The following is a 72,089-nucleotide window of genomic DNA, read 5'->3' as shown; positions in this document are numbered from 1 at the left end:
TCCTCACTGCTTTGGGAGCAAGCAAATATGCACGTGCTGCTTAGGACTGGAGTCCAGCTTTCCCACAGCCCTTCCGTGAGTCCCACCAGTCCTCTAACCAGCCAAGGGGGCTCGTCTTTCCTATGTAGGACCCCAGGGAAGGGCTGAGATGCCCTATATGTGGCTTGAACCACTCACTACCTAGGTATAATCTGGGCCCATGTAATCTCTCTTTTTCTCTGAGTCCCCTTCCAGGGCAAAAGTCCTGTCCTGATTGCCTCTCTTCCTACCCAATTCCATGTGGATATTTCTTATAGCCTTGATTGTAAAAAGTCTTTCTCCAAGTCTCTAGTCACTTTGCAGTAAGAACTGTTCCACATGTAGATATATTGTTGATGAGAACACTTGGGGAAGTGAGTTCTATACCTTTCTACTCCACCATTTTGATCTCCTCTAGTGTGTAATTGATTTAACAAGGAGGCAATAAGGGGAATTTTCTATGCAAATTACAACTTCTCCTTTCCTAGTCTTTCTCCTTTGCCTTTATATCATGTCAATAATAGGCATTCATTACCTTGCCCAATTTTTTACATCATTTAAATAATAAGTATTCAGTACCTTTCAATTTTCTCATAATCCTAATATATATCTTTGGCTCTATTTTTTATATTTCTTTTTTATTTTTTATATTACTTTTGAAAGAAACAAGTAGACACTTTGTAAACTCATGTGTAACTAGAAGACTATTATGATTTATTAATTTGAGTCTTTTATACTAATCATAATAAATACTAACTGTATCATAGGGAGGGAATCAAGATGCACAGTAGGAGGACGTGCGCTCACTCCCTCTTGCAAGAGCACCAGAATTACAACTAACTGCTGAACAATCATCCACCAAAAGACACTGGAACTCACCAAAAAAGACACCCCACACTCAGAGAGAAAGGAGAAGCCGCAATGAGATGGTAGGAGGGGTGCAATTGCATTAAAATCAAATCCCATAAATTTTGGGTGGGTGACTCACGAGCTGGAGAACGATTATACTGCAGAAGCCCACCCACTAAAGTAAGGGTTCTGAGCCCCACATCAGGCTTTCCAACCTGGGGATCCATCAACGAGAGGAAGAACCTCCAGAGAATCAGACTTTGAAAGCCAGCGGGATTTGATTGCAGGACTTCCATAGTACTGGGGAAAACAGGGACTCCACTCTTGAGGGCATACAAAAAAGTGTGCAAACCAAGAACCAGGGGGAAGGAGCAGTGACCCTATAGGAGACAGAACCAGACCTACCTGCTGGTGTTGGAGGGTTGCCTGCAGAGGTGGGGGGCAGCTGTGGCTCACTGAGCAGATGGGGAACTGGTGGCAGGGGTTCTGGGAAGTGCTCATTGGCATGAGCCATTCCAGAGTCTGCCATTAGCCCCACCAAAAAGCCTGTAAGCTCCAGTGCTTAGGAGCCTCGGGCCAAACAACCAACAAGATGGGAACACAGTCCCACCCGTTGGCAGACAAGCAGATTAAAGTGTCACTGAGCTCCACCCACCCAGCCCAACCCACCATCAGTCCCTCTCATCAGGAAGCACACATGACCCTCCTAGATAGCTTCCTCCACAAAAGAGCAGACAACAGTATCAAGCAGGATCAGCAGTATTTCATCTTGTGGAACTGAAAACCACAGCCACAGAAAGATAGAGAAAATGAAAAGGCAAAAGACTTTGTACCAGATGAAGGGACAAGATAAAACCCCAGAAAAACAACCAGATGAGGAGGAGATAGGCACCCTTACAGAAAAAGAATTCAGAATAATGATGGTGAAGATGATCCAGGACTTTGAAAAAAGACTGCATGCAATGATCGAAAAGTTTACCAAAGACCTAGAAGAATTAAAGAGCAAACAAACAGAGATATGTAACACAATAACTGAAATGAAAAATACACTAGAAGGAACCAATAGCAGATTAACTGAGGCAGAAGGGCGAATAAGTGACCTGAAAGAGAGAATGGTGATAATCACTGATGTGGAAAAGAATAAAGAAAAAAGAATGAAAAGAACTGAAGATAGCCTAAGAGACCTCTGGAACAACATTAAGTGCACCAACATTCGCATTATAGGAGTTCCAGAAGGAGATGAGAGAGAGAAAGGACCTGAGAAAATATTGGAAGAGATTCTAGTTGAAAACTTCCCTAACATGGGAAAGGAAATAGCTACCCAAGTCCAGGAAGTGCAGAGAGTCCCAGGCAGGATAAACCCAAGGAGAAACATGCCAAGACATCTAGTAGTCAAACTGACAAAAATTAAAGACAGAGAAAAGTTATTAAAAGTAACAAGGGAAAAATGACAAATAACATACAAGGGAACTCCCATAAGGTGAACAGCTGATTTCTCAGCAGAAACTCTGCAAGCCAGAAGGGAGTGGCATGATATATTTAAAGTGATGAAAGGGAAGAACCTACAACCAGGAATATCTACCCAGCAAGGATCTCATTCAGATTTGACGTGATAATTACCTTGAATGTAAATGGGCTAAATACCCCAACCAAAAGACACAGACTGGCTGAATGGATACAAAAACAAGACCCATATATATGCTGTCTACAAGAGATCCACTTCAGACCTAGGGACACATACAGACTGAAAGTGAGGGGATGGAAAAAGATATTCCCTGCAAATGGAAATCAAAAGAAAGCTGGAGTAGCGATACTCATATCAGATAAAATAGACTTTAAAATAAAAAATGTTACAAGAGACAAGAAAGGACACTGCATAAAGATTGAGGGATCAATCCAAGAAGAAGAGATAACAATTATAAATATATATGCACCCAATATAGGATCATCTCAATATATAAGGCAAATGCTAACAACTGTGAAAGAGGAAATTGACAGTAACACAATCATAGTGGGGGACTTTAACACCCCACATACACCAATGGACAGATCATCCAGACAGAAAATTAATAAGGAAACACAAGATTTAAATAACACAATAAATTAGCTTGATTTAATAGATATCTATAGGACATTACATCCAAAAACAGCAGATTACACATTCTTCTCAAGTGCACATGGAACATTCTCCAGGATAGGTCACATTTTGGGTCATAAATCAAGCCTTGGTAAATTCAAGAAAATTGAAATTGTATCAACCACCTTTTCCAACCACAACGCTATGAGATTAGAAATCAATTACAGGAAAAAAACTGTAAAAAACACAAACACATGTAGGCTAAACAATACACTACTAAATAACCAAGAGATCACTGAAGAAAACAAAGAGTAAATCAAAAAATACCTAGAGACAAATGACAATGAAAACACAATGATCCAAAATCTATGGGATGCAGCAATGGCAGTTCTAAGAGGGAAGTTTATAGCAATACAATCCTACCTCAAGAAACAAGAAAAATCCCAAATAAACAATCTAACCTTGCACCTAAAGAAACTAGAAAAAGAAGAGCAAACAAAACCCAAAGTTAGTAGACAGAGAGAAATCATAAAGATCAGAGCAGAAATAAATGAAATAGAAACAAAGAAAACAATAGCAAAAATCAATAAAACTAAACGCTGGTTCTTTGAGAAGAAAAATAAAATTGATAAAGCTCTAGCAAGACTCATCAAGGAAAAGAGGGAGAAGACTCAAATCAATAAGTTAGAAATGAAACAAGAGAAGTTACAATGGACACCACAGAAATAAAAAGCATCATAAGAGACTTCTACACACAACTATATGCCAATAAAATCGACAATCTGGATGAAATGGACAGATGCTTAGAAAGGTATAACCTCCCAAGACTGAATCAGGAAGAGATACAAAATATGAACAGACCAAACACAAGTAATGAAATTGAAACTGTGATTAAAAATCTCCCAACAAACAAAAGTCCAGGACCAGAAGGATTCACAGGTGAATTTTAGCAAACATTTAGCAAAGAGCTAACACCCATCCTTCTCAAACTCTTTGAAAAAATTGCAGAGGAAGAAACACTCCCAAACTCATTTTATGAGGCCACCATCACCCTGATACCAAAACCAAAGATATTACAAAAAAAGAAAATTACAGACCAATACCACTGATGAATTTAGATGCAAAAATCCTCAACAAAATACTAGCCCACAGAATCCAACAACACATTAAAAGGATCATACACCATGATCAAGTGGGGTTTATCCCTGGAATGCAAGGATTCTTCAATATATGCAAACCAATCAATGTGATACACCATATTAACAAATTGAAGGATAAAAACCACATGATCATCTCGATAGATGCAGAAAAAGCTTTTAACAAAATTAATGCACAGAAATCTCTTGCATTCCTATACACTAACAATGAAAGATCAGAAAGAGAAATTAAGGAAACAATCCCATTCACCATTGCAACAAATAGAATAAAATACCTAGAAATAAACCTACCCAAGAAGGTAACAGACCTGTACTCAGAAAACTATAAGACACTAATGAAAGAAATCAAAGACAACACAAACAGATGGAGAAATACACCATGTTCTTAGATTGGAAGAATCAACATTGTGAACATGACTATACTACCCAAAGCAATTTACAGATTCAATACAATCCCTATCAAATTACCAATGGCATTTTTCACAGAACTAGAACAAGAAATTTTATGATTTGTATGGAAATGCAGAAGACCCTGAATAGCCAAAGCAATCTTGCGAAGGAAAGATGGAGTTGGTGGAATCAGGCTTGCTGACTTCAGGCTATACTACAAGCTTACAGTGATCAAGACAGTATGGTACTGGCACAAAAACAGAAATATAGATCAATGGAACAGGATAGAAAGCCCAGAGATAAACTATGGGCAACTAATCTATGACAAAGGAGGCTAGGATATACAATGGAGAAAAGGCAGCCTCTTCAATAAGTGGTGCTGGGAAAACTGGACAGCTACATGAAAAAGAATGAAATTAGAACATTCCTTAACACCATACACAAAAATAAATTCAAAATGGATTAAAGACCTAAATGTAAGGCCAGACACTATCAAACTCCTAGAGGAAAACATAGGAAGAACACTCTTGGACGTAAATAACAGCAAGATCTTTTTTGATCCACCTGCTAGAATAATGGAAATAAAAACAGAAATAAATAAGTGGGACCTAATGAAACTTCAAAGCTTCTGCACAGCAAAGGAAACTATAAGCAAGATGAAAAGACAACCCTCAGAATGGGAGAAAATATTTGCAAGTGAATCAACAGGCAAAGGATTAATCTCTGAAATATATAAACAGCTCATCCAGCTCAATATCAAAAAAACAAACAACCCAATCAAAAAATGGGAAGAAGACCTAAATAGACATTTCTCCAAAGAAGACATACGGATGGCCAAGAGGCACATGAAAAGCTGCTCCACATCACTAATTATTAGAGGAATGCAAATCAAAACAACAATGAGGTATCCCCTCACACCGGTTAGAATGGGCATCATCAGAAAATCTACAAACTGGAGAGGGTGTGGAGAAAAGGGAATGCTCTTGCACTGTTGGTGGGAATGCAAATTGATATAGCCACTATGGAGAACAGTATGGAGGTTCCTTGCAAAACTAAAAATAGGTTTACCATATGACCCAGCAATCCCACTTCTGGGCATATACCCAGAGAACACCATCATTCAAAAAGACACATGCACCCCAGTGTTCACTGCAGCACTATTTACAATAGCCAGGACATGGAAGCAACCTAAATGTCCATCAACAGATGAATGGATAAAAAAGATGTGGTACATATATACAAGGGACTATTACTCAGCTGTAAAAAGCAATGAAACTGGGACATTTGTAGAGACATGGATGGGCCTAGAGACTGTCATTCAGAGTGAAGTGAGTCAGAAAGAGAAAAACAAATATCGTATATTAACACATATATGTGGCATATAGAAAAATGGTACAAATCAACCGGTTCGCAAGGCAGAAATAGAGACACAGATGTAGAGAACAAACATATGGACACCAAGTGGGGAAAGCGGGGAGCTTTGGGGGGAATGAATCGGGAGATTGAGATACCAAATTGTACACTCTAAATATATGCAGTTTATTGTATGTTAACTGTATCTCAATAAAAGTTCTTAAAAAATAAATAAATAAATAAATAAATAAATAAATAAATAAATATGACCTGTATCAACATAATATGACACAAAAGTTACTTGTGTAGTTTTCATAATTATTTTTGATGATTACCTTGTTTAGTTCAGACAAAAAATTAAAATCTGAATATTTCATATTAATTGTTTAGAGTGGTCAAATATTTGGTTCCAATAGTACATTTCCCCTGAATTCATATCATATTATGTACACAGCCTGTGATTGCAGTTATCTATAATATAGGTTATTATATTTTACTACTGACTTACTTTTCTTTCTACATTGTCTTTTACATTTAATTATTTTGCTTCCTATATTAGCATTTACCAACAAATAGAGACAGACCAGTCTGGCAATTCCTGAGAGATAGACAGAACCTCCTGACACTCTAGTGAGAAGGATATATGTCTCCTGGGGAAGAGGGACAGGATGAGGACTCAGAACAAGGGAAAGAAATGAAGTATACCAAGCATAGTCCTTGTTTTTCAGGACTAGAAGAGCTCAAATATACCATGATGTAATCAGCACAGCCCTGCATGATTCTATGTGTGTCTGTGAGTGTGTGTGTGCCTGTGAGTGTGAGTGTGTGTGTGTGTGTGTGTGTGTGTGTGGAGTTGAGGGCATTGTTAACACATGATGATTTCTCAGGAGACACACATTCTCTTTGAGATCAGACATGGTCCTGACTACAACAAAGTTTCTTAGTGCCAGTCTTAGAAGTGAGGATTGGGGAGTTTTACATCCTCTGAGTATTGTGACACTATAAGCAGAGTGTACAGAGGAAATCAGGGAGTGACTCATCAGAAGAAAATACTAATTTTTTTCCTCAAATATTATGATTAAAGGTATGTGATATAACTGATGTCTTAAGAAAGAACAGTTGTAGAAGACAGTGGATTAAAGTGTGAACATGAATAGCCAATACCCAAAGTAATTTTCAGTTCTGGCCATTATTTTAAAAAGTTATTTTTCTCCTTCTCTGAAGAGTACTGCAATTTACTCAATGTGCCAGTATCCCTATCACAGAATTGCTGTAAGTTGTTCTAAATAAATTATATCACAGGAAGTGGATATGTTATTTTTGGGTAATGGAAATGCCTAGATTATCCCGTATATGTTACTCCAAATGTATGATAAAATAGTTTCTGCTGGGTTATGAGAAGGCATCACCCAGCTAAATATTAGGTCCTCGATGAAATGACTATGGGGAAATTGTGGAAAGCAATAGAAAATCATCTCCACAATCTTTAATGACCAATGTATACAAATCGTATCTACTATTCAAGCATTTAGAAATGACAATTTTAGAATAACAAAGGTTAATATTTATTTAGTTTTTCTTGTATTCCAGGCACTGTACTATGTGTTTCAGATAAAATATCTAATAATATATCACATGCTTTTCTTTGGATGATAGGAAATAAAGAAACATTTCATTGTGAAAACAAAATTTATCAGTTAGCAAGAAACTCCTATATCTTTAGACTAATATGACAGTGCATATTTGGTTGATGACTGATTCTTAATATAGGTTATCTTTATAGCCTTGTAACAGTAGAGAATACTGCACACAGTGTCCTATGAGTATATTTACATGAGGCTTTTAAAGGACAAGAGGTTTTGATCCTGATAAATTGCATTTTAATTCCTTATTTGTCATTTATGGTTTGCCTCTACAATGTTTGCATTTTAATTCAAAACGATCTGGCAAGAAAGATAGGAAGGACTTCATCATCCTTCCCTCACACAGAAATGATGGCTCAGAAACTTTAAGTCAAGGAAATGTGTCAAGTGAGAGACAGGAGAATGTCCATGCTAAATTGTTGTACTGCCTGTGATGCTCCTTTCTGCAGACTCCTGACAACAGCCTTGAGCATCTCACTCTCTTTCAGTGGGGAATGATTAAAATTAAACATTCTTGGTGTTTACATAAAGCTGACCTTTACTACATGGATCTCAGGGTCCCTGGACAAAAGTCAACAGAGAGTAAATCCTGAAAATAATAGAAAGTGTCATTTAAAAAGTCAGGAGAGCGTGTACTCTAGAGCTCAAGCTCACACCTCTCCATACTTTGATCAAAGAATAAAGCTTTCCTTTGCTTGTGAAAAAATCAGATTTTACCCAGTTTAATAATGCTCCAAGTGACAGGGAAGGGGAAGGGAAACTGACTACATTTGTTTGTATTCTCACCTATAGTGGACCTATACATTTACTTCTGTATGATTTTAATATTTATTTCTAAAGTACCATTCTCTGTCAGTTTAAATATTTAGAAGCACTCACAGATCTTCACTACTCCCTAATATCTTGCTTTTTCAACTATCTCTGAACTTTGTGAGGTTTTAAAAAGTATTTAGAGTCTAAGAACATCGAATGACTAACAGCATGCATTAACCTTTCTGCAGTCAGCCTTTCCTACATGCCATCTACCAAAAGGTTTCTCACATTCCTCATATCCCCTGACTTCCACCCCCAATACCAGCATTTGCACTTTCTAAGTTTAAATAGGACAAAGATATTGATGAAATGAAATCTTTGCAAAGTCACTACTTAAGATTCAGGCATTCTCCTTTTCTGGCTGGGATTTCCCCCTTCATCCTCCCATCAGTGTCACTGAGGAAACTGCAGTTCCTCCCTGACACAGGAAGATAGAATGAGCAAGATACCTTTGTGTATTTAACTAGCAGAAGAGATGATATCTCCACTTCCAGACTTTTCTAAGTATATATATAAGCTATTATTGAGAAGTCAAGATATTTAAGAAAATGTTTTGAATTAAAACAAATAAGTAAACCATTCTCTCTCTCTCTTTTTTTTTTTTTTTGCCACAGCATTCACTGAATTGTGTTGCTACAAGGGAAATATAGATATTAAATTATATTACTTAATTTAATCAATTACAATGTTTATAAATGCTTTAATATAAGTGCTAATGCATTATATAGACTACCTGATGTGTGAGCAAATTTTTCAACAGTCGTATACACTGAAGGTCCCTGTAATTGTGCAGTGTTCTTATTTCATATTTAACAGAATTTTGGATCAGTCCACTTGTTTCTGTCCTTAACTTTTAAGAACTATTGCATAGCTAAGTGGAAATCCAAATTAGTAGATCAAATGATTCATAATATACAACTATTTTTTCCAGGACGTAACATTCACGTGCATTTTTATCCTTATATATACATATATATATATATGTACGTATTTCTTGCTTTTTCTCTTTTCATCATGGCAGATAAATCAAAAAACATGACACTGAAATGAAGAGAATGAATAGGAGGAATGATTTGGAATTGTGATATAAAATTCTGAAAGAGAGGGTATATATGAAGGTGAATTTATTATGAGACTATGCAAGTTTACAGCATGGCTATAGCTAATACTTGTTGAGTACTTAAGCATTTTTCTAAGTGCTTTTATGGGAATTAACTCACTTAATTCTCATAGCACCCCATTAGGGAGGTACTACTAACACGTCATTTTATAAATGGAAAAACTGAGGAATGGATAATATTTAAGGGAATGTTAGCTATAATCAAGTATTAGAAGGCTGTACTAGGATCTGTACCCAGAGAGACTATCTCCAGAATACTCATTACTATACTATTCAGTATGGATTTAAATATGTGTCTGTCTGTCTATGAGTGTACACATATATTTGTACATCCAACACTGCACATTTTTGTATATCTGTTTTTGTGAATGCACCTAATGCTTTTGTCTGTTCTTAATAATTTGGAACCTCAAAAAGCATACTTTGTTTTATACATACTGGCATCAACTGTTAATGTGGAATAAGCAGTGATGTGTTATAAGCCAATATAGTATAAGCATGATCTCAGATCATTGTAATGAACAGATAGAATCCAGAAGAAGAAACTAAAACCTCCTCATTCTTCTGCCCTTTTCATGACAAACATTGCTTAGAATTTTGGATGATGACACTTTAAAACAAAAATGTAAATTGCAGTACATTCACAAAAAGAAAAAGGAATACTTTCTTGGGAATTGTTAGTAATTACCACATTGAGAGAAAAAAACCTGTCATATCTGAGATATTTGAGGGAGATGAGATTTATCATAATTAGCCTCAGAAAATAGAATATGCACCAATAGGCAGAATATATAGGCAGCCAGAGAAAAGCTTAGCATTCAAACTTTTTTCATTACATAAGAGCTTATTCATTCTTAAGGGTGGTGGATATAATGGTATAAATAAAATTCTTCATGCTATGTCTGTGTCTGAGGCTAAACTCAGGAAGAAATGAACAATTGATTGTCCTTGGAGTAGTGTAAGTGCTCTCATAGCAGCTGCAGAGTGGTGGGAACACACAGTACAAGGGGCATGTAACTGACTAGTATGGGGGCATGGGAGAGGGGGAATTGGGAAGAAGGTTCCAGAAAGGAGATGAAGCTAAGCTGGAACTTTGACAAAAGCTGTTTCATAGCTGGACAAATAGGGAGGCCAGTGTCAAGCCCCCAGGGAGAAATGAGCACACAAAAAAGAAAAATATGCAAAACAGTTACCAAAAGACACAAGTACTTTTCTATAACTACAACATGAGGTCCATTTGGATAAGGGGTGAGATAGAAGTCTCTGTTGAAAGTCAGTGACTTGATTCATAGATTTTCATGAATTATATTAAGAAATTTGAATTTTTACTTGAAGTAATGCTCATTGTCATTTAGCAAAGAACAGTCTGGTGGTGGAGAAGAGATGGCAGATGAGAAATATTAAAAATACAGAAATTTGTTGGAATGATAGAATTATCTCAGCATTACAATATGGATAAAGTTACAAATGGCTGTGATACAGTCTTCACACAGCTTCTCCTTCTTGTCAGTCACACCTCAATTCATGCCTCTCATTGTCAAAAACCCTCCTTGAACACCCAATCTAAACTGGTCAGTCACTAGGACATACACTGGATTTAATTCTCTGCAAGGCAGCAAATGAATAGTCGTTTAACTTTTGCTTTCCTTAACTAAATAAGTTCTATTTGGAAAAATGTGCTTTTTTTTTTCATTGTTGAATCCAGGACATACAATAGTAACTGCAAAATACTCTGAAAATACACTGTGCTCAATAAACATTTGTTGAATGTTGAGTGAAGAAAGCAAGTCAGTGGCAAAAGAATAAGAAAGAAATGGGTAAGATAGGACCTTTATGTAGTAGTATTTAACAACTGGTTAAAGGAGAGGATGAGAGAGAATTGTGCTGAAATTATTTTATTTCCATAATATGCCTGATGTCTAAGGATACCCTAGACAAATCAACAGGGATAGTGAACATAGAATAGGATTTGACTTGAAAATGCATGGGGATAAGTCTACTTGCCTAACTTTCTGATTTTTTTACACCTTTGTCTGTAACTTTATTGTACATTATTTACCATGCTGAATTTTCATATTTAGCATGGCTAAAGCTATTAAGAAAACCACTTCTTTTAACATGCAAGACTTTAATCCACTCCCAGCCTCCATGTACATATGCCTTGCCTACAGAAAGCTCCCACCTCCACCATTACCTTGATTATAGCAGGGAACTCTTGCTCTCTTCCTATATTTCTGTGTTGCTTAATGTTTACTACAGAGAAGGGATTGAGAATTTCCACACTAAGTTTCTGATATTTAGAATTGCAGGTGAGAAATTTCTCTCTCTGACTCACTAGTGCTGCTTAAGAGTAATATAAAGATTCATATTTCTATCTGAAAGATAGAAATCTATCTGAAAGAATCTTTCTAATGACTTTGCCTTTCTTTTTTTTTCAGGTCATGAGCTTCAATTGCTCTTTTTGGCAGGACAACAGCATGTCTGTGAAACACTTCGCATTTGCCAAATTATTGGAGGTCATCGAACACTGTTACCTTTTATTTACCCTCATCCTACTGATGTTCTTAGCATCACTGACAGGCAATGCTCTCATAGCCCTTGCCATCTGGACCAACCCAGTTCTCCATACCCCCATGTACTTCTTTCTGGCCAACTTATCAGTCTTGGAGATAGGCTACACTTGCTCTGTCATACCCAAGATGCTGCAGAGCCTTGTGAGTGAGGCCCGAGGAATCTCTCGGGAGGGTTGTGCCACACAGATGCTTTTCTTCACATTATTTGGTATCAGTGAGTGCTGTCTTTTGGCAGCCATGGCTTTTGACCGCTATATGGCCATATGCTCCCCACTTCACTATGCAACACGAATGAGTCGTAGAGTGTGTGTCCATTTAGCAATGGTTTCTTGGGGAGTGGGATGCATGGTAGGCTTGGGCCAAACTAACTATATTTTCTCTTTGGAGTTCTGTGGCCCCTGTGAAATAGACCACTTCTTCTGTGACCTCCCCCCTATCCTGGCACTTGCCTGTGGGGATACATCCCATAATGAGGCTGCAGTCTTTGTTGCAGCCATCCTTTGCATTTCCAGCCCATTTTTATTAATCATTGCTTCTTATGGAAGAATTCTAGCTGCTGTGCTGGTCATGCCCTCCCCTGCAGGCCGCCGAAAAGCTCTTTCCACCTGTTCTTCCCACCTACTTGTAGTGACACTCTTCTATGGCTCAGGATCTATCACCTACTTGAGGCCAAAGGCTAGCCACTCACCAGGGATGGATAAACTCCTGGCCCTCTTTTATACAGTGGTGACATCCATGCTGAACCCTATCATTTATAGTTTGCGGAACAAGGAAGTCAAGGCAGCTCTTCGGAGAACTCTGGGTAAGAAAAAAGTTTTGATTTCTGGGTAGGTTCCAGAGAATCAGACAAATCTATTCTGTGAAAAAAAGGCACACACAACCTAAAAGGAAAAAAAGAAACAAACAAAAGACTCTACACTTGTCAATTTGTTTTGTAAGGACCTCTTTTAATAGCAGTCATAGTTTTGGAGATAGCTTCGTACTCACTGTTCTCACTGCCGAATTTTGGACAGAAGTTGGCTAACAAAAAATTTAATCAACAATAGACAGGTTTTCCAAAATATTTCAGTTTAGGCTAAAGTACAGACTTAAAGTTGCCGTATTATATCTCAGAAGCCTGTCTAATTCTCATAATCTCTACTCCTAGGCATTTTCTAGCCCTTGAGGGGCCCATCTGACTTCTGCCCTGGTCACTGGGGTTGTGCTCCCACATATGTCTGTCCCACGTGACTCTTAAATACCTAAAAACTCTATAATGTGCATAATTTACTCCCATAAAAAATGTTTTAAAATTCTCCTACTTTAATTATGATATAGACACAATACGGAATTAAATAACTATTTTTGAGTTGTGTGGTACTATAAAAGACATTTAAACATCCAAAAAAGATTCAGAGATCTTTGTTGCAGGAAAAATATGGGAAATTTTTTCCAGGAGTCCCCATGGTGAAATTGTATTAAAAAGAGAGAGAAATCATATTTATATTCAGGGTGGAAGAAGAAAATGAGAGTAAAAATAATCAATATAAATAATTTTTAAAGTTTTTAGATAATTTATAAAATTTATATATGTGTAGATGAATCCTGACTGAATATATTTGGAAATTATTCCCAAACCTTGCTTTTAAGAGTAATGAACACAGTTACAACACAATCTAATAGCTCTGGGCATCTATAGAGGTGTTGCCTTGAATTTGAAAATTTAGATCTCAGGGAGGTGCTGTGATTTGTGAGAGATTATTAACTACTCATACAGTAGTGATAATATGACAAGGAATGGAGAACTCTGCTGCAATGACAACTTGCAGTATAGGATAAATAAGTTCTGGCAATCTAAGGTAAAGCATGCTGACTATAGTTCATAATACTGTATTGTATACGTGACATTTGCTAACAGAGTGGCTTTTAAGTGTTCTTATCAAACCCAAACACAAATGGTAAGTATGTGAGATGATGGATGTGTTACTTAACTTGATCATAATAATTTCACAATAGATACACATATCAAATCATCACATTACTCACCTTGCTGTGACAATTTTATCTCAATAAATCTGGAAAAGAAAAAGAAGAGTGTAGTAATTCTCTGATCACAGGATGGTACTGATGTTCACTAATGACCAAAATGTGTGTTCTGCCAGATATTCACATTTCACCAAAAACTAATTCATTGTAGACCAAAACGTAATATTGGGTAAGATATTTACGGAAAAACCTGAATAAACTTTTTAGCCAACCCAATGCCTTGTGGGTCTTTTGGATATGTGTGTGGAGTAATTAAGAATGGAGATAATCTGGACATGCAAAAATAACTACTTAACAATTATGCTACAGGAATAGACGGGAATTATCTGTAAGTATTAGAGATAATTATTTATAAGTATATTTATTAATCCAGAAAAATGACTCATTAAATATTAAAGCAAGTTAAAAACAATTTGTATAGCATGACCATTTTTGTTTAGTTTTGTAAGTTTGAAAAATTTCATAATTTTGAAAAAATCAAAAACTGGACAACTACGTATAAAAGAATGAGATTAGAACATTTCCTGACATCATATAAAAAATAAACTCAAAATATGTTAAGGACAGAAGTGTAAGACTGGAAACCATAAAACCCCTAGAAGAGAACATAGGCAGAACACCCACAGACACAAAGGATAGCAATATTTTTTTTTGGTTCTGTTTCCTAAGGCAAAGGAAATAAAAGAAAAAATACCAAATGGAAACTAATTAAACTGAAAAGCTTTTGCACAGTAAAGAAAACCATCAACAAAATGAAAAGACAACCTACTGAATGGAAGAAATATTTGCAAATGATGTGACTGATGAGGGGTTAATATCCAAAATATATAAACAGTTCATACAACTCAATATGTTTAAAAAAACAGATTTTAAAATAGATGACTTGAATAGACATTTTTCCAAAGAATATATATAGATGGTTAACAGGCACATGAAAAGATGCTCACCACTGCTAATTATTAGAGAAATGAAAATCAAAACCACAATATGACCTCACACCTATCAGAATGGCTATCATCAAAAAACTAGAAACATCGAATGTCGGCAAGGATGTAGAGAAAAAAGAACACTGCTGGTGGAAATGCAAATTCATGCAGCCATAATGAAAAACCGTATGGAGGTTCCTTAAAAAAAACTAAAAATAGAACTACCATATGATCCAGTAATTCCACTCCTGGGTATATATCTGAAGAATACAAAAAACACTGATTTGAAAAGATACATGCACCCCAATGTTTGCAGCAGCATTAATGACAATAGACATGATATGGAAGCAATCTAAGTGTTCACCAACAGGTGAATGGCTAAATGAGATGGGATTATATAAGTATATCATATATATGTATATGTATATATATTATATATATATACACACACATATAGAGAGAGTATTATGCTTAGTGAAATGTCAGACAAAGAAAGACAAATACTCTATATTATCACTTATGTAGAATATAAAAATAAAACAAATGTGTATAACAGAACAGAAACAGACTCACAGATATAGAGAACAAACTAGTGGTTCCCACTGGAGAGAGGGAAGTGGGGAGGGACAAGATAGGGGTATGGGATTTAGAGATACGAACTCCTGTGTATAAAATTGATAAGCAAAACAAGGTATATTGTATAGCAAAATATATATATAGTCACTATTTTGTAATAATATTAAATGAAGTATAACTATAAAAATATTGCATTATTATTTTTTACACCTGAAACTAACATAAAGTTGTAAATCAACTATACTTCAATAAATAAAGTATATCTCTTGTGACAACAAAAAAAATAAATTAAAGGTTAAAAATCTCATTCCCATCTAATAGATACAGAAAAAGCTTTTGACAAAATACAATCTCCATTTATGACTTTTTTAAAACTCTCAATAAAGAGAGTATATAGGGAACATACCACAACATATTAAAGGCCATAAATGACAATCCCACAGCTAACATCATACTCAGTGGTGAAAAGCCAAAAACATTTCCTCTAAGATCAGGAACAAGACATGGATGCCCACTCTCACCACTTTTATTCTATGCAGTTTTGAAAAACCTAGTAAAGGCAATCAGAAAAGTAAGAGAAATGCAAGGAATCCAAATTGGAAAGGGTACTACTATCACTGTTTGCAGATGACATGATACTATATGTAGAAAATCCTAAAGATGCCACCAAAAACTGCTAGACATGTCAATAAATTTGATAAACTTGCAGGATAGAAAATTCATATACAGAAACACGTTGTTTCTACACACTAACAATGAAATATGAGAAAGAGGAGTTAACCAAAGAACTCATTCACAATAGCATCAAAAAGATTAAGAGGTAAAAACTACTAGGTATAAAGTAAATAAGATACAAGGATGTAATGTACCGCACAGGGAATATAACCAATATTTTATAAGAAGTTTGAATGAAGTATAATCTATAAAATATTGAATCACTATGCTGTATGCCTGGAATTAATATAACTGCAAATCAACTATACTTCAAAAACAATTTTTAAAATTTGTGGAGTTTTCAGAGAAAGCTGCCCAGATTTAAACCCATTGTATATTCCCAGGTGTCTGAAATCTCAATATTATTTATTCCTTTAGAATATAATATTTGCAGCCAATTATTACATATGCAGCTTAAAACTCAATATTCCTTAGGCTTATTATTTCCACTTAATTACGGTATAAATATAATAGCAGCTACCACATATAAATGATAACATAGGTTTTGACTTAGTTCAAACATTAAAATAAAGGATATATTGCCTTCTTTACTGGATATACAATATTCTAAAAATGTAACTCTTTGATATGTAGCTATCATAATAAGTAAAATAAACACATGGTGCATAATGAAATGTGCCTTATGTTAAGAATAAATTTATAAAAAAATATTAGCACTATATCTATATATCTTTTAGCAAATACATTGAAAGGTGTTTCTGAAATGAATGTTTTAAAACATCTCTATGTGACAAGCTTGCCCATGTATAGGCACATTTGATGTACCTGGTCCAACTTGCTAGAGAACTGTTGTTCAGCCTTGATACACGTCAGAATAGTTAAGCTTATAAAAATCATAAATGTGACTCTATTTTTGATCTTCTGTATCAAAATTTTGATAAATCATGTACAGAAAACTATTTTTTTAAACTTCCTTAGTTAATTCGGAGGTAAAACCACAATTAGTGAACACCATCACAGGAAAAAAAAGGTTGAGATGTATCTTAGTGACAGAAGTCAGACAAGATCTGGCAAAAGGGAAAAGGTATAGTCCAAAACAAGAATCACAGATAACTTGCCAAAGATGCGAAGAATTTCAGTTGACCTAATCTTTTTTTTAAATTTTATTTATTTATTTATTATTTTGGGGGGTGCACCAAGTTCAATCATCTGTTTTTATACACATATCCCGACATTCCCTCCCTCCCTTGACTCCCCCCATCCTCCCTCAAGTCCCCCCACCCTCCCCATCCCAAAACAAAGACATATAAACTTATAAGCAGCAAAAATTAAAATTACACCTTAGCAAATGCAAAGGCAAATGCAATAAGACCAAGATGAATATCTAAAAGAGATGGTTTCCTTGGAAGTAAATGTTTATGTGGATGTCAGGTAAGTATATCAATCAGCAGTGAAACTCTCCTGTATGTGCAATAAAATTTTTGACTGGTTTTCTAAAATTAAATTATACTGAAAATAAACTCATAACTTAGTAGTTACCGTTAACAGCTGAATTATCAGTCTGGGTAAGAAAATATAAGAAATACCTAAGAATGAACCAAAAGCAAAACCAAGAAACCTATAAGAAACTATGTAAGAAAATATAAGATTTAGAGAATAGACACATAAAATGAAATATGAACATTAGGAGTGGTACTTGGATAAAAACAATAGATGGAAGAGAAATAGGTAACTAATAGGAAAAATATTTCTGAGTTACAAATAATTTCTCAGGTTTACAGATGAAAATCACCCACCATGCTAAAGCATAGATAACAGGAAGAAAGTAGTATACCCAAGACAAATCCACACAAATTTGCTAAATTCTAAAGATGAAGGTGATGTCTTCAATGTACTCAAAGAGACAGTTTGAATGATATTAACATATCATACCAGCCCTCTCACTAAGAGAATTTAGAAAATGTAGGTAAAGTACAAAATAAGGAACAACGAGAACAATCAGTGTAATAGTTTTTAAAATATGTTGAAAGGAGTTACAGACATCAAGGCATCCAGGATATGAGTGGCTAAAATTCCAGAAAGAAGGGTTAAACACTGAAGAGAGAGCAACTTTTTAAATTACATGTTTCTTCAGGAAAGTTGCCAATTATTAAGAGCTGCATGGCAAAAAGGTTGAAAAATTAGACAAAAACTGGTATTTTTTAAGCTCTTTATTGGAATATAATTGCTTTATACTTTTGTACCAGCTTTTGAGGTACACCAAAGTGGACCAGCTGTATTTATACATATATCCCCATATCCCCTCCCTCTCACGAAAAACTTGTATTTAAGAGACAAAGAAGGTGAGGAGGATTTTTGGAAATCACACAAACCTGAGGAAACAAAAATTGGAAACTGAGGCAATGAGGGAAGCCAGCATTTGGGAGTTAAAATTACAGGTAGAAGTGGTGAACATAGAACAAAGCCTGACATGTATCGATGCTTATCAAGATATTTGTCATTTTTTTGTACCAGTCACACATCAGAACAGAAACTGGTGGCTAAACAGCTAAAGAGCAGGACCTTCATTGTCTCTAAAGACTGGGAAGACAAATAATGAAAATCCAAGATTTTCAGTTAGTATGACAGAAGGGCTGCAGCCTAGAAGAAAGCATGAACTTAATATAAATGGGCCCTAAAAACCACTGAAACCAAGACACTATAATCAGCTTTATTGGTGCCTAATGTATGCATAATAAAATACATCCATTTAAAGTGTCTAATTGAATGGTTTTTTGGACTGGATAGACTCATGAAATCAAACCACAATCAACACAGAGAACATTTCATCACTCCCCCAAAACTCTTCGTGCCTCTTTGCAGCCCATAATTTCTTCCAACCTCAGATTCAGGTAACAACTAATTTGCTTCATGTCACTATACATTAGTTTACATTTTCCTGAATTTCCTAGAAGTAAAATCATATAGTGTGTAATCTTTTGGGTGTGGCTTTTTTCATTCAGCAAAAAATTTTGAGAGTCATCCAAAATGGTGCTCATGTCAATGGTTCCTTTTCATTATTAGTAGTGTTCCATTATATTGATACAATATAATTTATCCATTACATTTGTTTACAGATATTTGTAAACAATTTTGAACACAGTTGCTATGAATACTCAGGTAAATGTAGAAAATCCCAAAGAAGCAAGAAAGAAAACTCCTGGAACTAATAAGCAATTATAAGCAAGGTTGCAGGATACAAAGCTAATATACACAAGTCAATTGCTTTTCTATATACTAGCAACCAACAACTGGAAACTGAAATTAAAACCACAATAACACCATTTACATTTGCACTCCAAAAATAAAATACATAGGTATAAATCTAACAAAATATGTATAAGATTGATATGAGGAAAGCTATGCAGCTCACATGAAAGAAATCAAAGAAAATCTAAATAAATGATGAAATATTCCGTGTACATGGGTAGGAAGACTCAATGTTGTCAAGATGTCAGTTCTTTCCAACTCAGTCTATAGATTCAACACAATATCTTCAAAATAGCAGCAAGTTATTTTGTGAATATCAACAGACTATTTCTAAGGTTTATATAGAGAGGCAAAAGACCAAGAATATCCAACACAATACTAAAAAAGTGTAACAAAGTCAGAAGACTGACACAACCCACTTCAAGACTTACTAAGAAGCTACAGTATTCAAGAGAGTGTGGTATTAGCAAAAGAATAGACAAATAGATCAGTGAACAGAAGAGAGAGTCCATAGAGAGACTCACACAAATATAGTCAAATGATCTTTTACGATGAAGCAACGACAATTCAACAGAAAAAAACGTTTTTTCAACAAATGGTGCTGGAACAATTGGACATCCACATTTAAAAATTAATCTAGATGCAGCTGTTACAGCTTTTGCAAAAATTACCACAAAATGAATCATAGACCCAAACGTAAAATACACAAGTATAAAACTTAGGAGATAACATAGGAGAAAATTTAGGGAATCTTAGGTTTGGTAATGACTTTTTAGCTACAATGCTAAAATACTATCCTTGAAAGAAAAATTTGATAGCTGGACTTCATTGAAATTTAAAACTTCTGCTCTTCAAAAGACACTGTTAATAGAATGAAAAGACAAGCATCAAGAAGGAATAAAATAGTGACAAAACAACTTATCTCATAATAAACTGTATCTCAGATATTTAACATCCGTAAAAATCAAACAACTCAACAATAAAAAAGACAACCGAATTTTCAAATGGGAAAAAAACTGAACAGATACCTCAACAAAGAAGAATTCCCTAATGATATGTCATTATGGAAATGCAATTGAAACAAGAACTAGATATCACTGCATACCTACTAGATTGTCTAAAATACAAACATTGACAACACAAAGTTCTGGCAAGGATGTGTGAGTAACATTTATTTCCTGTGGGAAGCAAAGTTGTATAGCCACTGTGGAAGACAGCAAGGCAGTTTATTACAAAACTATGTGCATTTTTACAATAGAAGCCAGCAATCATGCTTCTTGTTATTGAGTCAAATGACTTGAAAACTTATGTCCATGCAAAAACCTACACACAAATGTTTATAATAGCTTTATTATTACTGACAAAGCTTTGAAGCCACCAGGGTTTTCTTCAATATGTGAATGGATAAACAAACTGTGCTACACTCATACATTGGACTATTATTCAACTAAGGAATAAATGAGCTATTTTGCCAAAAGAAAAAACTTGAAGAACCTTAAATGTATTGTATATTACTAAGTGAAAGGAGCCAATCTGAAAAGGCTATGTTATGTATGATTCCAACTGTAAGGCATACTGGAAAAGGTAATACTGTGGAACAGTAAAAGATAAGTGGTTGCCCAGAGCTGAGGGGAGGGAGGGATGAATAGCTGGAGCACAGATAATTTTAAGACAGTGAAGCTATTATGTATTACACTATAATAGAGGGTATATGTCAATGTACATTTGTCAAAACTCATAGTATGTACAACACAAAGGGTGAACCCTAATGTAAACTACGGACTTCAGCTGAAAATAATGCTGTTATATTGGTTCACAACTATAACAAATGTATCACACTACTACAAGATATAGGAGAAACTGTTTGTAGGTAAAGGAAGGGTATATGGGAATTTATGGTACTTTTTGCTCAATTTTTCTGCAGACCTAAAACTTCTGAAAAGGCATCTACTAATTTACCAAAAAAAAAAAAAAAAAAAAAGGAGTTTGATAGAATGGATTAAAAAATCATTATCCAAATAAAAGCAGTCTAAAAGATATTCAATTTAGATAAAAATCCCCAAACACGCTGAAACTGAAAAGACGAAAAAAGATATTTCATTCAAACAGTAACTAAGAAAGAGCACAAATACTGTATGATTTCATTTATATATGGAATCTAAAAAATAATACAGAGAAAAGAAAAATGGCAGTGAAGTAGAAGGACATGGAATGCATCCCTCTCCACAGATGCATCAGGAATACATCAAAAGATGCAATAATTCCCACAGGGAACCAGCTGAACACCAGCAGACAACCCCAGACACCAGAAAGGGCTGCAAAGATCCCAACATAACTGGTATTTGTTTGACTCAACACTCTGCCATTAGTGTGGGGCTTGGAGTGTCTTCTTTAAACCACTTTATTGCCAGGAGAAGCAACCTCTGAAGTCTGGCCTACTCCATCAGAAGTCAAGTAGGAGGCCCTGGGGAGGAAGCACTAAATCCAGGATGCTAGACTACTAGGGAGTCCTCAGACACAGGGAAGATTAACTGCAGAGAACTCTCACAGAACCCTGTATCAGACCCTAAGACCTGGCTTTGTCCAACTGTCTGCAACTGCCAGTGCAGGGCACCTCACACCAAACTACAAACAAGACAGGAACACAAACCCACCCATCAGCACACGGACTAACTAAAGCCATATTAACCTCACAGATACCCTAAAATACACCACCTGACATGGTCCTGCTCATTAGAGAGAAAACACACAGAGCCACACACCAGAAAGCAGACACCAGACCTCCCCCCCACAACAGGAAGCCTACTCAAGACACTGGACAAACCCCACCACAGGGGGCAGAAGGCAGAAACAAGAGGAATTACTACTAGGCAGCATAGGGAAAGGAGACAGCAAATGCTATAAATTAGACAAAATGAGAAAACAAAGAAAGACTATTCAGGCAAAGGAGCAGGAAAAAAATCCACAAGACCAAATAAATGAAAAGGAAATAGGAAAATTGCCTGAAAAAGAATTCACACTAATGACAGTAAAGATGATCTAAAATCTCAACAACAAAATAGAGAAAATACAAGAAACAGTTCATAAGGACTAAGAAGAACTAAAGAGCAAACAAACAGTAATGGACAAAAAAATAACCAAAATTAAAAATACCCTAGATGGTATAAACAGCAGAATAACTGAGGCAGAAGAACGAATAAGTAAGTTGGAAGATAGAATGGGGGAAATAAGTGGCACAGAGCAGGAAAGAGAAAAAAGAATAAAAAGAATGGAAGACAGTCTCAGAGACTTTGGTGATATTAAGCGCACCAACATTTGAATAATAGGCATGCCAGAAGAAGAAGAAAAAAAGAAAGGATCTGAGAAAATAGTTGAAGAGGTTATAGTGGAAAACTTCCCCAACATGGGAAAGGAAATAATCAAGTCCAAGAAGCACAGAGAGTCCCATACAGAATAAACCCAAGGAAAAATACACTGAGGCACATATTAATCAAACTAATGACAATTAAACACAAAGAAAAAATATTAAAAGCAGCAAGAGAAAAGCAACAAATAACATATAAGGGAAAACCCATAAGGATAACAGCTGATCTTTCTGCAGAAATGCTGAAGGCCAGAAGGGAATGGCAGGATATACTGAAAATCCTGAAAGAGAAAAACCTACAGCCAAGAATATTCTACCCAGAAAGAATCTCATTCAGATTCAATGGAGAAATCAAAAGCTTTACAGACAAGCAAAAGTTAAGAGAATTCAGCACCACCAAATCAGCCTTACAACAAGTGCTAAAGGAACTTCTCTAAGTAGGAAACACAAGAGAAGGAAAAGACCTACAAAAACAAACCCAAAACAATTAAGAAAATGGTAAAAGGAACACACATGTCAATAATTACTTTAAATGTAAATGGATTAAGTGCTCCAACCAAAAGACACAGGCTGGCTGAATGGATACAAAAACAAGACCCAGTCTTAGAAGGCGGCGGAGCCGGGGCGCCTCAGAGAGTCTCCGAGGTCCGTCGAACCCACGGAGGTAGCCTCCGCCAACCGACACCTCAGCCTTCGCCCCGTGCGCGGCTCTCAGGCTTCACGGAAGTGAGAACAAGCCAACAGTAAGACAAAACCAGTGCAAATCCCCAAGTCAAAACAGCTACAGTCAAATTCAAGGAAAGCAAAGCTAATATATAGAAATACAGCTGAGGATGGCGGCGAAGTAGAGAGACGTGGAGTGCATCCCTCTCCACAGATGCATTGGGAATGCACGGAAGGACACAGTCATTCCCACAGAGAACCAGCTGAACACCAGCAGACGGCCTCGGACACCAGAAAGGGCTGCGGGGAGCCCGACATAGCTGGTAGGGAGGCATCTACGAGGGCTCAAAGAGGGTGAAGCGGCGGAGCTGTGGCAGACGGGAGGGAGTGAGAAACATACGGAGGGTCCGCAGCGCAGCTCAACGTTCCCGGACCGAGACATCGATCCGCGGCTGAACGGAGGGTCCAGGAGTGGGAGCGTGGGAACCGGAGAGCTGGTTCAGGGGGAGAAACATTGTTGCCGGTAGGGTGACGGACCGAGAGGACAGGAGCGAGGAGGTCCGCGGAGAGGAGTGCCGGTCCCTGAGAGCTGCCCGGCCATGAGGGCAGCTGGAGGCTGCAGGCTCCTGGACGGGGGGGGGGGGGGGGGGGGGGGGAGGAGCCGCGCACGTAGCCTCTCCCTCTCTTTCGGTGCCTCTGCAACAGGCAGTGGAGAGACGCCCTGCGGGCCACCTAAGGCGCTCAGGGATAACAACCACCCTCAGGCGCTCGGGCGGGGCTAGATTAAAACTCCTTGCAACGCCAGCAGCAGGGAGGCTGCCGAGAGAAAAAAAAAAACCAGCATCAAAAACAAAAAAACCCCGAGAGAGGCCCAACTCTAAGACTTTCTGTGTACGCCTGAGCCACCAGCGCCCTCTGCAACAGGCACCTCCAAGCCTGACTGAAACAACAGTGCGCCACTGCTCACTCACTCCCAGGAGAAGGAGCCACTGTTGTACCCTCTCCCTCCCCACACACCTACGCTTACAGACGAACAATAAAGGAACCTCTGCTGGTCACAGAATAACGCAAAAAAAAAAAAAAAAACCCAAGGCAAGGAGAAGGACACTTACAGCTGAGACGCTAAGGAAACAGAAATAGTAGTATCAATACCTATTGAACTGGTCCATTCTGGGATCAGTTCTGGATTTTTTTTTTTTTCTTTCTCTCTCTCTCTCTCTTTTTTTTTTTTTTTTGATTTATTAAATACGATCTTAGCCCTAAGGGATCTACAAGTTTTACAACATAATTTTTTAAGGATATTTTTTATTCTTTTTTTTTTTTTGCCTTTTTATATACTTCTATATCTAGCTAAGTTTTTGGTAGTACGGACAAAATATCTTTCATACTTTCCTTTCATCCCTTTCTTTTATACACTTCTATTCCTTTCTTTTTCTTTGCATATTTCCAACCACATTACGCTCTTCTGTTCCCCTTTCTTCCAGCCATTTTAAGTGTATTTTATCTTAACATACTTATAAGCAACACTATCAGTCTGCTCAGACTCCTTGCTCTATTCTCCAGATGATGCACTGCCTTGGTATTAATATTAGGCTTCTGTCTTTATCTTAGTTCTTAGTACAGTTGTCTAATTACATTCTGAGAATCTCCATTCTCTCTGGTGGTACTCCAGCTCATTTCTATATTTGATCCTAGCTTACAAAATCTCCCTGGATTGATGTTTGTATGTGTAGGGTGTTATTTGTTGTTTGTTTGCTTTTGCTTTTGTCTCTGATTTGTTCTGTTTCAGTTGTCAATTTCTGCTGGGTTTCTCTTTGAATATCTGATAGCACACTGGGGTTCTGTCAGGTCTTTCTAGAGCCTTATGTCCTAACGGATTCAATAATTGTGTTTCTTATACATGTATGTGTTTCCTAGACTTAATATTCATTTAATCCAATACTTGGACATTAGTCTGAGGCTTGGACAGTCTTCTATAAACACCTCTATCACCAGGACAAGCAATCCCAAAAGCTTGGACAACCATGAGGAAACAAAGAAACACCATGCAGGCAAAGGAGCAGGAAAAAAACCCACAAGACCAAATAAATGAGGAGGAAATAGGAAAAATGCCTGAAAAAGAATTTAGAGTAATGATAGTAAAAATGATACAAAATCTCGATAACAAAATTGAGAAAGTACAAGAAACAGTTCATAAGAACTCAGAAAAACAAACAGCAATGGATAACAAAATAACTGAAATTAAAAATACTCTAGATGCTATAACCAGCAGAATGACTGAGGAAGAAGAACGAATAAGTGAGTTGGAAGATAGAATGGGGGAAATAAACGCCACAGAGCAGGAAAAAGAAAAAAGAATAAAAAGACTAGAAGACAGCCTCAGAGACCTCAGTGATAACCTTAAACGTACCAACATTCGAATTATAGGCATCCCAGAAGAAGAAGAAAACAAGAAAGGGTCTGAGAAAATATTTGAAGAGGTTCTAGTGGAAAACTTCCCCAACATGGGAAAGGAAATAATTCACCAAGTCCAAGAAGCACAGAGAGTCCCATACAGAATAAACCCAAGGAGAAATACACCAAGACACATATTAATCAAACTAACGACAATTCAACACAAAGAAAAAATATTAAAAGCAGCAAGAGAAAAGCAACAAACAACATATAAGGGAAAACCCATCAGGATAACAGCTGACCTTTCTACAGAAACTCTGCAGGCCAGAAGGGAATGGCAGGATATACTGAAAGTCCTGAAAGAGAGAAACCTACAGCCAAGAATACTCTACCCAGCAAGGATCTCATTCAGATTTGAGGGAGAAATCAAAAGCTTTCCAGACAAGCAAAAGTTAAGAGAATTCAGCACCACCAAACCAGCCTTACAACAAGTGCTAAAGGAACTTCTCTAAGTAGGAAACACAAGAAAAGGAAAACACCTACAAATACAAACCCAAAACAATTCAGAAAATGGTAATTGGAACACACATGTCAATAATCACTTTAAATGTAAATGGATTAAATGCTCCAACCAAAAGACACAGACTGGCTGAATGGATACAAAAACAAGACCCTTCTATATGCTGCCTACAAGAAACCCACTTCAGACCAAGGGATACATATAGACTGAAAGTAAAGGGATGGAAAAAGATATTCCATGCAAATGGAAGTCAAAAGAAAGCTGGAATAGCAATACTCATATCAGACAAATTAGACTTGAAAGTAAAGACTATTAAAAGAGACAAGGAAGGGCACTACATAATGATCAAGGGATCCATCCAAGAAGAACATATCACAATGGTAAATATCTATGCCCCCAATATAGGAGCACCTCAATACATAAGGCAAATGCTAACAGCTATAAAAGGGGACATCGACAGTAACACAATAATAGTGGGAGACTTGAACACTCCACTTACATCAATGGACAGATCATCCAAACAGAAAATAAATAAAGACACACAAGCTTTAAATGACACATTAGACCATCTCGACTTCATTGATATTTATAGGACATTCCATCCAAAAACGACAGACTACACTTTCTTCTCAAGTGCACACGGAACATTTTCCAGGATAGATCACATCTTGGGTCACAAATCAAACCTCAGCAAATTCAAGAAAATTGAAATCATATCAAGCATCTTCTCAGACCACAACGCCATGAGACTAGATATCAATTACAGGAAAAAAACTGCAAAATATACAAACACATGGAGGCTAAACAATTCACTCTTAAACAACCAAGGAATCACTACAGAAATCAAAGAGGAAATCAAAAAATATCTAGAAACAAATGACAACGAAAACACAACCACCCAAAACCTATGGGACGCAGCAAAAGCAGTTCTAAGAGGGAAGTTTATAGCAATACAGTCCTACCTTAAGAAACAAGAAAATGATCGAATAAACAACCTAACCTTACACCTCAAACAACTAGAGAAAGAAGAACAAAGAAACCCCAAAGTGAGCAGAAGGAAAGAAATCATAAAGATCAGAGCAGAAATAAATGAAAAAGAAAGGAAAGAAACCATAAGAAAAATAAATGAAACTAAAAGCTGGTTCTTTGAGAAGATTAATTGATAAACCATTAGCCAGACACATCAAGAAAAAAAGGGAGAAGATGCAAATCAACAGAATTAGAAATGAAAAAGGAGAAGTCACAACGGACACCTCAGAAATACAAAACATCATGAGAGACTACTACAAGCAACTATATGCCTATCAATTGGATAACCTGGAAGAAATGGATACATTCTTAGAAAAATACAATCTTCCAAGACTGAACCAGGAAGAAATAGAAACCATGAACAGACCAATCACAAGTACAGAAATTGAGGCAGTGATTAAAAATCTCCCAACACACAAAAGCCCAGGACCAGATGGATTCACAGGCGAATTCTATCAAACATTTCGAGAAGAGTTAACACCTGTCCTTCTCAAACTCTTCCAAAATATTGCAGAAGGCAGAGCACTCCCAAACTCATTCTACGAGGCTACCATCACCCTGATACCAAAACCAGGCAAAGATGTCACAAAAAAAGAAAACTACAGGCCAATATCACTGATGAATATAGATGCAAAAATCCTCAACAAAATACTAGCTAACAGACTGCAACAGCACATTAAAAAAATCACACACCACGATCAAGTGGGGTTTATCCCTGGGATGCAAGGATTCTTCAATATACGCAAATCAATCAACGTGATACATCATATCAACAAATTGAAGGATAAAAACCATATGATCATTTCAATAGATGCAGAAAAAGCTTTTGACAAAGTTCAACATCCATTTATGATAAAAGCTCTCCAGAAAATGGGCATAGAAGGAAATTACCTCAACATAATAAAAGCCATATATGACAAACCAAAAGCCAACATTGTTCTCAATGGAGAAAAACTGGAAGAATTCCCTCTAAGAACAGGAACAAGACAAGGGTGTCCACTCTCACCACTATTATTCAACATAGTTTTGGAAGTGTTAGCCACAGCAATCAGAGAAGAAAAAGAAATTAAAGGAATCCAAATTGGAAAAGAAGAAGTAAAATTGTCACTCTTTGCAGATGACATGATACTATATATAGAAAACCCTAAAGACTCTACCAGAAAACTGCTAGCACTAATTGATGAGTTTAGTAAAGTAGCAGGATACAAAATGAATGCACAGAAATCTCTTGCATTCCTATACACTAACAACGGAAGAGCAGAAAGAGAAATTAAGGAAACTCTCCCATTCACCATTGCAACCAAAAGAATCAAATACCTAGGAATAAACCTGCCTAAGGAGGCAAAAGATCTGTATGCAGAAAACTTTAAGACATTAATGAAAGAAATCAAAGATGACACAAACAGATGGAGGGACATACCATGTTCCTGGATTGGAAGAATCAACATCATGAAAATGACAGTACTACCCAAAGCAATTTACAGATTCAATGCAATCCCGATCAAATTACCAATGGCATTTTTCACAGAACTAGAGCAAGAAATCTTACGATTTGTATGGAAACGCAAAAGACCCCGAATAGCCAAAGCAATCTTGAGAAGGAAAAATGGAGTTGGTGGAATCAGGCTTCCTGACTTCAAACTGTACTACAAGGCCATAGTGATCAAGACAGTATGGTACTGGCACAAAAATAGAAAGGAAGATCAATGGAATAGAATAGAGAACTCAGAAGTAAGCCCAAACACATATGGGCACCTTATCTTTGACAAAGGAGGCACGAGTATACAATGGAAAAAAGACAGCCTCTTCAATAAGTGGTGCTGGGAAAATTGGACAGCAACATGTAAAAGAATGAAATTAGAACACTTCCTAACACCATACACAAAAATAAACTCCAAATGGATTAAAGACCTACATGTAAGGCCAGACACTATCAAACTCCTAGAGGAAAACATAGGCAGAACACTCTTTGACGTACATCAAAGCAACATCCTTTTTGACCCACCTCCTAGAATCATGGAAATAAAATCAAGAATAAACGAATGGGACCTCATGAAACTTAAAAGCATTTGCACAGCAAAAGAAACCATAAAGAAGACAGGAAGGCAACCCTCAGAATGGGAAAAAATAATTGCCTATGAAACAACGGACAAAGGATTAACCTCCAAAATATACAAGCAGCTCATGAAGCTTCATACCAAAAAAGCAAATAACCCAATCCACAAATGGGCGGAAGACCTAAATAGACATTTCTCCAAAGAAGATATACAGATGGCCAACAAATACCTGAAAAGATGCTCAACATCACTCATCATCAGAGAAATGCAAGTCAAAGCCACAATGAAGTATCACCTCACACCAATCAGAATGGCCATCATCACAAAGTCTGGAAACAACAAATGTTGGAGAGGGTGTGGAGAAAAGGGAACTCTCCTGCACTGTTGGTGGGACTGTAAGTTGGTACAGCCACTATGGAAAACAATTTGGAGGTTCCTTAAAAAACTACAAATAGAACTACCATATGATCCAGTCATCCCACTCCTGGGCATAAACCCAAAGAAAACCATAATCCCAAAAGAAACTTGTACCATAATGTTTATTGCAGCACTATTTACAATAGCCAGCACATGGAAGCAACCGAAATGCCCATCAACATATGAATGGATAAAGAAGATGTGGCATATATATACAATGGAATATTACTCAGCTCTTAAAAGGGATGAGATGGAGCTATATGTAATGAGGTGGATAGAACTACAATCTGTCATACATAGGGAAGTAAGTCAGAAAGAGAAGGACAAATATTGTATGCTAACTCACATATACGGAATCTAAAAATGGTACTGATGAACTCAGTGACAAGAACAAGGAAGCAGATACAGAGAATGGACTGGAGAACTCGAGGTATGGGAGGGGGTGGGGGGTGAAGGGGAAACTGAGACGAAGCGAGAGAGTAGCACAGACATATATATACTACCAACTGTAAAATAGTCAGTGGGAAGTTGTTGTATAACAAAGGGAGTCCAACTCGAGGATGGAAGATGCCTTAGAGGACTGGGGCAGGGAGGGTGGGGGGGACTCGAGGTGGGGGCGTCAAGGAAGGGAGGGAATATGGGGATATGTGTATAAAAGCAGTTGATTGAACCTGGTGTACCCCCCAAAAAAAAATAATAAAAAAAAAATAAAAAATAAAAAAATAAAAAATAAAAAAAAGCAAGACCCTTCTATATTCTGCCTACAAGAAACCCACTTCAGACCAAGGGATACACATAGACTGAAAGTGAGGGGATGGAAAAAGATATTCCATGCAAATGGAAGCCAAAAGAAAGCTGGAGTAGCAATACTCATATCAGACAAATTAGACTTTAAAGTAAGGATGATTACAAGAGACAAAGAAGGACACTACATAATGATCAAGGGATCTGTCCAAGAAGAACATATAACAATTGTAAATATCTACACACCCAGCATAGGAGCACCTCAATACATAAGGCAAATGCTAACAGCCATAAAATGGGAAATCGACAGTAACAAAATTACAATATGAGACTTTAACACCCCACTTACATCAATGGACAGATCATCCACACAGAAAATAAACAAGGACACACAAGCTTTAAATGACTGCCAAGACCAGCTTGGCGACTCGAGGTGAGTGACGGGTGCCGCAAGCTTAAAGAAAACACAGACACAGATTTAAGAGAAAGATGGGACCGGGGGACTCAAGACCTCTAGGATCAAGAGCCTCGCTGATTGATCCCACATTGCCTTTATTGAGTTCTTGCCATAGCTTAAGTGTCTAACACTCCCAGTTTAGTCCCACAAACAAATTTATCTTTGAAGTAAACAAAGGCCTCACATGAGGGGGGCAATGACCTTTGTTTGCCTCCTGGGTCTGATTTGAGCAGGGTGTGGATTTGAGCTGGGCATGGAGAGCAAAGCAGCCCTGGGGGCAGGAGACCTCTCTCAAAAGGATTAAGGGTCTGTGCCCCACCCCTGTTGGCCCCTCTGCAACTGTGCCTGTCTTAGGTTGTTCCTCCCCTGAGGAATCTTACCCATTTCTGGCTAACCAGCCATCCTCCCTCCGGGGCCAAACAGGGTGATATGAGGTATGCAAGTGAGAAAGTGGCTGCGCCCCCAGAGAGGTCAATATTCTATTTCCATGGTAGCCTATGCCCCCATGGTCTCCACGCCCAGCACCCTTAGTTCCTCCACTGCTCAAGCAGGACATTCTGCATCCAGTTGCTTGGCCCACATACTTTAATTACTTTTAGTAACATTTTCAAGGTTTCAGAAAGACTTCTGAATGTTTTCCCACAAATGACACATTAGACTATCTCAACTTAATTGATATTTACAGGACATTCCATCCAAAAACTACAGAATACACTTTCTTCTCAAGTGCACACGAAACATTGTCCAGGATAGATCACATTTTGGGTCACAAATCAAGCCTTGGTAAATTCAAGAAAGTTGAAAACATATCAAACATCTTCCATGACCACAGCACCATGAGACTAGATATCAATTAAAGGAAAAAAACTAAAAAATACAAACACATGGAGGCTGAGCAATACACTATTAAGCAACCAAGAAATCATTAAAGAAATCAAAGAGGAAATCAAAAAAATCTAGAAGCAAATGACAATGAAAACACAAAAACCCAACACCTATGGGACGTAGCAAAAGCAGTTCTAAAAGGGAATTTTATAACCATACAGTCCTACCTCAAGAAACAAGAAAAATATTGAATAAACAACTTAACCTTACACCTAAAACAATTAGAGAAAGAAGAACAAAAACACCCCAAATTGAGCAGAAGGAAAGAAATCATAAAGATCAGAGCAGAAATAAATGAAAAAGAAAGGAAGGAAACAATAGCCAAGATGAATGAAACTAAAAGCTGGTTCTTTGAGAAGATAAACAAAAATGATAAACAATTAGCCAGATTCATCAGGAAAAAAAGGAAGATGCAAATCAACAGAATTAGAAATGAAAAAGGAGCAGTAACAACTGACACTGCAGAAATACAAAAGTTCATGAGAGACTACTACAAGAAATAAATTGGATAACCTAGAAGAAATGGATAAATTCTTAGAAAAATACAACCTTCCAAGACTGAACCAGGAAGAAATAGAAACTGTGAACAGACCAATCACAAGTATGGAAATTGAGGCTGTGATTAAAAATCTCCCAACAAACAAAAGCCCAGGACCAGATGGATTCACAGGTGAATTCTATCAAACATTTAGAGACGAGCTAACACCTATCCTTCTCAAACTCTTCCAAAATATAGTAGAAGGTGGAACACTCCCAAACTCATTCTACAAGGCTACCATCACCCTGATACCAAAACCAGGCAAAGATGTCACAAAGAAAAAGAAAACTACAGACCAATATCACTGACAAATATAGATGCAAAAATCTTCAACAACATACTAGCTAACAGAATCCAACAGCACATTAAAAAGATCATACAACATGATCAAGTAGGGTTTATCCCTGGGATGCAAGGATTCCTTAATATATGCAAATCAATCAATGTGATACATCATATGAACAAATTGAAGGATAAAAATCATATGATAATCTCAATAGATGTGGGAAAAGTTTTGACAAAATTCAACATCCATTTATGATGGATGTTGAAATGGGCAGAAAATGGGCATATAAGGAAAATACCTCAACATAATAAAAGCCATATATGAGAAACCAAAAGCCAACATCTTTCTAAATGGTGAAAAACCGAAAGAATTCCCCCCTAAAAACAGGAATAAGACAATGGTGCCCACTCTCACCATTATTATTCAGCATAGTTTTGGAAGTTCTAGCCACAGCAAGCAGAGAAGAAAATGAAATATAAGGAATCCAAATTGGAAAAGAAGTAAAATTGTCACTCTTTGCAGGTGACATGATATCATACATAGAAAACCCTAAAGATTCTAACAGAAAACTGCTAGCACTAATCAATGAATTTAGTAAATAGCAGGATACAAAAATAATGCACAGAAATCTCCTGCATTCCTATACACTACCAACGAAAGAGCAGAAAGAGAAATTAAGGAAACTCTTCCTTTTACCATGGCAACAGAAAAGAATAAAATACTTAGGAATAAACCTACCTAAGGAGGCAAAAGACCTGTATGCAGAAAACTATAAGACACTGATGAAAGAAATCAAAGATGATACAAACAGATGGAGAGACATACCATGTTCCTGGATTGGAAGAATCAACATTGTGAAAATGACTATACTACACAAAAAAATTTACATATTCAACGCAATCCCTATCAAATTACCAAAGGCATTTTTCACAGAACTAGAACAAGAAATCTTATGACTTGCATGGAAATGCAAGAGATCCCAAATAGCCAAGGCAATCTTGAGAAAGAAAGAAGGAGTTGGTGGAATTAGGCTTCCGGACTTCAAACTATACTATAAGGCCACAGTGATCAAGACAGTATGGTACTGGCACAAAAATAGAAAGGAAGATCAATGGAATAGAATAGAGAACCCATAGGTAAACCCAAGCACATATGGACACCTTATCTTTGACAAAGGAGGCAAGAATATACAATGGGAAAAAAGACAGCCTCTTCAATAAGTGGTGCTGGGAAGTTGGACAGCAACATGTCAAAGAATGAAATTAGAACACTTCCTAACACCATACACAAAAATAAATTCACGATGGATTAAAGACCTAAATGTAAGGCCAGACACTATAAAACTCCTAGAGGAAAATATAGGCAGAACACTCTATGCTGTACGTCAAAGCAAGATCCTTTTTGACCCACCTCCTAGAATCATGGAAATAAAATCAAGAATAAACAATGGGACCTAACGAGACTTAAAAGCTATTGCACAGTGAAAGAAATCATAAACAAGACAAGAAGACAACCCTCAGAATGGGATAAAATACTTGCCAATGAAGCAACGGACAAAGGATTAATCTCCAAAATATACAAGCAGCTCATGAAGCTTAATACCAAAAAAGCAAATAACCCAATCCACAAATGGGCGGAAGACCTAAATAGACATTTCTCCAAAGAAGACATGCAGATGGCCAACAAACACATGAAAAGATCCTCAACATCACTAACCATTAGAGAAATGCAAGTCAAAGCCACTATGAAGTATCACCTCACACCTGTCAGAATGGCCATCATCAAAAAATGTAGAAGCAATAAATATTGGAGAGGGTGTGGAGAAAAGGGAACTCTCCTGCATTGTTGGTGGGAATGTTAGCTGGTACAGATGCTATGGAATAGAGTTTGGAGGTTCCTTAAAAAACTAAAAATAGAACTACCATATGATCCAGTAAACCCACTACTGGGCATATACCCAGAGAAAACCATCATCCAAAAAGAAACATGTACCGTAATGTTCATTGTAGCACTATTTACAATAGCCAGGACATGGAAGCAACCTAAATGCCCATCAACAGATGAATGGATAAAGAAGATGGGGCACATTTATACAATGGAATATTACTCAGGCATAAAAGTAATGAAATAGAGCTATATGTAATGAGGTGGATAGACCTAGAGTTTGTCATACAGAGTGAAGTAAGCCAGAAGAGAAAAACAAATATTGTATGCTAACTCATATATATGGAATCTAAAAAAAAAAAAATGATACTGATGAGCCCAGTGACAGGGCAAGAATAAGGATGCAGATGCAGAGAATGGACTGGAGGACACAGGGTTGGGGGGGCAGGGGGCGAAGGGGAAGCTGGGACGAAGTGAGAGAGTAGCATAGACATATTTACACTGCCAACCGTAAAATAGATAGCTAGTGGGAAGTCGCTGTATAACAAAGGGAGATCAACTCAATGATGGGTGATGCCTCAGAGGGCCAGGACAGGGAGGGTGAGAGGGAGTTGCAGGAGGGAGGGGATATGGGAATATATAGATAAATACAGCTGATGGACTTTGGTGTACCTCAAAAGCTGGTACAAGAGTGTAAAGCAGTTATATTCCAATAAAGAGCTTAAAAAAAATAACAACGTAACTGGAAGGTCTTTTCATATCTACTAATGATTTATGAGGATTGGCTATAAATTAATGAAGCCGGGACACAGAGGTGGCAAGTCTGGGACACATTTGGGGAACTGTGCATTCAGAGTGAGGCAGGATGGAGCCAGACCTTGAAGGACTTTAAGTGTCAAACTGAAAAATGAACTTTATCAGGTGCTTGACCTAATCAGATCTTCTTGCTTAGTGTGGAGGATGGAATAGACTTTAAGAAGAAGCTATTGGGACTTCCCTGGTGGCACAGTGGTTAAGAACCCTCCTGCCAATGCAGTGGACATGGGTTTGATCCCTGGTCCAGGAAAATCCCACATGCCAAGGAGCAACTAAGCCCATGGGCCACAACTACTCAGCTTGTGCTCTAGAGCCCCTGACCACAACTACTGAGCCCATGCGCCACAACTACTGAAGTCTGTGTGCCTAGAGCCCATGCTCCACAACATGAGAAACCACTGCACTGAGAACTGAAGAATAGTCCCTGCTCGCCACAACTAGAGAAAGCCCTCATGCAGCAACGAAGACCCAGCAGAGGGCTTCCTAGGTGGCGCAGTGGTTAAGAATCCACCTGCCAATGCAGGGGATACGGGTTCGATCCCTGCTCCAGGAAGATCCCACATGCCGTGGAGCAACTAAACCCATGCACCACAACTATTGAGCCTATACTTTAGAGCCTGTGAGCCACAACTATTGAGCCCATGTGCTGCAACTACTGAAGCCCACACACCTAGAACCCGTGCTCCGCAACGAGAAGCCACAGCAATGAGGAGCCTTTGCACCACAACGAAGAGTAGCCCCCACTCACCACAACTAAAAGAAAGCTTGTGCACAGCCAAAAAGACCCAACACAGCCAATAAAATAAATGATTAAATAAATAAATAATAAATAAAAGAGGACAGTGGCAAATAATAATAATACGAACAAATGTATATGCAAAACAGAAACAGACTCACAGAAAACAAACCAGTGGTTACCAAAGTGGGGAGGGAAGATGAAGGAGGAATGGGATTTAAAGATACAAACTTCTATGTATAAAATAGATAAGCAACAAGGATATATTATATAGCAAAGGGAATTATAGCCATTTTCTTGTAATAACTTTTAATGGAGTATAATCTGTAAAAATATTCAATCACTACGCTGTATACCTAAAACTGATATAATATAGTAAATCAACTATACTTCAATAAAATACATAAATAAAAGGGAAAAAAGTCAGAACTAATAGCTATGCTGATAGCAGAAAATATAGACATACAGACTAGAATTGATACTATTCTTAAGGAACTCACACTTAAATCCTCCAGAATCATTTACTCAAACTAGCTTTGCTCTAAATGTATCCTATTTAAAATTATTGTCCAACCAACTATCTGAAAGAGAAGTGAAGAAAACAATCCTATATACAATTGCATCGAAAAGAATAAAATACCTAGAAACAAATTTAACCAAGGAAGTGAAAGACCAGTGCACAGGAAACTCTAAGACTCTGATGAAAGAAACTGAAGAAAACATACATAAATGGAAATATATTCGACTCTCATGGAATGAAAGAATTAATACTGTTAAAATGTCCATATAAATCAAAGTAACATACAGATTCAATACAATCCCTATCAAATTCCACTGCCATTTTTCACAGAATTAGAACAAATTATCTTAAATCTTTGTATGGAACTACAAAAGGTTCTGAATAGCCAAAGCAATCTTAAGAAAGAAGAACAAAGTGGGATACTACAGACTTAGAGTGTCCAGCATAAACACAGCCACATAGATGAAAGTAACTTACAGTGTCTAGCCACAAACAGCCACATATAGTCAATTAGTTTATGGAAAAGGAGGCAAGAATAAGACGGAAAGGACAGTAAAAATTGGAAAGCTACATACAAGAGAATGAAAGTGGACCACTAATTACACTATCCAGAAAATTAACACGAAATGGATTAAATATTCAAATATACGACCAAAACACATAAAACTCCTAGAAGAAAACATAGTCAGTAAGCTACTAGACATTGCTCTCAGTGGTAATTTTTTGAATCTGACACCAAAGGCAATGGCAATAAAGCAAAAATGAAGCAATGAGACTACATCACACTAGAAAACTTCTGCACAGTGAAGGAATCTATGAACAAAATTAAAAGGCAATCTAAGAACTTCCCTGTGGGCACAGTGGTTAGGAATCCGCCTGCCAATGCAGGGGACACAGGTTCAATCCCTGGGCAGGGAAGATGCCACATGCCACGAAGTAGCTAAGCCCGTGGGCCACAACTCTTGAGCCTGAATGCTGCACCTACTGAAGCCCGCGTGCCTGGAGCCTCTGCTCCACAACAAGAGAAGCCACACAATGAGAAGCCTGTGCATGGCAACAAAAGAGTAGCCCCAACTCACCACAACTAAAGAAAGCCCTAGCGTAGCAACGAAGACCCAACATAGGCAAAAATACATAAATAAAAATAAATAAATAAATCTTAAAAAAAATTTCAAAAAATAATAGGCAATCTACAGAATGGGAAAGATATTTACAAATCATATATTCAAACAGAGTTTAGTATCCAAACTATACAAAGAACTCATACAACTCAACAACAAAAACAACGAATCCAACTGAAAAGTGAGTAGAAGTATACTTATGTATACAAATGACAAATGATTATGTTGTATACCTGAACATAATATAATGTTTCAGGTCAATTAAAAAAACATGGCAATAAAAGAAACATAAAAAAGGAAAATAAATTAATTTAAAAAAAGCACTTTCCAATGTTCTGGGAAGTCACATGAGTTTATTTTAAAACAAATCTAACAGAAGAAATTTCCTACCAACCTCAATTCAACAGAAAACTAATTGTACATAAGAAGCATTTCCATTGAGAACTCTGTCCCAAGGAAATTTGCCTGCTAACTCATCTGGGATAAGCATAAGTGGGCTATTTGAAACAGTACCCAAGAGTCTCAGAAATATAATACAAATAGCACACCCACAAAACACTCTTAACATTATCTACTATTGTCTTCCCAGTATGCGTTTGTTGTTGTTGTTGGTTTTTTTGTTGTTGTTTTTTTTTTCAGCATTGTATCAAATGATAAATTCACCCTTCTGAAGCTAATTCTTAAATACTCATCTGCATACTACTGTTTCTCTGTCCTTCTCTGAAAGTTTGAAAAATTCAAGTGTGTTCTTTCACAATTATTTTACCTTAAATGATATTTATCATAATAAGGTAAGTAAAAAGACATGTGTTTTAAAAGCTATCCCTTCTTAGGGAAGGTTAGAATGTGTGTACATCACAGCACCTAATTATATGTAGAAAAAACAGAGAGCATTTCATCTGGGAGCCTTCTCCAAACTTTGGAAAAAACTAGTGTTGTGGTTATAGAAGAAGCTAGATTTCTCATTGTAATCAATTTCTCTCAGTCTCCACTTAAACCAAACTTAAAAGCAGATAAATTTTAATAAACACTATAACTGACAGATGTTAAATATCTGAATGAAGCATGTAGCTTTCATTCAATCTTGTGAACATTTTTAATATGTTGTCAAATTTTGATGGATTGACTTGTCCATAAGTTTCATCCAGATGTTTTGAGGTCAGATAAAAATATTTTCTTTCTTCTGTATCTTTTCCTACACATAACTTAATAGTCACTGTAAATAGAAATAAAACACTGTGAAGAAAATGATGTATAAAAAGGTACACTACAATGAAAATGTTAGTGGAGAGACAAAGGAGAGGTCAAAAGGAATAGTTTGACACTGTATGAAAGTGACTAAACATTCATGGGTAAATAGATCCCTATGTGGTTAAACAGTGATGGAAAATCACTGGAAGTAGATCAAAAATTGGATTTAAAAAAGTCATGGTATTCGAGAGTTAAAAGTAATGAAATACCATGAGAATCAAAAGGAAAAGGTGAGAGATCTAGGATAGAATTATAGCGCTTAAATATACACCTATGGAATCTTGAAACTATGAATTTATAGTCTCACTATCTCACTGCCTCATTGATTGCCTTTTGATCTTCAGAACCTCCCTAGTTATTAGCAGGCAATATGGATGAAAAATTAACAGTATCTTGAAATAGAAGTACTTAAATTTCCTTTGTTGTAGGGCTTGGGGATAGGTACTAAATGATTTAATGGGTGTAAAATGCTTACTGTATTTGGCACACAGGGCTCATTAAGCATGAGTTGAACAAAGGGAGATCAACTCAATGATGAATGATGCCTTAGAGGGCCGGGATGGGGAGGGTGGGGGGGAGTCAAGGGAGGGAGGGAATATGGCAATATGTGTATAAATACAGCTGATTGACTTTGGTGTACCTCAAAAACTGGTACAAGTGTAAAGCAATTCTATTCCAATAAAAAGAAAGCATGAGTTGAAATAATTATTTTATTATTGTATTATACACATCTGACCTAGAAGTGGTGTGAAATTAAAGGGCCACATTCATATCTTTAGCCTTGAGTAGCTTTGTGTGACACTTCACAGGATGACTTGAGTATTTAATGAATAGAGAATGTGAAAACTGTGCTCTGCAACCATACCAATGTAATCTGCTGTCCTTAAACCAATAATTAACTGGTGGGGTAACTAGGAATTTTGTCACTGGAATACACTACCTTAAGTTACCACCTGAATATCCCTCCCCTTACAGAAGATTACAGATTTCATGAAATACACTTTACCACTAAAGGAAAAGTATAAACAGATGGCCATCAAGCACATGAAAAGATGTTAAACATCACTAATTATTAGAGAAATGCAAATCAAACTGCAATGAAGAATCACCTCACACCGGTCTGAATGGCCATCATTAAAAAGTCTACAAGTAATAAATGCTGGAGAGGGTCCAGAGAAAAAGAAACCCTCCTACACTGCTAGTGGGAATGTAAATTGGTATAGCCACTATGGAAAACAGTGTGGAGGCTCCCTGAAAAACTAAAAGTAGAGTTACCTTATGATCCTGCAATCCCACTCCTTGGCATATATCTGGATAAAGCTCTAATTCAAAAAGATACTTGCACCCCAATGTTCATAGAAGCACTATGTATAATAGCCAAGACATGGAAGCAACCTAAGTGTCCATCAACAGATGAATGGGTAAAGAAAATGTGGTGTGTGTGTGTGTGTGTGTGTATATATATATATACACACACACACAATGAAATATTACTCAGCAATAAAAAAGAATGAAATAATGCCATTTGCAGCAACATGGATGGACCTAGAGATTGTCATATTAAGTGAAGTCAGGGAAAGGCAAATATCATATGAAATCACTTATATGTGGAAACTAAAAACTGAGGCAAATGAACTTATTACAAAACAGAAATAGATTCACAGACACAGAAAACAGAGTTACAGTTACCAAAGGGGAGAGCAGGTGGGGAGAGGGAGAAAGATAAATTAGGAGTTTGTGATTAATATATACACACTACTATATATAAAATAAATAAACAAGGACCTACTGTATAGCACAGAAAACTATACTCAATAGCTTGAAAAAACCTATAATGGAAAAGAATCTGAAAAAGAATATTGTATAGATATATAGATATAAAACTGAATCACTTTCTGTGTACTTGAAACTAACACAACATTGTAGATTAACTATACTTCAATTTACAAATAAAGAAAAAAAAATTTTAAGCACAAAATATAATCATTACATTATTAAATTTCTCAAACTATTACTTTACTCAACTACCTGATTTTATTGTTAAAATATGCCTCTCAGCTAAAAAAAAAAGAAAAAAATTTTTAGACTAATACAGCCTCAGTGTGAAAACTGATTTGTGGCTATGAATAAGTCTCTGGTCCTAAATTGGAATACAGGCTCTCCTCCTGACACCAGTTCCCTGGACACAAAGGTTGTATTTGTAGCTACATACAATTAAGTAAATCATTGATAACTGTCCAGAGTCTTATATAAAAACAGGATAAGCTCACTTCATACAGAAAAATTCCTACAAGATAGATAATTAAAATTTAAAATGAAAACTCAAGTGCCCAGTATGAATGAAGTAGTTTTGCAAGAAAATTTACATCTAAAAACAAATTTTGAATGTAGGAAAATATATATGGCATAGCTAAATTCTCTCAGTTTATACTTCAGGAAACTGACATGAAAGTCTTTAAATTTCTTGCTCAATTCTAAATTACCAAAATGGGTTTGACTGAAAAGAGCCTGATTAGTCCCCAGGGGGATGATATAAGTATTCAATTCTAATAATATACTTGGATCTGCACAAGGCTATCTTAATGATACTTATAAGTGCAGGGTTTTCTCCACCTTCTTCTTATGCTATGGTTGTTCAACACTTGTAGACTACTTAATATTTCAGTACTGCCTTGCAGGAGTGTTTTCAAAAAACAACCATCTAATTCCTAGGCCCCATGCCACATGTTCTCTAACAGAAACCCATAGATAGGAACCAATAAACTTCATTTTAACAGACTTTTCAGCTGATATTTATTCAAGCCAAAGCACGAAAAGCATTACTTTGGAGTATCTGAAACACAGTCATTTCTATTTGGCATTCAATCCTCACCATAGCCCAAGGACATAGCTATTGTCATATTTATTATACAGAGCAGGAAATTCAGTTTCAGAAAGGTTAGGTTACTTGTTATTTTGTAGTGTCATGAAAAGAAATTGTCACCTGGGGTCACATTCTTTTCATTATCCCCCCACCCCAGTTACGGTACCCCATCTTCTATGACTGGATGCTTCGTGCACAAGGTATAATTGTGTTTTGTCATTTCTGAAAAACCTTCTATCTTTCCTGCCACTTCCCTGCTATAGGTGAAACAAATTGAAAATAATGGAACTAATTAACAAAAGTCATCCCAAACAGTTTATTCTACTAGGATTTACTGACCGTCGGGGCTAAAGTTTCCCCTATTTATTGTTCTGCTTATAAGATACCCCATGGCCATGGTGGGAAACACAGCCATCATTCTGGTGTCCAGGTTAGACCCTCGTCTGCACAGCCTCATGTATTTCTTTCTCACCAACCTCTCCTTTCTGGACATGTGCTACACCACAAGCATTGTCCCTCAGATGCTGTCTAACCTGGGAACTTCTAAAAAGACAATCAGTTATATGGGGTGTGCAGTTCAGCTTTATTTCTTCCACATAATGGGGGGCACAGAATGTCTGCTTTGGCTCTTATGTCTTTCGATCGCTACGTGGCCATCTGCAAGCCTCTACACTACACCCTCATCATGAATCAGCGTGTCTGTATCTTGTTAGTGGCCACTGTGTGGCTGAGTGGAATGACCTATGCTGTCTCAGAGGCCACTGTTACCTTACAGTTATCACTGTGTGGTCACAATACACTGGATCACTTATTGTGTGAGATTCCTGTTCTGATAAAGACTGCCTGTGGTGAAAAGGGTACTAATGAGCTCACACTCTCTGTGGTATGCATTTTTATGTTAGCTATGCCGCTATGCTTAATTCTTGCTTCCTATGCTTGCATTGGACATGCTGTATTTAAGATTAAATCATCCGAGGGAAGAAAAAAAGCCTTTGGGACATGTTCCTCCCATCTCATTGTAGTTTTCCTGTTTTATGGTCCAGCCATGAGCATATACCTTCAGCCTCCCTCCTCCATCTCAAGTGACCAGCCCAAGTTCATGGCTCTCTTCTATGGAGTGGTGACTCCTGCACTCAACCCTTTCATCTACACTCTGAGGAATAAGGATGTAAAGGGGGCATTGGGCAACCTGGTGAGGAGCATTTTCACTTCCAAGTGATAGTTGGCAGACATCAAATGAAATTATTTAACAATTAGAGTAGGTATATAGGTGTTTCTCCAGCAACTCATTCTTGTCTCTTATTTCCCCAGATCATGTTGGATGTTCTTCTTGCAAAACATATGTTTCTCAGATTCTTTCTAATGGTGTTAGGCAATGAAAATACTTGGATAAATGCACCAGTAAGGGCACTCTGTGGAAATGTATTAAAAAACTATTCTATTTTGGTTGATATATACTGAAATAGTAGCAGTTAGTTTTAAAAAGTACTATAAATTATAATATAAACTAATTAGTTCAGCTAATCATAAAATAGCCTGGCAAGCATTTATCAGTGGACTTCCTATGACCATGGCGTTTAAGAACATTTCATCACTCCCTTCGAGATTGGCCACATCTAAGTGGGCAGCACGGTGCCACTGTGCCTTCAGTGTGAGGCACTCTACACTTTAGACAAACCATGAGTCTCATAAGTTCATCAACCTCAATTTGTCTAGATTCTATTTCTCCTTTAACAACATATTGTTACTCTAACAAACAAGTGTGCAGTGTTTTGTATTTTTAACTAAAGAATATATCATTAAATATTAAAATGAATAAAATATATGCACAAAACCTGTGGCTGTTTCTTAATGTTCCTTTAAAGTATCATAAGCATGAGCTTTCTGAATCAGTGAGAGAACAAGGTAGTGATATTCATAATGAACCACAACATGGAGACATTTTTGTGCATAAGGGGAACAGCCAGCAGTGCCTTTTGAAACTGTGCAAGAATGAGGACAAGAAAGAAACAATTTGTATTTCTAAAATGGAAAGCAATTTGATTACTTCAACAATATGAGTATATTTTTGATGCTTAGAATCCGTATCTTTAAAAGTTGAAAGTGTTAAAATTAGTTTTAGGATTCATACCCAATTTCAAACTTTGTCATAAAATGTCACATTTTTTAAAACAAATTTAAGTATTTTATAATTATTTGGTGTTTAATTAATAAGGTGAGAAATCAACATAATGCTGTGTAGTGAAAAGTTCACAGGCAAGAAGAAGACTGATTGGGACTTATCTGGCATGTCTTCTGGTTTGATCAAGATCTACACACATTATTGGATGATAAATAGCATGTTTTCCTGAACAAAAATCAACTGCAACCCGGATCCATTTTTTTAAATAGAACAGACCATCTTGGTGCTTTGTTCAGTTTTTGAGACAAATGGACTTTGGTATATTTAGTTTGGAAAAATTCTAAACAACTTTAAAGTTTGGCTGATTGGTGGCTGGTTTGCCATAAAATGTTTTTAAATTTGACACACACACACACACATATATACACACAAACACACAAAGCAAGGAAAATAAAAATTCTGTGAGGTTATCTAATACCTCTGATCATTTTTATTACTTAAGACAGCCTCTGTTTAACTTAGTCTTACTTAGAGAAAATGGTAATTTTTAGTTTTCAGGGCAAAACCCAACAAGATTTATGTCGAAAGCTTAGCTATAGAGACTGTTTACAGCTGTTCAGATTACTTCTTTATCTTTTAGGCCTGTAAAGACAACTCATTTCAGAATTGTATGTGTCTTCCACACAGAAAGCAATAGAGATAAAATACACCTTCAAGAATGGGCTTCTGCCCTCTTAAGTTTTAAAGTGCACAAACTCATGACCAATGCTCTTCTCACAAAAACAAACAAAAAAAAAAGCAAGGAGCATGAGAAGTCTTTTGGAGGTGACAGATATATTACGTTTTTGTGGTGACAGTATCACAGGTATAGGCACATGTCTAAATTCATCAAAATGCATACATTAAACATATTCAACTTTTTGTATATTAAGTATAGCACAATAATTTTTTAAAAAGAAACATGAATATGAACAGAGGGAAAAAAGCTAATTAAATTTCCCTAAAAAAGGAAGAATTAAAGGTTTTTTTCTAGGAGCAGGTGGCAAAATTTTGAATATTTAGTAGGAACATATAAGAATATATCACTGGGAATTCCCTGACAGTCCAGCGGTTAAGACTCAGCGCTTTATTGGGAGATTGGGGTTGACATATGAGGGTGAATTAAAAATTATCCTCACTCTGGCTGTGCAGCCAACAGAAGTTTTAATATAACCAGAGTGCGGATAATTTTTGACACACCCTCACATATACGCTAATATGTATAAAATACATGACTAATAAGAAGAAATCAAATTGTACACTTTAAATACATGCAGGTTATTTTATGTAAAAAAAAAAAAGACAACTACAACAACAACAACAAAATACTCAGCGCTTTCACTGTTGTGGGCCCAGGTTCAATCCCTGGGCAGGGAACTAAGATCCTGCAATCTGTGCACCAAGGCAAAAAAAAAAAAAAAAAAAAAAGACTATATTACTGACTGAAAAAACATCACAATCAGGCAACGGTTTAAAAACTCACAACTATTGAAAAGCTGCCAACAGTTAGTAAATGTGTTAGATACTATGTATTTAAAATCTTATTTAGTCATAAATAACCCTTCAAGGTAGTAGTTGAAAAGTAATGAAATTGTGCTCATTAACTCTTGAGTTTCAATAGTTTACATGAGAACTGGAATTTGAAAGCATTTCAATTACCAAACACCCATGCTTTTTTCCCCATATAACAATGTATTTGCAAAGATGAGAGATATTTAAGATTATGCATTGACATGAGGAATAATTCAATCTCTCTCAAGCTGAAGATTTCATGGGACATGTATGAGAGGGGGATATACATTGAACCAGAACCGGGGGGCCAGAAATGAAGGTAATTTTAAAGAATGTGTATATCTATACGTGAAGTAATGTTACAGGGTTTTAATTCCTCTATTATATAAAACCTCTTTTTAATAAAGACTACATTTAGTAAAGTAAACAATGGTTTAGAATAGGAAACACTGGAAACTCGACTAGTTAAGTTTACTGCAACAATCTATGCAACAGATAACATGTTCCTTGACTAGGATCAATATGTTAAAATATAAAAGAAGAAAAAAAGTGTGAAACATTGATGTAGGAGGCTGACTTCAAAATTTATTGAATGTGGTTCTTCTGGGAAAGAGATGAGCCAAACATAATAATGATGTTATAAGTCTAGAGAACTGAGCAGGTGGTGTTGATTTTATCAAGAAGTTTAATATCACGAAGAGTAGTTTTTGGATATATAGCCATGAGTGGAATTGCTGGTTCATAGAGTAGTTCTATTATTAGTCTTTTGAGAAACCTCCATACTGTTTTCCACATTGGCTGCACCAACTTACATTCCCACCAACAGTGTACAGGGGTTCCCTTCTTCCCATATCATCACCGAAATTTGTGCTTTATTTTGATGAAAGCCATTCTAACAGCTGTGATGTGATATCTCATTAGGTTTCAATTGGCATTTCACTGATGATTAGTGATGTTAAGCCTCTTTTCGTGTGCCTGTTGGCCATCTACATTTCCTCTTTGGAAAAATGTCTTTTCAGATGTTCTGCCTATTTTTTTTTAAAGAACGGACAATAAACTGCATATATTTAAAGTGTAAAATTTGGTATATTTTTTCTTATTAGTAAGGTATATATGGCAATCCCAATCTCCTATTCTGCCCATTTTTAAATTGGGCTGTTTGTTTTCCTCATATTGAGCAGTATCAGCTGTTTATGTATTTTGGATTATTAACCCCTTATTGGTCATATCATTTGCAAGTATTTTCTCCCATTCAGTAGGTTGTCTTTTCATTTGGTTGATGGTTTCCATTTCTGTACAAAAGCTTTCAACTTTAATTACATCCCATTTGTTTATTTTTGCTTTTATTTCCTTTATCTTAGGATACAGGCCCAAAAATATATTGCTATGATTTATGTCAAAGAGTGTTCTGTCTGCGTTCTCTTCTAGGAGTTTACAGTCTTACATTTCAGTCTTTAATCCATTAAAGTTTATTTTTCTACATGGTGTTAGAGAATGTTCTAATTTCATTCTTTTACATGTAACTGTCCAGTTTTCCCAGCATCACTTATTGAAGAGATTGTCTTTTCACCATTGTATATTAGTGTCTCCTTTTTCATAGATTAATTGACCACATAAACATAGGTTTACTTATGGGCTCTTCATTCTGTCCCATTGATCTATGTGTCTGTTTTTGTACCAGTACCTTATGTTTTGATTACTGCAGTTTTGTAGCATAGTCGCAGGTCAGAGAGTTTTATTCCTCTAGCTCTGTTCTTTTTTTTTTTTTAAGACTGTTTTGGCTATTTGCAATCTTTTCTGTTCTCATACAAATTTTTAAATTATTTGTTCTACTTCTGTGACAAATGCTATTGCTATTTTGATAAGGATTGCATTGAATCTGTAGATTGCCATGGGTGATAAGGTCATTTTTTAAATATTAATTAGTCCAGTACAAGAACATGGTATATTTTTTCCCCCTGTTTGTGTCATCTTCAACTTCTTTCATCAGTATCTTCTAATCTTCTAAGTACAGGTCTTTTACATCCTGATTTAGGTTTATTTCTAGATATTTTATATTTTTTATGTGATGGTAAATGGAATTGTTTCCTTAATTTCTGTTTCTGATCTTTCATTTTTAGTGTATAGAAATGCAACAGAGTTCTGTGTATTAATTTTGTATCTTCTAACTTTACCAAATTCTTTAGTGAGCTCTGGTAGCATCTGTGGGATTTTCTTTGTATACTATCACATCATCTGCAAACAGTAACAGTTTTATTTCTTCTTTTCCAATTTGGATTCCTCTTTTTTCTTTTTTGCTCTGAGAGCAAATGGGCTAGGATTTCCAAGATTATGTTGAATAAAACTGGTGAGAGGGACATCATTGTCTTGTTCCTGATCTTAGAGGAAATGCTTTCAGCTTTTCACCATTGAGTACGATGTTAGCTGTGGGTTTGTCATATATGGCCTTTACTATGTTGGGATATGTTTCTGGAGAGATTTATGATAAATGCATGCTGAATTTTGTCAAATGCTGTTTCTGCATCTGTTGAGATGATCATATGGTTTTTATTCTTCAATTTGTTGATGTGGTGTGTCACACTAATTGATTTGTGAATATCGAAAAATCCTTGCATCCCTGGGATAAATCCCACTCAAATATGATGCATGATCCCTTTAATGTATTTTTGGATTCAGTTTCCTAATATTTTGTTGATGATTTTTGCATCTATGTTCATCAGTGATATTCGCCTGTAATTTTCCTTTTTTGCAATGGCAGCATTATTTACAATTGCCAAGATATGGTTGCAACCTCACTGTTCATCAACAGATGAATGGATAAAGAAGAGGTAATATAAACACATACATATACATATATATATACATATACACCATGGAAAACTACTCAGCCATAAAAGAATAAAATCTTGCCATTTGCAACAACATGGATGGACCTAGAGGATATTATGCTAGGTGAACTAAGTCAAGCAGAGAAAGAAAAATACTGTATGATATCACTTATATGTGGAATCCGAAATATAGAACAAATTTATGAATATAACAAAAAAAAAAGAAGCAGACTCACAGATATAGAGAACAAACTATTTGGTGACAATAGGGAGAGAGAAGGGTGGAGGGGCAATATAGGGGGAGGTGACTAAGAGATACAAACTATTATGTATAAAATAAGTTACAAAGATATACAACTCAAGGAATATAGCCTATTTTTATAATAAGTATAAATGGAGTATTAACTTTAAAAATTGTGAATCACTATATTGTACACCTATAACTTTGATAGTACTGTACATCAACTATGCTTCAATAATAAAACCAAAAATAAAATTTTAAAAAAGAAAAGCAGCTTTTGGAATGGAAAAAAAGGACTCTGGGAAAATTAGAGTCAAAGTCCAACATGTAAATAAAGATTTTATCAATTATCTACAAGAAGAAATGGACTACAATTGCTAAAAGACAGAATAGAATAAACATGTTTTTTGAAAGAGATCTTGACTAAAAGGATGAAATTTTTTTAATTTTATAAGATTTTCTTTTTCATACAAATTAAAGAAATCTAATCCATCCAACTTAACACGATATTTTAGGATAAAAGGTTTTAAGCATACAATATATTAGTATATTACATGATAATTTTAACAAGAATTAATACTGGGAATTTGGAGGTTGGACAATAGTAGATACTGAAGACACTTCTAACTCTTATTAGAGTTTGCAGTTCTCTTCAAGGAGAGCTTGCCACAGTGAAATAATAATACTTATGAAAACACCAATAACTTTCAGTTTTGAGGTTCTTAATGGAAAGGAAATGTGGTGTCTGTACTGGGATAGTGAGGAACTGAAGGGCCAAGTGGGCTGTGGGAGGAGGGAGTATAAATGCTTTGGCAGGGAAACTGCTTTAAAATTAACTTCTGAAATATCTTGCTATCATTCCAATATCCTCCCATTGAGCAAACAGTAGAGTTAAGTGCACCATGGAGACCTCAGCTCCTTCTGCTCTCAGGGAATTCCTTATCTCAGACTGCAATTTCTTAAATGCAGTAAATAATCTAGGCATCTTTCTCTGAATTCTATAGGAAACTATCTCGGAAGATATAGTACAAACTAGTGACTGAATTAGAGTTTAATAAATGACTTTTGGTAGAAAGGGCACATCAGAATGGTCACATTAATTGGGCTATTAATTATTTCTGATTGCTGGCAAGGTACATCAATATAACTATTAGTATATAGTTTTTGTGTTATTTATTTTTAAATTAATGACTATGTTAATGTTGATTATTTTCTATCTAATACATTCCATTTGCACAAGAAAAATTATTGGTACTAACTTCATATGTTGTAATAAGGATGATAATTAAAAATAAGAATAAATAATGAATAAGAGTGATTTCAGCATCATGACAACATAAGATGTTACTCTTTTTTCTTCACTTTTTTAAAAAGCTAATTAGGCATCCATCCGTCAGCAAAAATGCCTCTGAAGGAGTCATGCAATCCAGCACTAAACACCAAGGGACCCAGAAGAAGTCTCACCAACCACTGAATCTAGTAATAACAGACAGATCTCAGTACAGGCTGTGGGAGCAACAGAGCTAGTGAACCTATCTCAATCCCTTGAACAGTGGTCAGGAAAACCTTGGAGATTGCTAAACAAGGCAGATACCTATGAGTGAGAGAGTTTCTTGAAGCCCAGCCTTTGCAGGGGGAGAATCTAAAACACAATTGAAGGAAAAAAAACAAAACAAACAGACCTTGAACAGATTGAAGAGGGTAAGAAGAGCTTTGCCAGCACTGCTCATTCCCCAAAGTGGGGAATAAGTGATGAGTACTTAATGCTCTTTCCCATGTGGGAACAGAAGTGCAGTATTAAGTGCTCAGCTACTCCAGTTCTGCAGGATAATGCTGGAGAAACATGTTTCTCTTCATCAGCACCCAGAGGATTGAGGCAGGACCTCTGTGATTGTCCAAGGAGGCAGGACTGGGAGGGGGAGAATATTGGGGAAAAGGCAGATAAGAATAACAAAAGGAATTACAGAGCCATGGTTTAGTTGACTGGGCACAGGTCTACAACGGGAAGTCTGCCCACGAACCTCTAGAACTCTACCCTAAAACCTCCACCAGATCTGTGGGCCCCCACAATGCCCCAAATACTAAATCCACACCTCTTACAACACCTCAGCTGCCTTCTTGTAGGCTGCCAAATATGGCAGTAAGACTATGCCTGGTAAAGGGAATGCCATCAGAAAAACAGACAAGGAATACACAAAGACTGCACTGTACATCTTTGCCTTATTAATTTGAGTTAACTGTGTCTGACAACATCTCTAAACTTCAAGGCTAAGTTAAGTCCTGCAAAAGTATTGGAAAAAAATCTTTGAAGACCATTCAAACTATAACTCAGGTGGTAACCACCAAAACTCAGAAATACTTAACACAACTGTTTAATATTTCCAAAATTATTATCAATAATTTCTCTTGAAAAAAATAATATTTTCTCTTGGGATATTGTCAAGACTTTTGCAATAATATTGAAACTTATGAAATTACCTGATTATTAATCTACAACCAATAATTGACTTATTTCTGTGGAAAAAGCATGTCACAAGTTTATAAATTAATGTACTTTTTTAAATTGTTATATTGTTTCTAGTTAATATATTCCAATGCAGAAAGAAAATTTTGGCATACAAATAATATTATGTAATAAGATTACATTTTAAAAATTGTAATCTTAAGAGAGCAATTGGGTATTTTTCTTTCTATTTAAGAGAAGTACCAGAAAATAGCCTTATGTTTCAGTGGTCTTGACTGTTATGAAAACTCAAAAAGAAAAAGATATAAACGTTTTCCACAGTGCTTAGTACATAATTATTAAAAACATGTTAGCTGTTACTACCATAAGAGTGAATTTCATTTGAACTTATATTTTAACAAACAATTCTACTTTTTCTTTGTTATTCTTTTAGATGTGTAAAATATTAAAACTAGAATACCTATATTCCTACAAGTTGGAATCAGTAACTATTATCTTTGTTATGTTTATTTCAAGAAATTTTTAAGAGGCTATCAACAGCCAAGCTAATGCATGGTAAGGTCAACAGAAGACATACAAGATTAAGGAATATGCTGGATTCAAATCAAGATGGCAGAGTAGGAGGATGCAGCATTCATTCTCCCCCAACAAACACATCAAAAATATATCTATGTGTCAGGCAATTCCCAATGAAAAAGACCTAGAGACTAGCAGAGAGGCTTCTGTACAACCAAGGCTGTGAGAAAGATGCAGAATCAGGTCAGAAGGGAAGAGAAGCCATTAGGTTGGGACTGTGCCCTTAAGAGGGATCTCAGAGGAAAGGGAGATTACACAAGGGGAGACCCTCCATGGGGAGTGAGCAGCTTGAACCACATATTGGTCACCCTAGTCCTGGGGTCCAACAAAGGGAAGGGGAGCCCCCTTGGCTGTTTGGTAGCCCAGCGGGACTAACAGTCAGGCTATGGGAAGCCTTGACTCTGCTTGAGAGTAGCACACAAATGCTTGCTTCCTTCAAAAGTAGGGTGGAAAGTGCAGTGTAAAACCATGCAGCTAGGATGATTGAACCTGGTGTACCCCCCCAAAAAATAAATAAATAAATAAATAAATTTAAAAAAAAAAAAAAAAAAAAAAAACCATGCAGCTGGCTGACTGGTTTCACAAGACTGCCCTGGTGTGTGCCCCACCTTAAGCTGAGCCAATGCTCCAGTACAGCTTGGCTTTCAGTCACAGCTGCACACTGGAGCAAGGGTGGCCATGACCAAGGAGAAAGCTCCTCATGAGATGCTGTGGCAGCTCCCACCTTAAGTGGCCTCAGAGTGGGGAGGGTGTAGCTGTTACTGGCACTTACACAGGCAGCACATCAGAAGCAGACCACATCTCTGATGGCAGCCAGACCACCACCCCAATACACTGACCAATGATGAATAACCACCCCAGCCTCTCTAGCTCCAGCACTGCTCCCCTTGGGGCTCAGGGGGCCAATGCTGAGAGGGCGAAGGGCACACACTTAAAGGGAATGAAGCTACCTTGACCCAACACTCAGGGCTTCTGCTCCAGCAACTTGAGACCCACCCACACACCCAATAGGACTGTGATGGCCACTGAGCAGGGGGAAGCCCTGGCTCACACCTGATTCTGGCCCCAGCCCCTTCAACTCTACCCCCACCTCCTAACAAGGTGATAGCTGACAGCACACCCTGAGGATACACATAACTTGTGTTCACATCAAATCCGTCTCTCTCACCAAAGCCACTGGGCACACATAGATGGTATAGGGATGTTCCCACATAGACAGAAAGAAATAATTTACTAGATAAAGAATCCAAAGAATTAGTAATAAGAATGCTAACTGAATTAGAGAAAAAAATAGATGAACACAGTGAGAATTTTAATGAGGAACTAGAAAACATATGAAAGAACCAATCAGAACTGAAGAATACAGTAACTAAAATGAAAACTACACTAGAAGGAATTAACAGCAAACTAGGTGATACAGAAGAATCCACAAGTGATCTGAAAGATAGATTCATGGAAATCACCAAATGAGAATAGCGAAAAGAAAAACAAATGTTGGAAAATGAAAACTACTTAAGGGCTCTCTGGGACCACATCAAGAGTACCAACATTCACATTTATAGGGCTCCCAGAAAGAAGTGAGAAAGAAACAAGTGTGATAAATATAAATGTGGAGCTGCGTCTTGAAGCAAGCAAGGCTGGAGCATTCCCTAAGCTCGGGCTGGGGCATGAACCTCAGGGGCAGCATTGGGAAACCAGCCATGGAGTGTTCAATCCTCCCTCTCCTCACTGCTTTGGGAGCAAGCAAATATGCACGTGCTCTTTAGGACTGGAGTCCAGCTTTCCCACAGCCCTTCTATGAGTCCCACCAGTCCTCTAACCAGCCAAGGGGGCTTGTCTTTCCTATGTAGGACCCCAGGGAAGGACTGAGATGCCCTATGTTTGGCTTGAACCACTCACTACCTAGGTATAATCTGGGCCCATGTAATCTCTCTTTTTCTCTGAGTCCCCTTCCAGGGCAAAAGTCCTGTCCTGATTGCCTCTCTTCCTACCAATTCCATGTGGATATTTCTTACAGCCTTGGTTGTAAAAAGTCTTTCTCCAAGTCTCTAGTTACTTTGCAGTAAGAACTGTTTCACATGTAGATGTATTGTTGATGAGAACACTTGGGGAAGTGAGTTCTACACTTTTCTACTCCACCATCTTGATCTCCTCTAGTGCATAATTTATTTAACAAGGAGGAAATAAGGGGAATTTTCTATGCAAATTACAACTTCTCCTTCCCTAGTCTTTCTCTTTGCCTTTATATCATGTCAATAATAGGTATTCATTTCCTTGCCCAATATTTTACATCATTTAAATAATAAGTATTCAGTACCTTACAGTTTTCTCATAATCCTAATATATATCTTTGGCTCTATTTTTTATATTTCTCTTTTTATTTTTTACATTACTATTGATAGTAACAAGGAAGCATTTTGTAAACTTGTGTAACTGGAAGATTATTATGATTTAATAATTTGAGTCTTTTATAATAATCATAATAAATACTAACTGTATCAATATAATATAACAGGAAAGTTACTTATGTAGTTTTCATAATTATTTTTGATGATTTCCTTGTTTTATTCAGACAAAAATTAAAATCCAAATATTTTGTACTAATTGTTTAGAGTGGTCAAATATTTGGTTCCAATAGTACATTTCCCCTGAATTCATATCATACTGTGTACACAGTCAATGATTGCAGTTACCTATAATATAGGTTATTATATTTTACTATTAGTTTACTTTTACTTTTCTTTCTACATTGTCTTTTACATTTAATTATTTTGCTTCCTATATTAGCATTTACCAACAAATAGAGACAGACCAGTCTGTGGCAATTCCTGAGAGATAGAATCAAACTACTTCCTGACACTCTAGTGAGAAGAGTATATGTCTCCTGGGGAAGAGGGACAGGATGAGGACTCAGAACAAGGGAAAGAAAGGAAGTATACCAAGCATAGTCCTTGTTTTTCAGGACTAGAAGAGCTCAAATATACCATGATGTAATTAGCACAGCCCTGCATGATTCTGTGTGTGTCTGTGAATGTGTGTGTGTCTGTCAGTGTGAGTGTGTGAGTGTGTGTGTGTGTGTGTGTGTGTGTAGCTGAGGGCACTGTTAAGACATGATGCTTTCTCAGGAGACACACACTCTCCTTGAGATCAGACATGGTCCTGACTACAACAAAATTTCTTAGTGCCAGTCTTAGAAGTGAGGATTGGGGAGTTTTACATCCTCTGAGTATTGTGACACTATAAGCAGAGTGTACAGAGAAAATCAGGGAGTGACTCATCTGAAGCAAATACCATCTAATTTTTTCTCTCAAATATTATGATTGAAGGTATGTGATATAACTGATGTCTTAAGAAAGAACAGTTGTGGAAGACAGTGGATTAAAGTGTGAACATGAATAGCCAATACCCAAAGTAATTTTCAGTTCTGGCCATTATTTTAAAGTTATTTTTTTCCTTCTCTGAAGAGTACTGCAATTTACTCAATGTGCCAGTATCCCTATCACAGAATTGCTGTAAGTTGTTCTAAATAAATCATATCACAGGAAATGGATCTCTTATTGTTGGGTAATGGAAATACCTAGATTATCCTGTATATGTTACTCCAAATATATGATAAAAAAGTTTCTGCTCTGTTACATGAAGGCATCACCCAGCTAAATATTAGGTCCTCTATGAAATGACTATGGGGAAATTGTGGAAAGCAATGGAAAATCATCTCCACAATCTTTAATGACCAATTTACACAAATTATATCTACTATTCAAGCATTTAGAAATGACAATTTTAGAATAACAAAGGTTAATATTTATTTAGTTTTTCTTGTATTCCAGGCACTGTACCATGTGTTTCAGATAAAATACCTAATAATATATCACATGTTATTCTTTGGCGGATATGAAATAAAGAAACATTTCACTGTGAAAACAAAATTTATCAGTTGGCAAGAAACTCCTATATCTTTAGATTAATATCACAGTGCATATTTGGTTGATGACTGACTCTTAATATAGGTTTTTTTTATACACTGATAATAATTTAGAAGACTGCACACAGTGTCCTATGAGTTCATTAACATGAGGCTTTTAAAGGACAAGTGGTATTGATGCTGATAAATTACATTTTAACTCCTTATTTTTCATCATGGTTTGCTTCTATAATGTTTGCATTTTAGCTCAAAACAACTCAGCAAGAAAGATAGGAAGGGATTCATCATCCTTCGCTCACACAGAAATGATGGCTCAGAAACTTTAAGTCAAGGAAATGTATCAAGTGAGAGATAAGGGAATGTCTGTGCCAAATTGTTGTACTGCCCGTGATGCTCCTTTCTGCAGACTCCTGACACCTGCCTTGAGCATCTCACTCTCTTTCTGTGGACAGTGATTGAAATTAAACATTCTTCGTGTGTACTTAAAGCTGACTTCTACTACATGGATCTCAGGGTCCCCGGACAAAGGTCAACAGAGAATAAATCCTGAAAACAGTAGAAAGTGTAATTTAGCAAGTCAGGAGAACGTGTACTCTAGAGCTCGAGCTTGAACCTCTCTATACTTTGATCAAAGAATAAAGCTTTCCTTAGCTTGTGAAAAAAAAATCAGATTTTTCCTGGTTTAGTATTATTCCAAGTGACAGGGAGGGAGAAGGGAATTTGACTATGCTTGTTTGTATTCTCACCTGCAGTGGACCTATACATTTATCCTATATGATTTAATATTTATTTCTAGATAGAGTACCATTCTTTGTCAATTTAAATATTTAGAAGCACTCACAGATCTTCACCACCCCTGATATCTTGTTTTTTCAACTATCTCTGAAATTTTGAGGTTTTAAAAAAGTATTTATTATGGGATGACTTTCTAATTCATCTTGTGGATTTAAGAATATCGAATGACTAATCACATGCTTTAGACTTTGTACAGTAAGTCTTCCCTATGTGCCATCCACCAGTAGGTTTCTCCAATTCCTCACATTCCCTGACTCCCACCCCCAATTCTAGCATTTGCATTTTTCTGGCTAAGTCTAAATAGGACAAGGGCATTGATGCAATGAAACCTTTGCAAAGTCACTACTTAAGAGTCAGGTATTTTCCTTTTCTGATTGGGATTTCCCCCTTAGTCCTTCCATCAGTGTCACTGAGGAAACTGCAGCCCCTCCCAGATACAGGAAGATAGAATGAGCAAGATACTTGTTTGTGTATTTAACTAGCAAAAGGGGTGATAACTCTCAGACTTTTCTAAGTAAATGCATAACCTGTTATTGAGAAGTCAAGATATTTAAGAAAATGTTTTGAATTAAAAAAATAAGTAAACCATTGTATATCTCTTTTTTTTTTTGCCACAGCTTTCACTGAATTGTGTTACTACAAGGGAAATATAGATTTTAAATGATATTAATTTAATCAATTACAATGTTTATAAATGCTTTGGTATAAGTGCAAATGTATTATATAGACAATCTGATGTGTGAGCAAATTTTTCAACAGTCATATACATTGAGGGTCCCTGTAATCATGCAGTGTTCTTATTTCATATTTCACAGGATTTTGAATCAGTCCAAAGTTTCCATCCTTAACTTTTTTTTAAATTTTATTTATTTATTTATTATTTTTTGGGGGGTACACCAAGTTCAATCATCTGTTTTTATATACATATCCCCGTATTCCCTCCCTTACTTGACTCCCCCCACCTCGAGTCCCCCCCACCCTCCCCGCCCCAGTCCTCTAAGGCATCTTCCATCCTCGAGTTGGACTCCCTTTGTTATACAACAACTTCCCACTGACTATCTATTTTACAGTTGGTAGTATATATATGTCTGTGCTACTCTCTCGCTTCGTCTCAGCTTCCCCTTCACCCCCTGCCCCCTCCCAAACCTTGAGTTCTCCAGTCCATTCTCTGTATCTGCGACCTTGTTCTTGTCACTGAGTTCATCAGTACCAATTTTAGATTCTGTATATGTGAGTTAGCATACAATATTTGTCTTTCTCTTTCTGACTTACTTCACTCTGTATGACAGACTGTAGTTCTATCCACCTCATGACATATAGCTCCATCTCATCCCTTTTTATAGCTGAGTAATATTCCATTGAATATACATACCACATCTTCTTTATCCATTCATTTGTTGATGGGCATTTAGGTTGCTTCCATGTCCTGGCTATTGTAAATAGTGCTGCAATAAACATTATGGTACAAGTTTCTTTTGGGATTATGGTTTTCTTTGGGTATATGCCCAGTAGTGGGATTACTGGATCATATGGTAGATCTATTTGTAGTTTTTTAAGGAACCTCCAAACTGTTTTCCATAGTGATGGACCAACTTACATTCCTACCAACAGTGCAGGAGAGTTCCCTTTTCTCCACACCCTCTCCAACATTTGTTGTTTCCAGATTTTGTGATGATGGCCATTCTGATTGGTGTGAGGTGATACCTCATTGTGGCTTTGACTTGCATTTCTCTGATGATGAGTGATGTTGAGCATCTTTTCATGTGTTTGTTGGCAATCTGTATGTCTTCTTTGGAGAAATGTCTATTTAGGTCTTCCGCCCATTTGTGGATTGGGTTATTTGCTTTTTTGGTATGAAGCTGCATGAGCTGCATGTATATTTTGGAGGTTAATCATTTGTCCATTGTTTCATAGGCAATTATTTTTTCCCATTTTGAGGGTTGCCTTTTAGTCTTATTTATGGTTTCTTTCACTGTGCAAAAGCTTTTAAGTTTCATGAGGTCCCATTTGTTTATTCTTGATTTTATTTCCATGATTCTAGGAGGTGGGTCAAAAAGGATCTTGCTTTGATGTTTGTCATAGAGTGTTCTGCCTGTGTTTTCCTCTAGGAGTTTTATAGTGTCTGGCCTTACATGTAGGTCTTTAATCCATTTGGAGTTTATTTTTGTATATGGTCTTAGGAAGTGTTCTAATTTCATTCTTTCACATGTTGCTGTCCAATTTTCCCAGCACCACTTATTGAAGAGGCTATCTTTTTTCCACTGTATATTCGTGCCTCCTTTGTCAAAGATGAGGTGCCCATATGTGTTTGGGCTTACCTCTGAGTTCTCTATTCTGTTCCATTGGTCTTCCTTTCTATTTTTGTGCCAGTACCATACTGTCTTGATCACTATGGCCTTGTAGTATAGTTTGAAGTCAGGAAGCCTGATTCCACCAACTCCATTTTTCCTTCTCGAGATTGCTTTGGCTATTTGGGGTCTTTTGTGTTTCCATACAAATCGTAAGATTTCTTGCTCTAGTTCTGTGAAAAATGCCATTCATAATTTGATCAGGATTGCATTGAATCTGTAAATTGCTTTGGGTAGTACAGTCATTTTCACGATGTTGATTCTTCCAATCCAGGAACATGGTATGTCCCTCCATCTGTTTGTGTCATCTTTGATTTCTTTCATCAATGTCTTACATCCTTAACTTTTAAGAACTATTGCATAGCTCTGTGCAAGTCCAAATTAATAGATTAAATGATTCATAATATACAACTATATTTCCCAGGACATAACATTCACATGGCATTTTTATGCTTATATGTACGTGTATATATGTATGTATTTTTTGCTTTTTCTCTTTCCATTATGGCAGATGAATAGAAAAACATGAAATGCAAATGAAGAGAATGAATAGGAGGAATGATTGGGAATTGTGCTATAAAATTCAGCAAGAGAGGTTATATATGAAGGTGAATTTATTATGAGACAATGCAAGTTTACAGGCACGGCTATAGCTAATACTTGTTGAATACTTAAGCACTTTTCTAAGTGCTTTTATGGGAATTAACTCACTTAATCCTCATAGCACCCTTTAGGGAGATATTTCCCTCACCTTTTGTAAATGGCAAAACTGAGAAACAGGTATTTAAGGAAATGTTAGCTGTGATCCAGTATTAGAAGGCTGTACTAGGATTTGAACCCAGAGAGACTATCTCCAGAATACTCATTACTAAGCTATTCAGTATGGATTTAAATATGAGGGTGAGTCAAAAAGTATCTGCACTCTAGCTGTAGAATTTACAGACATTTTAATATAACTGGAGTACAGAGACTTTTTTACTCACCCTCATATGTGTGTTTCTGTCTATAAATGTACAGATATATGTATACATCCAACACTGTACATTTTTGTACATCTCTTTTTGTGAATGCACCTAATACTTTTGTCTGTTCATAATAATTTGGAACCTCTAAAAGCATATTTTGTTTTACAAACACTGGCATCAACTGTTAATATGGAACAAGCAGTGATGTATTATAAGCATGATCTCAGGCTATGCTAATGAACAGATAGAATCTAGAAGAATAAATTAAAACCTCCTCATTCTTCTGCCCTTTTCATGACAAACATTGCTTAGAATTTTGGATGATGACATTTTAAAAGAAAAATGTAAACTGAAGTACATTCACAAAAAGAACAAGGAATACTTTTTCAGGAATTGATAGTAATTACCATATTGAAAGAAAAATAACTGTCACATTTGGGATACTTGAAGGAGATGTGATTTATCATAATAACTTCAGAAAGGAGAATATGCACCAATAGGCAGAATATATAGGCAGCCAGAGAAAAGCTTAGCATTCAAACTTTTTTCATTACATAAGAGCTTATTCATTCTTAAGGGTGGTGGATATAATGGTATAAATAAAATTCTTCACGCTATGTCTGTGTCTGAGGCTATACTCAGGAAGAAATGAACAATTGATTGTCCTTGGAGTAGTGTAAGTGCTCTCGTAGCAGTTACAGAGTGGTGGGAACACACAGTGGAAGGGGCATATAACTGACTAGTATGGGGGTGAGGGAGAGGGGGAGTTGGGAAGAAGGTTCCAGAAAGGAGATGAAGCTAAGCTGGAAGTTGAACACAGGCTGTTCCATAGCTGGACAAATAGGGAGGCCAGTGTCAAGCCCCCAGGGAGAAATGAGCACACAAAAAAGAAAAATATGCAAAACAGTTACCAAAAGACACAAGTACTTTTCTATAACTACAACATGAGGTCCATTTGGATAAGGGATGAGACAGAAGTCTCTGTTGAAAGTCAGTGACTTGATTCATAGATTTTCATGAATTATATTAAGAAATTTGAATCTTAACTTGAAGTAATGCTCATTGTCATTTAGCAAAGAACAGTCTGGTGGAGAAGAGATGGCAGATGAGAAATATTAAAAATACAGAAATTTGTTGGATTGATGGAATTATCTCAGTATTACAATATGGATAAAGTTATAAATGGCTGTGATACAGTCTTCACACAGCTTCCCCTTCTGTCATTCACACCTCAATTCATGCTTCTCATTGTCAAAAACCCTCCTTGAACACCCAATCTAAACTGGTCAGCCACCAGGACATATCCTGGATTTATTTCTCTGAAAGGCAGCAATTACTTATTTATTGATTGTCATTTAATTTTTGCTTTCCTTAACTAAATAAGTTCTATTTGGGAAAAAGGGGTTTTTTTCATTGTTCAATCTAGGACCTACAATATTAACTGCAAAATACTCTGACAAATACTCTGTGCTCAATAAACATTTGTTGGATGTTGACTGAGGAAAGCAAGTCAGTGGCAAAAGAATAAGAAAGAAATGGATATGAGAGGAGCTTTATGTGATAGAATTTAACAGCTGATTAAGGAAAGGATGAGAGAGAATTGTGCTGAAATTATTTTATTTCCATAGTATGCCTGCCAAATATACTTTGGACAAATCAACTGGGAGAGTAAACACAGAATAAGATTTGATTTGAAAATGTGCTGGGATGAGTGTAATTTCCTAACTTTCTGATTTTTTTCACCTTTGTTCATAACTTTATTGTACATTATTTACCATGGTGAATTTTCATATTTAGCATGGCGAAAGTTATTAAGGAAACTAATTCTTTTAATATGCAAGCCTTTAATCCACTCCCAGCCTCCATGCAAATCTGCCTTGCCTACAGAAATTCCCACCTCCACCATTACCTTGATTATAGCAGAGAACTCTTGCTCTCCTCATAGATTTCTGTGTTGCTAAATGTTTGTTACAGAGAAGGGATTGAGAATTTTCACACTAACTTTCTTATTTTGAGAACTGCAGGTGAGAAATTTATCTCTGACTCACTAGAGGTTGTTAAGAGTAATATAAAGATTCATATTTCCATCTGAAAGAATCTTTCTAATGACTTTGCCGTTCTTTTTTTCAGGTCATGAGCCTCAATTGTTCCTTGTGGCAGGACAACAGCATGTCTGTGAAACACTTCGCATTTGCCAGATTCTCTGAGGTTATCCAACAGTGTTTCCTTTTATTCACGCTCATCCTACTCATGTTCTTAGCATCACTGACAGGCAATGCTCTCATAGCCCTTGCCATCTGGACCAACCCAGTTCTCCATACCCCCATGTACTTCTTTCTGGCCAACTTGTCTCTCTTGGAGATTGGCTACACTTGCTCTGTCATACCCAAGATGCTGCAGAGCCTTGTGAGTGAGGCCCGAGGAATATCTCGGGAGGGTTGTGCTGCACAGATGTTTTTCTTTACATTATTCGCTATCAGTGAGTGCTGTCTTTTGGCAGCCATGGCTTTTGACCGCTATATGGCCACATGTTCCCCACTTCACTATGCAACACGAATGAGTTGTAGAGTGTGTGTCCATTTGACAGTGGTTTCTTGGGGAATGGGTTGCATAGTAGGCTTCGGCCAAACCAACTATATTTTCTCTTTGGACTTCTGTGGCCCCTGTGAAATAGACCACTTCTTTTGTGACCTCCCTCCTATCCTGGCACTAGCCTGTGGAGATACGTCCCATAATGAGGCTGCAGTCTTTGTTGTGGCCACCCTTTGCATTTCCAGCCCATTTTTATTAATCATTGCTTCTTATGGAAGAATTCTAGCTGCTGTGCTGATCATGCCCTCCCCTGAAGGCCGCCGAAAAGCTCTTTCCACCTGTTCTTCCCACCTACTTGTAGTAACACTCTTCTATGGCTCAGGATCTATCACCTACTTGAGGCCCAAGGCTAGCCATTCACCAGGGATGGATAAACTCCTGGCCCTCTTTTATACAGTGGTGACATCCATGCTTAACCCTATCATCTATAGTTTACGGAACAAGGAAGTCAAGGCAGCTCTTCGGAGAACTCTGGGTAAGAAAAAAGTTTTGATTTGTTGGTAGATTCCAGAGAATCAGACAAATCTGCTCTTTGAAAAGATGCATACACAACCTAAGAGGAAAGAAAGAAAGAAACAAACAAACAAACAATCAAAAGACTCTGCACTCCTCAACCTGTTTTGTAAGGACCTCTTTTAATAACAGTGGTTGCAATTTTGAAGACACCTTTATACTTGCTGTTCTCACTGCAAAATTTCTGAAGGAAGTTGGCTAACAAACAAGTTAGCCAACAATAGACATGTTTTCCAAAATATTTCAGTTTAGGCTAAAGTACAGAATTAGGGTATTTGTTGCCATACTACATCTCAGAAGCCTGGCTAATTCTCATACTCTCTACTCCTAGGCATTTTCTAGCCCTTGAGGGTCCCATCTGACTTCTGCCCTGGTCCCTGGAGTTGTGCTCCCACATATGTCTGTCCCACATGAGTCTTAAATACCTAAAAACTCTATGGTGTGCATAACCTACTCCCATAAAAATGTTTAAAATTCTTCTATTTTAATTATGACTTAGACATGATACAGAGTTAAAGAATTATTTTTGAGTTGTGTGCACTATAAAAAAATATGTAAACATCCAAAAAAAGCAAACTCTTAAGATTCAGAGATATTTGTTGCAGAATATTAAAAGAAAAATATGGGAAATCGTTACCAGGAGTCCCCATGGTGAAATTGTTGTTAAAAAGGAAGAGAAATTGTATTTAATTTCAGGGATGGAGAAAGGAAACAAAACTAAAAATAATCAATATAAATAATTTTAAATCTTTTCTATAATTTATAAAATTTATATGTTTGCAAATAAATCCTGACTGAACTCGTATTTGGAAATTACCCAAAAACCTTGCTTTTAAGAGAAATGAACACAATTATAATACAATCTAATAGCACAGGGCATCTACAGAGGTGTTACCTTGAATTTGAACATCTAGTTCTCAGGGAGGTGCTGTGATCTGTGAGAGATTATTAACTACTCATACCATAGTGATATTATGACAAGGAATGGAGAACTCTGTTACTATGACAACTTACAGTATATGATGTAGAAGTTCTGGCAGTCTAAGCATGCTCACTATAGTTAATAATACTGTGTTGTATACTTGAAATTTGCCAACAGAGTGGATCTTAAGTGTTCTTACTGCACACATAACAAATGATAGTTATGTGAGATGATGGATGCGTAACTTGTTTGTGGTAATCATTTCATAATAGATACATATATAAAATCATCACATTATACACCTTGTCTTGACAATTTTATCAATTTTATCTCAGTAAAGCTGGAAAAGAAAAAGAAAAATGGTAATTCTATGATCAGGGGACAGTACTGATGTTCACTACTAACCAAGATGTGTGTTTTGTCAGATATTTTCATTTCGCCAAAAGATATCTAATTCATTGTAGACCAAAATATAATACATTGTGGGATTTTCAGATATATGTATATAGTAATTAAGAATGGAAATAATCTGAACATGCAAAAATAACTACTTCATAAGTACACTACGGGAATAGGTAGGAATTGTCTGTAAGCATTAGAGATTATTATTTATAAGTACGTTTATTAATACAGAAAAATGAATGACTCATTAAACATTACAGCAAGTTCAAAACAATTTGTATAGCATGGTCATTTTTGTTTAGTTTTATAAGTTTGAAAAGTTTTATAATTTTGAAAAAATAAAAAAACTGGGCAACTACATATAAAAGAATGAGATTAGAACATTTCCTGACATCATATAAAAACTAAACTCAAAATAGGTAAAGACCGAAATGTAAAATTGGAAACCATAAAACTCCAAGAAGAGAACATATGCAGAACACTCGTTGACACAAATGATAGCAATATTTTTTTGGTTCTGTTTCCTAAGGCAAAGGAAAGAAAAGAAAAAATAAACAAATGGAGGTGCGGGAGGGAGTGGATATGGGGATATATGTATAAATACATATGATTCACTTTGTTGTACAGCAAAAACTGGCACAACAATGTAAAGCAATTATATTCCAATAAAAAGTGTTAAAAAAACAAATAATGAACTTCACTGAGAAAAATAAAATAAAATAAAATAAAATAAAATAAAATAAAATAAATAAACAAATGGAATCTAACTAAACTTAATAGCTTTTGCACAGCAAAGAAAACCATCCGTAAAATGAAAAGACAACCTACTGAATGGAAGAAATATTTGCAAATGATGTGACTGATAAGGGGTTAATATCCAAAATATATAAACAGCTCATACAATTTAATATAAAAAAACACATTTTAAAACGGGTAGAAGAACTGAATAGACATCTTTCCAAAGGCAATACATAGATGGCTAACAGGCATATGTAAGATGCTCACCATTGCTAATTATTAGAGAAATAAAAATCAAAACCACAATATAACCTCACCCTTATTATAATAGTTATTGTCAAAAAATTTACAAACAACAAATGTTGGCAAGGATGTGGAGAAAAATGAACCATTCTCTACTGTTCATGGAAATGTAAATTCGTGCAGCCGCTATAGAAAACTGTATGGAAGGTCCAAAAAAAACTAAATATAGAAGCACATATGATCCAGTTATTCCACTCCTGGGTATATATATAAAGGAAACAAAAACACTAATTTGAAAAGATACATTCACCCCAATGTTCATAGCAGCATTATTAACAATAGTCAAGATATGGAAGCAACCTAAGTGTTCACCAACAGATGAATGGATAAATGAGTTGGGATTATATAAGTATATCATATATGTATGTATATATATGGGTATATATATATATATATATATATATATATATATATACAGAAAGAGCAAGAGAGTATTATGCTTAGTGAAATGTCAGACAAAGGAAGACAAATGCTCTATATTACTGCTTTTATGTGGAATCGAAATATAAAACAAATGTATATAACAAAAGAGAAACAGACTCACAGATATAGAAAATAAACTAGTGGTTCCTAGTGGAGAGAGGGAAGGGGGAGGGCCAAGATAGGGATATGGGATTAAGAGATACACACTACTACATATAAAATTGATAAGCAAAACAAGGTATATTGCACAGCAAAAAATATATAGCCACTATTTTGTAATAACGTTAAATGGAGTATAACTATAACAATATTGAATCACTGTTATACACCTGAAATTAATATAAAATTGTAAATCAACAATACTTCAACAAATAAAGTATCTCTTATGACAACAAAAAAAGTAAATTAAACATTAAAAATCTTATCTCAACAGATGCAGAAAAAGCTTTTGAAAAAACACAACATCCATGTATGACTTTTTTAAAACTCTCAATAAAGAGAGTATATAGGGAACATACCTCAACATGTTAAAGGCCATAAATGACAATCTCACAGCTAACATCATATTCAGTGATGAAAAGCCAAAAACATTTCCCCTAAGATCAGGAACAAGACATGGATGTCCACTCTCACCACTTTATTCAACACAGTCTTGGAAAATCTAGCAAAAGCAATCAGAAAAGAAAAAGAAATACAAGCAATCCGAATTGGAAAGGAAGATGTACTACTATCACTGTTTGCAGCTGATATGACACTACGTGTAGAAAAACCTAAAGAATCCACCAAAAACTACATCAATGAATTTGATAAAGTTGCAGGATATAAAATTCATATACAGAAATTTATTGTGTTTCTATACACTAACAATGAACTATGAGAAAAAGAAGTTAACAAAAAAATTCTCATTCACAATCGCATCAAAAGATTGAAAGGTAAAAACTACTAGGTATAAAGTAAATAAGATACATGGATGTAATGTACGGCGCAGGGAATATAGCCAGTATTTTAAAATAACTTTAAGTATAATCCATAAAATATTGAATCACTATGCTGTACACCTAGAGCTAATATAACTGCAAAGCAATTATACCTCAACAACAACAACAAAAAATTGTGGACTTTTCAGAGAAAGGTGCCCATAATTATCCCATTGTACCTTCCCAAGTATCTGCAATCTCAATATTATTTATTCCTTTAGAATATAATATTTGCAGTCAATTATTACATTTGCAACTTAAAGTCAGCATTCCTTGGGCTTTTTACTTTCACTTAATTATGGGATAAATATAATAGCAGCTACCACATATAAATGATAACTTAGTTGTTGACTTAGTTCATACATTAAAATAAAGGGTATGTTGCCAGCTTTACTGAATATACAATCTTCTAAAAATGTAACTCTTCAATATGTAGCTATCATATTCAGTAAAATAAATACATGGTGCATAATTTAGATGAAATTTATAAAATATTAATGAAAATATATAAAATATTGTATGTTTCTTAACAAGTACATTGAAAGATGTTTCTGAAATGAATTTTTTTATTGGAATATAATTGCTTTACATTCTTGTACCAGTTTTTGAGGTACACCAAAGTCAATCAGCTGTATTTATACACATATGCCCATATTCCCTCCCTCCCTCGACTGCCCCCCATCCCGGCCCTCTAAGGCATCATCCATCATCGAGTTGATCTCCCTTTGTTATACAGCAACTTCCCACTGCCTATCTATTTTACAGTTGGTAGTATATATATGTCTGTGCTACTCTCTCACTTTGTCCCAGCTTCCCTTTCACCCCCCGCCCCCCTCAACTTCGTGTGAAATGAATGTTTTAAAATATCTTTATGTGACAAGCTTGCCCATGTATAGGCACATTTGATGTACCTGGTCCAACTTGCTAGAGTACTGTATGGTTCAGCCTTGATACACATCAGAAAAGTTAAGCTTATAAAAATCACTAACTTGACTCCACTGCTGACATCCTGTATCAGAATTTTGAAAAATCATGTCCAGAAAACTACTTTTTAAAACTTCCTCAGTTAATTTTGAGGTAAAACCACAATTAGTGAACACCATCACAGGAAAAAAATGTTTGAGATGTATCTTAGTGACAAAAGTCAGACAAGATCTGGCAAGAGGGAAAAGGTATAGTCCAAAACAAGAATCACAGATAACTTGCCAAAGATGTGAAGAATTTCAGTTGACTTAATCTTAAAACAAAGACATATAAACTTATAAGCAGCAAAAATTAAAATTACACCTTAGCAAATGCAAAGGCAAATGCAATAAGACCAAGATGAATATCTAAAAGAGATGGTTTCCTTGGAAGTAAATGTTATGTGAATGTCAGGTAAGTATATCAATCAGTAGTGAAACTCTCATGTGTGTGCAATAAAATTTTTGACTGTTTTTCTAAAATTAAATTATACTGAAAATAAACTCATAACTTAATAATTACTGTTAACAACTGAATTATCAGTCTGGGTAAGAAAATATAAGAAATACCTTAGAACGAACCAAAAGCAAAACCGAGAAACCTATAAGAAACTATATAAGAAAATATAAGATTTAGAGAATAGACACATAAAATGAAATATGAACATTAGGAGTGGTACTTGGATAAAAAGAATAAATGGAGGAGAAATAAGTAGCTAATAGGAAAAATATTTCTGAGTTACAAATAATTTCTCAGGTCTACAGATGAAAATCACCCACCATGCTAAAGCATAGATAACAGGAAGAAAGTAGTATACCCAAGACAAATCCACACAAATTTGCTAAATTCTAAAGATGAAGGTGATGTCTTCAATGTACTCAAAGAAACAGTTTGAATGATATATTAACATATCATACCAGCCTTTCCAGTAAGAGAATTTAGAAAATGTAGGTAAAGTACAAAATAAGGAACAATGAGAACGATCGGTGTAATAGATTATAAAATATGTTGAAAGGAGTTAGAAACATCAAGGCATCCAGGATGTGAGGGGCTAAAATTCCAGAAAGAAAGTTAAATACTGAGGAGAGAGCAACTCTTTAAATTACATGATTCTTCAGGAAATTTCCCAGTTATTAAGAACTACAAGGCAAAAAGTTTGAAAAACTAGACAAAAACTGGTATTTAAGAGACAAAGAAGATGAGGAGGATTTTTGGAAATCATACAAACATGAGGAAACAAAAATTGGAAACTGAGGCTACAAGGGAGGCCAGGATTCAGGAGTTAAAATTATAGGAAGAAGTGATGCACAGAGAACCAAGCTTGATATGTATCAATGCTTATCAAGATACTTATGTTCTTTTTTTAAGCTCTTTATTGGAATATAATTGCTTTACACTCTTGTACCAGCTTTTGAGGTACACCAAAGTGAATCAGCTGTATTTATACATATATCCCCATATTCCCTCCCTCCCACAACTCCCTCCCGCTCTCCCTGTCCTGGCCCTCTAAGGCATTACCCATCATTGAGTTGATCTCCCTTTGTTATACAGCAACTTCCCACTGGCTATCTGTACCAGTCTCGCATCAGAACAGAAACTGGTGGCTGAACAACTAAAGAGGAGGACTTTCATTGTCTCTAAAGACTGGGAAGACAAATAATGAAAATCATGGCCTTTGTAAACATCTAAGACTTTCAGCTAGAATGGCAGAAGGGCTGCAGCCTAGGAATAAGCATAAACTGAATATAAATGGGCCAGAAAAGGAATGAAACCAAAATACTATAATCAGTTTTATTGGCGCATAATGTACACATAATAAACTTCATCCACTTGAAGTGTATAATGCAATGGTTTTACAGTTGGATATACTTGTGAAAACAAACCACAATCAAGACAGAGAACATTTCATCACTCTCCCAAAACTCTTCAGGCCTTTATGAAGCTCATAGCTTCCTCCAGTCTCAGATTCAGGCAACAACTAATTTGCTTCATGTCACTATACATTAGTTCACATTTTCTTGAATTTCCTAGAAATAAAATCACACAGGGTGTAATCTTTTGGGTGTGGCTTTATTCACTCAGCAAAAAATTTTGAGAGTCATCCAAAATGGTGCTCATGTCAATGGTTCCTTTTCATTACTAGCAATGTGCCATTATATTGATACACTGTAGTTTATCCATTACATTTGTTGACAGATATTTGTATTGTTTCCAGGTTATTGGCAATTTGAATACAGTTGCTATGCATATTCAGGTACATGTAGAAAATCACAGAGATGCAACAAAGAAAACTCTTGGAACTAATAAGCAATTATAGCAAGGTTGCAGGATACAAAGCTAATATACACAAATCAATTGCTTTTTATATACCAGCAACCAACAACTGGAAACTGAAATTAAAACCACAATAACACCATTTACATTTGCACTCCAAAAATAAAATATATAGGTGTAAATCTAACAAAATATGTATAAGATTGATATGAGGAAAGCTATGCAGCTCACATGAAAGAAATCAAAGAAAATATACATAAATGGAGAAATATTCCATATACATGGGTAGGAAGACCCAATGTTGTCAAGATTTCAGTTCTTTCCAACTCGATCTATAGATTCAACACAATATCTTCAAAATAGCAGCAAGTTATTTTGTGAATATCAACAGACTATTTCTAAGGTTTATATAGAGAGGCAAAAGACCAAGAATATCCAACACAATACTAAAGAAGTGTAACAAAGTCAGAAGACTGACACAACCCACTTCAAGACTTACTAAAAAGCTACAGTAATCAAGAGAGTGTGGTATTAGCAAAAGAATAGACAAATAGACCAGTGAATAGAAGAGAAAGCCCATAGAGAGACTCACACAAATAAGTCAAGCGATCTTTTACAAAGGAGCAAAGACAATTCAACAGAGAAAAAAATACTTTTCAACAAATGGTGCTGGAACAACTGGACATCCACTTGATAAAAAAAAAGAATCTAGATTCAGACTTTACACCTTTCACAAAAATTAACTCAAAAAAATCATAGATCTATGTGTAAAATACAAAACTATAAAACTTAGAAGATAACATAGAAGAAAATTTAGGGAATCTTAGGTTTGGTAATTACTTCTTAGCTACAACACTAAAACACTAGCCATGGACTTCACTGAAATTTAAAACTTCTGCTCTTCAAAAGACACTGTTAATAGAATGAAAAGACAAGCCTCAAGCAGGGATAAAATATTGGCAAAACTACATATCTCATAATAAACTATATCTCAAATATTTTATATCCAAAAAAAACCCAAACAACTCAACAATGAGAAAAGAGACAACTGAATTTTTAAATGGGCAAAAAAATCTAAACAAACAACTCAACAAAGAAGAATTCCCTGGTGATATGTTATTAGGGAATTGCAGATTAAAACAAGAACTAGATATCACTGCATACCTACTAGATTGCCTAAACCCAAACATTGACAACACCAAATGTTGGTAAGAATGTGTGGGTAACATTCATTTCCTGTGGGAATGCAAAGTTGTAGAATCACTCTGGAAGACAATTAGGCAGTTTATTACAAAACTAAGCATATTTTTACCATACAATCCAGCAATGGTACTTCTTATTATTGAGCTGACTTGAAAACTTACATTCATGCAAAAACCAGCACACAAATGTTTATAATAGCTTTATTCTTAATTGCCAAAGCTTTGAAGCCACCAGGGTGTCCTTCAATAGGTGAATGGATAAACAAGCTGTGCTACATCCATATATTGGACTATTATTCAACCAAAGGATAAATGAGCTATCCAGCAAAAAAAAAAAAAAAAAAAAAAAAAAAGAAACTTAAATATATATTACTAAGTGAAAGAAGCCAATCTGAAAAGGCTATGTTATATATGATTCCAACTGTAAGACATTCTGGGAAAGATAACACTATGGAAACAGTAAAAGATAGATAAGTGGTTGCCCAGAGTTCAGGAGAGGGAGGGATGAATTGTCGGAGCACAGAGAATTTTAAGACAGTGAAACTATTATGTATTACACTGCAATAGAGGATATACATCAATGAATTAAAAAATCATTATCCAAATATATGTTGTCTGAAAGATGTTCAATTTAGATTAAAAACCCTAAATATTTTGAAACTGAAGAGAGGAAAAAAGATATTTCATTCAAACAGTAAGCAAGAGAACACAAATACTGCATGATATCATTTATATGTGGAACCTAAAAAATAATACAAACAACTGTATATGCAAAACAGAAACAGACTCACAGAAAACAAACTAGTAGTTAGTAAACTGCAGGGGAAAGATGAAGGAGGTTTGGGATTAAAAGATACAAACTAGTATGTATAAAATAGATAAGTAACAAGGATGTATTATATAGCATAGGGAATTATAGTCATTTTCTTATAATAACTTTTAATGGAGTATAATCTGTAAAAATATTGAATCACTA

The 72,089-nt window shown here is 36.1% G+C and overlaps 2 protein-coding genes and 1 pseudogene across 2 annotated transcripts; all 3 read left to right on the top strand.

Moving 5' to 3' along the window:
* Positions 1-11,861: 11,861 nt before the first annotated feature.
* On the top strand, positions 11,862-13,719 carry LOC130830831 (olfactory receptor 10C1-like). Its single transcript, XM_057698154.1, has 2 exons — positions 11,862-12,795; positions 13,700-13,719. Exons 1-2 carry the CDS (start codon positions 11,862-11,864, stop codon positions 13,717-13,719), a joined length of 954 nt encoding a protein of 317 aa, XP_057554137.1.
* Positions 13,720-42,271: 28,552 nt separating this feature from the next.
* On the top strand, positions 42,272-43,208 carry LOC130831998 (olfactory receptor 2B11-like; annotated as a pseudogene).
* An 18,720-nt stretch (positions 43,209-61,928) lies between these two features.
* Positions 61,929-62,900, top strand: LOC130830830 (olfactory receptor 10C1-like). Its single transcript, XM_057698152.1, has one exon. The coding sequence runs from the start codon at positions 61,938-61,940 to the stop codon at positions 62,898-62,900; it is 963 nt and encodes a 320-aa protein (XP_057554135.1). The 5' UTR covers positions 61,929-61,937.
* Positions 62,901-72,089: the final 9,189 nt, after the last annotated feature.

The sequence above is a fragment of the Hippopotamus amphibius genome, chromosome 11, assembly GCF_030028045.1.
Source record: "Hippopotamus amphibius kiboko isolate mHipAmp2 chromosome 11, mHipAmp2.hap2, whole genome shotgun sequence".
In the NCBI taxonomy this organism is placed as follows: Eukaryota; Metazoa; Chordata; class Mammalia; order Artiodactyla; family Hippopotamidae; genus Hippopotamus; species Hippopotamus amphibius.
The sequence above is the reverse complement of the archived record's forward strand: the minus strand, read 5'-3'. Positions and strand labels throughout refer to the sequence as shown.

What these genes read in the sequence shown, in the direction of transcription:
- LOC130830831 (XM_057698154.1), top strand. Translation starts at nt 11,862, where the DNA reads ATGAGCTTCAATTGCTCTTTTTGGCAGGACAACAGCATGTCTGTGAAA. An exon ending in AGCTCTTCGGAGAACTCTGG is followed by an intron (nt 12,796 to 13,699) that starts GTAAGAAAAAAG and finishes TTGAAAATTTAG; the next exon opens with ATCTCAGGGAGGTGCTGTGA.
- LOC130830830 (XM_057698152.1), top strand. Translation starts at nt 61,938, where the DNA reads ATGAGCCTCAATTGTTCCTTGTGGCAGGACAACAGCATGTCTGTGAAA.